Below are 72,089 nucleotides of genomic sequence, written 5' to 3' on the forward strand. Positions count from 1 at the left end.
CCCAAGCCTTGCGTGCTTACTGGGACTCTAATGAAGATAGTCTGGGATGCTTTCAAGGCATTCACAAGGGGCCATTACATCTCGGCCATCAAGGGGGTCAGGGTGCAGCAAACTGCTGCCACGGTGGCGTTGGAGAATGGGGTGGAGTTGGCTTCGGCCCAGTATGGATTGGATCCCTCCGCCTCAAACTTTGATGCGTTGCAGGCATCCAAACGCAGTCTTCACCTTCATGTCACAGAGGTTACTAGATTGGAACTGTATCATAAGAAACAAACATTTTTTGAACAGGGGGACAGGAATGGCAGACTGTTGGCAATGATGTCCCAGCATGACATCCCGAGTACAATGATTCCTGAGCTCGCCTCTCCCACGGGTGAGGCCATCTCATCTCCAGAGGCCATTTTGCTAGCGTTCCGTGACTTTTACCAATCCTTATACGCCACCACATTGCCCACGGGTTTAGACCCAAAGGAACTGGAACTCCTGCTAGATCCAATCGCCCTGGGTTGGCTCTCCGATTCAGAGAGATCACATTTGGTTGCCCCAATAACTGCCGAGGAGGTTCTCGCTGTGATTAACTCCCTGTCCACTGGCAAGGCTCCTGGCCCTGATGGTCTTCCGGTAGACTTTTACATAGCACATGCCGGCATGTTGGCTCCCCGGCTGGCTGCCCTGTTTTCTCACTGCCTGAAGCGGGGCTCTCTCCCACCCTCCATGGCGCACGCGCATGTTATTCTCATTCCCAAATCTGGTAAGGATCCCAAGTTATGTGCCTCCTATAGACCCATAGCGCTTCTCAATAACGACCTCAAAATTCTGACTAAGCTCCTCACGGCTAGGCTTAGCACTTTACTCCCCTCCCTCATAGACTCGGATCAGACCGGTTTCAATAGACTCGGATCAGACCGGTTTCATGACCCACAAGTCTACAGATATTAACCTTCGTAGATTGTTCACTAATCTTCATGCACAACATGACAATCAGGGTACCAGAGTAGTTGCCTCCCTTGATATTGAGAAGGCATTCGACTCATTAGAATGGCCTTTCCTATGGGAGATTCTGCGAAGGATGGGATTCCCCCTGGTGTTTATACAATGGCTGCAGACTATATATCATTCACCGACGGCTGCCATTCGCTTAGGGGGTCGGCTATCTCCTGTTTTTAAGCTTGCTAGGGGTACGCGGCAGGGCTGTCCTCTCTCTCCGGCCCTATTTGCTATTGCCATGGAACCAGTGGCTGAGGCACTACGTGTCTCGCCACATGTTAGAGGTCTCCGGTTGGCCTGGCTGGAGGAGAGGGTGGCCCTGTACGCTGATGACCTCCTCCTTTTTCTAAATGATGCCGGCCCTTCTCTACAGGGGGCACTGCAGGTCCTAGAACAATTTGCTGAGGTGACAGGGCTTAAAGTCAACTGGTCGAAGTCACAATTGCTTGCTATTGATGAGAATGCTAGGGGAGGGGCGTCGGCTTCTCTTCAGCTACAATGGGTTGATGATTTTACATACTTAGGGGTAAGTGTCTCGAGGAATGTGGCTGATTTTCTTCCGATGAACTTGACCCCGGTAGTCAACTTAGTCAGGGCCAAGCTGAAAGCATGGGAGAACCTTCCTCTATCCCTGTTAGGGCGTGTCAATCTTATTAAAATGAAAATCCTTCCTAAGTTCACGTATTTGTTTCGTAACTCCCCTCAGTGGATCCCCAAATCGTTTTTTTTCCACCTAAACCAACTCTTCTCCTCCTTTCTATGGGGCCCACGCCCTCCCCGCTTCAAGTTAACCACTCTCATGCGCCCTTGTTCGCAGGGGGGACTAGCGTTCCCGGACTGCCACAAATATTTCATTGCGACTCAATTAGTCACTGCATTCTGGTGGCTTGTTCCGGATACATCCAATTCGGCCTGGGCCACTGAAGCCGCAGTGTTGGGGTCTGCGGAGGCCTTGTCGAACCTCCTATTGCGGGGTCCGAGGGCTCCGTACAACCTGACCCCCTCTATGTGCACCACCCTTAGGGCCTGGAGGGAGGGCCTGGCCTGTGAAAAATATCCCTCAACGGCAGTATCCCCGAACGCCCCCCTCTGGAACAATCCCACACTTAGTCACTTTGTCAACATCCCAGACCCGGTGGTGTGGACCAAGTATCACATTAAAATTCTCTCTGATATCACCGCAGACCTCTCAATTTTCTCCTTTGATTGTTTAAAGTCTAAATGCAATGTCCCGCCCTCACATGGATTCAGATAACTTCAGTTGTCCCATGCTTTCAGGGCCCAGTTTCCACCAGGCGAAAGGCAACTGGTGCAGTCTGACTTGGAGCGGATTTTGCGCTTCGACTGTGCAAACAAACCCACCTCTGTGTTATATGCACATCTCCTCCGAGTCTCCTCTCCTGAATTGTCCAGGCTCCGCCAGCAATGGGGCCGGGATGATCCGGAACTGGACTCTGAGGACTGGGTGGATATATGGGACTTCCCATTTAAGATACTGGTCTCCCTGAGAGATCGCCTTATTCAATACAAGATTGTCCACAGAGCGTATCTCACTCCCGCCCGAGTGCACCGGATGAGGTCCTCCCTCTCCCCGGAGTGCTGGCGTTGTGACCATGCTCAAGGGGACTACATTCATATTTTCTGGTCCTGCCCGGTCATAACAGCCTTTTGGTCACAAGTCTTTTTGGAGGTGAACGAACTGTTCAGTATCTCTATTGTCCCGTCCCCAAGAATATGCCTGCTGGGACTGGTGGAGGACCTGGTGCCCAGGGTGGCTGAGAGAACCCTGTTGGGACTCTTGCTGTTCTATGCCAGGAAGTCCATCGTCCTGTGCTGGAAGCGTAGGGCCCCTCCCTCGTTGGGACTCTGGAAAACACTTGTCAATAATGTGATACCCCTATACAAAGATACTTATGTACACAGAGGCTGTCCGAAAAAATATGACAGAGTCTGGTCTAAATGGTTGGCAGAGCCCTCCACCGCGGCTGCGGATTAGGAGGCTTCTTTGATTTCTGATAGCGTTGCTTGAAGTCTTACTGAACCGTCCCCTGTTAGCACAACAACTTGGGTGACCATGTTTCACCATCCTCCTACCCCTGGAGCTTGAGCCAGACCACCTCATTGATGACAGTTTAATATGGTAGTCGCCAATTTCTATTGTGTCTTGGTTCTGTACTGCTACCTTGCGACCCCTGCGTGGGTCCTGACCGTGTTGTAAGCCAGATGTTGGCTGTGCTATTGTACGTTGTATTGTCTATGTGTTTTTACAAATAAAATAAAAAAGATTTTCAAAAAAAAAAAAAACATATGACCAGAAAAAATTCCCAGAGCACTATGGGTTACCTAAAGAGGCAGGCAGCACAGCAGACAAAGCCTGAATTTGGGAAGGTTTGTGTGACTGAATCCTCAGAGGGGAGCGGTAGAAAAAACACAATACATGGCTGTAAATGTAGGCCTGCTAAAAAGGGATGTTTCAATGCACTGCATAGCAGGCCTCTGTTGTAGAAGCCCTTTCCTCAGAGGATGGACACCAAGCAAAAAGAAGAAGGTCATTACCCTTTAGTCTGTGGGCCATTCCACTCCTGAGAGCTCAGGAGGATTTGGTAGTACCAAGAGGAGTATGAAGGTAAAAGGAGGATACTAAGGTTGAATAATAAAGAACGAAAGCCAACGGAAACTGCCATGAAAATCAGAATAGATGGGGATGATCTGTGACCCTCAATGAAGTGCTCGTGAAGTGCTAACTGTGCAAGAAAAAAAGATGGCAGGCTGAAACAAAGAGGAATAGGCCAAGAAATAGACTGACTAACCAAGGAAATAAATAAATGAATATCTCAATTTTCTCTGAAATATGCAAATAAGAAGAAGTATCATTCCTGCACATCCAACAAAACCCATAGGTAGTGATGGTAACAACAGCCTCAGCTCAGACTCCATCCAGGCCTTGCCCGCTCTGACATGTTTCGCCCTGTCCACTGGACTCAGCCTTGAAAGACCTCTATGACAAAGCCCTGTGGGCAGGCGAAACGAGTTGGGGGCATGGCTTGGATGGAGTCTAGGCTGAGGCTGCTCTGACCATCACTACCCATACATTTTGTTGGATGTGCGGCACCTAAAATTATCCTTCTTCTTGTTTGCATTCACTGAGCTGAGACAAGCCCCTTGATAGCCTGCACTCCCCATTGACTGTTCTCCAGACTTGGACCAACTGATTTGTCCCTCTTTCCTCCTCATTTGTCCCTCATTTTAGTCCGATCTCTATAGAATAAAATACTCGATTTAATTTTCAAAACTTTTTTCCCAGTGCTAAAGCTTTCATCCAATTTCTAAGCGGCTGTATCTGTAAATTTCAAAAGCCAATATAAAGGAATAGTAGTGATAAAAAAAAATCATTTGTAGGTTTAATCCATCATCTTCTTTGTAGAATTGTCCTTTAATAAGGTATGGGGGGGGGGGGGTTCCTATGCTAAAAAGCGTCCCTCATTCCCATCTCAAATAGTTGGGAGGTATGGAAAAGGGTAAAAATAAAAAAAATCCTAAAATCCTGAATACACACACCAAATAAAGAACATCAAGTAAAGCACGTGATATACAGTATATAGTCCATAGACGTGCATAAGCAGCAAAGATCTCTGCAAACTTTTTTGGAACCTGTGCCCAAAAAAAAAATATATAGGCAGGCAAAACAGAAAATTATGGACTTTTGTCTTTTTTCAATCTCACCTACTATGTAACTATGTAACTAAAATAACTAGTCATTACTATTTCCTGTGGTCTCCCTGGAGCTTATTGTTTCTCCTATTACTGACTTGCAATGCCTTGTTCTGCACTGTTTCTTTGTGGAGGCGGCCATCTTGGTAGAGGCAGGGGTCTGCTTCCTCATGCTAGAACCTCCAGCAAGGAGAACAGTAAGAAGAACACTAGTGACATCACTAAATCTCACTCCAAACCTCCAGAGACTAGCAGTGGGATGCAGCAATGCCTTAGATCTCACGCTGCAGATATACAGCTATGAGGAATTAGGCACAGGAGTGCCTAGGCACACTTACATACCAGGAAGGTCTATCTTTCAGGAGGAATTGGAGACAAAGGATACATTTTAGGGCAGAGTTTAGGCACAATTGGCATTTATATTAGTTTCCTATAACAGCAAATACTCAGTTTTTCAGTTTGGGACCCCTATAAAATCTCTTTGCATTCCTTCACCTTCACCCTTGTGATACACGCCACTCACTAGGGAGACATATTATATCATCTGTACGGTGCTGTTTGGTTCACATCAATTGGACTCCAATTGTCTCAATTATACAAAGAGGGAAAAACGAATAACCACCATCCTCTTGTTCCCACATAATAAAAGTATAATAAAAGGGTAATACTGCCAAATTGGTATTAACTTCATAATAAAAATAAAATAATAACAAATAAAACACCCACATATAACCCTACCTAGTTCAATAACACCATCACAATCAGAGAAGTCCAGGATTCAAATGGATTGAAGGGACTGACTCTGGAGCATCCAAATATAAACTCCTCTCTTTGCCTTCATGTAATACCCGTCAGCAGCACTTGCATAGCTCCCAACTGTCCCTGATTTCGGAACAAAGTCCCTCTGTCCCTCTTTCTTCCTCATCTGTCCCTCATTTTGCTCTGATCTATGTATCTATGTACATAGGTGTGCGCAGCCTATTGCACCCCGCAGCTCAAACACCCACGCCTTTCTCTGCAGCCTCAACTGCACTGGACAGTAAATTAATGGGAAGTGCTCTGTGCTGAGCGGCTTCCTGTTCATTCAAAAACTGAAGCATCGTTAAACAGTTTACTATGCTTCAGTTATGAATGAACACAGTGAGTGAGTGTGTGTTCGCTGTGTTCATTTAGAAAAGGAAGGGACCGGTAAATTACATATTTACTAGCCTCTTCCCCCACGCTCCATTCTGAAACATCCCCCCCAGCAGCCAGGGGCAGAGAAAAGGGGGGAAGCCAGCAACACTGCGGGGGTGTACAACATGGGGGGAAGCCCAGACAATAGGGGAAATCAGCACCACACACAGTGATCTGGGCACACCCAGACACACCTGGCACACCCCCTGCACACACCTATGAAACATGTACCTTTTTATCTTTCAAAACGTGTTTCCCAGTGCTAAACCTTTCATGCAATTTTTAAAATTATAGAAAAAATAGAGGAATAGTAGAGGGGGAAAAAAAAGCGCTTTCAAGCCATCCGCTTTAGCCAATCAGCGGCCAGGCTGAGCACCGAAGCGGATGTCGGGGCCGAGCGCGGGACTTTCGAGGGGTCAGGTAAGTATAACGGGGGGCCGGGGGGGGGGGGGGTGCCGGTATACTCTGAAGTTTTTTCACTTTAATGCATTAAGGTGAAAAAACATTTTCCTTTACAACTCCTTTAAATAATGTAAATTAAGTGTCATACTATCTGGCTTCCCCCCCCATGTGCGCTGCCCCCCCCCCCCCCACACACACACACACAAATTTAAATGTGGCGCGCCAGACGCATGGATTTTTTCATTCATTTTTTTTTTTTAAGCACATAATTAGAGCCTGAGGCTTAAAAAAAGGATGGGCTTGGGGAGCAGAGCATGGCAGTCACATGACCATAAGCCCTGCCTCGCCTCCCGGCAGTTCAAACCCTTTAAAGGACCGGTGGGAGTTGGCACCAAGGGGTTAAACAACAAAAACTGATCAGTGTTAAAGGGCCCTAAGTGTATGGAAACCCGAAATCATCTATTGAGTATATCTGGCATCATTTCTCATTGTATACAGTTTAGAAAAAAATGAATTGAATTTTACAAAGTTTCTTACCTGGAGGCCCAGCCAGTAGCAGCACTTCCTGTTACAGGATGACAACCCTAGGCCACAATTTATATCACCGTTGTCACCCTGCCATGCAAGCTACTTCACTTGGCTGTTGGGTTGTATACATGATAGACAGCCCAATGGCCAAATGACAGAGTGCACACAGCAGGCCGACAACACTGCTGCTAATTGCAAAGCAGTGGCTTAGCATTGTAAGTCCCCATCAGGAAGTGCTGTTACTGGCAGGATCTCCAGGTAAGAAACTCGGCAAAAGATTCACACAATAGGATTTGCTTCAGGTGGCCTAAACCCATCAATTTAACCACTTAAGGACCGCCTCCTGCACATATACATTGGCAGAATGGCACGGCTGGGCACAAGCACGTACAGGTATGACCTCTTTAAGTGCCCAGCCGTGGGTTGCTGGCCGGTCCGAAGCTCTGTGACCGTGACCGCGGGACCCGCACACCCGATCCTTGCTGGAATCCCGCGATCAGTCCCCGGAGCTGAAGAACGGGGAAGCTGTGTTTACACACAGCTCTCCCCGTTCTTCAGCTTCGGGCACTGTGGCGCCGTCATTGATCGTGTGTTCCCTTTTATAGGGAAACATAATCGATGACGTCACACCTACAGCCACACCCCTCTACAGTTAGAAACACAAATGAGGTCACACTTAACCCCTTCAGCGCTCCCTTGTGATTAACTCCCAAACTGCAATTGTCATTTTCACAGTAAACAATGCATTTTTAATGCATTTTTTGCTGTGAAAATGACAATGGTCCCAAAAATGTGTCAAAATTGTCCGAAGTGTCCGCCATAATGTCGCCGTCACGAAAAAAATCGCTGATCACCGCTATTAGTAGTAAAAAAATAAATAAAAAAATGCAATAAAACTATCCCCTATTTTGTAAACGCTATAAATTTTGCGCAAACCAATCGATAAACGCTTATTGCAATTTTTCTTACCAAAAAGAGGTAGAAGAATACGTATCGGCCTAAACTGAGGAAAACATTTTTTTTATATATTTTTGGGGGATATTTATTATAGCAAAAAATAAAAAATATTGAATTTTTTCAAACTTTTCGCTCTATTTTTGTTTATAGCGCACAAAATAAAAACCGCAGAGGTGATCAAATACCACCAAAATAAAGCTCTATTTGTGGGAAAAAAAGGATGCCAATTTTGTTTGCCACGTCGCACGACCGCGCAATTGTCAGATAAAGCGACGCAGTGCCGAATCGCAAAAACTGGCCAGGTCATTTAGCTGCCTAAAGGTCCGGGTCTTAAGTGGTTAATCAATTCCGAACAGTTAGATTCAAAGCATGTCAATAATGCTAACTGACACAGTTGCTTGTGCTCTCAACGGAACTGTCAAGCCATCAAATGACTGGTGCCATAACTGATCACATGTGCAGCATCATGGCAGCTGCAGATTAAACAGAGGCTAATATGGCAGCTCCCCTGGCTGTAAAGGAGAGAAGGGTTTAGTTCCACTTTAATAAAACTGTATACAGAGAGACTTGATGCCAGACATAATAAATCTAGATTTGGGGATTACATTCACATTCAAGGAACTAGGATCACCATCAGGCCGCCACTGCTAACCTCTCCTCCTGGAAAAGGGAGCTGCCTGGCTGTCATGCTGATCCTCTGGCTCTGAGCCTTTCTCTTGCACTGACCCAGAACAAGTACACAGATTAGGAGATCTGCTTTCATTGGCTCCATGCTTGTTCTGGATCACAGCCAGGTAATCAGCATTTTCAGAAGCTGGCGAGCAATGCCAAGCTATGTATTTCTCTCATATTAAGTTTTAACCTGTGAGGATGGAAATATTGGCTCCGCCATTGCTGACTTTTTAAAGGTACAGACGCTGTCATTGTGATGTGAGAGAAGATGTCCCTCCGCCACACTGTCTCTGCTGTCCAGACTTACTGTACACAAAGGGGAGCCATTCTTCTGTATCTCCGGGATCCCATCTTCATAGAGACCTGCTATGGCGGCCTATAGGTCTAATTCAGGGAGAGTGGGCAAGGTTTCCATGGAGACCATCTATGGCATTCTATGTGTCCAATCCAAGGAGAGTAGTCAGGGTTTCCATAGAGACATGCTATGGTGGCTTGAGAATTCAACCCAGGGATAGTGAGAAGTGTTTCCATGGATACCAGCTCTGGCGGCCTGTGAGGATAATCCAAGGATAGGTTTCCATAGAGACCAGCCATGCCAGATTGTGAGTCCAAGCCAGGGAGCGTGGGCAGTATTTCCATGGAGGCCAGCTATGGCAACCTGTGAGTCCAACCCAAGGATAGTGGTGGGGGTTTCCATTGAGACCAGCTATGGCGGCCTGTGAGGATAATTCAGGGAGAGGGGGCAGTGCTATCAAGGAGACTAGCTATGGTGACCAGTGAGGCCAATCCAGGGTAAGTGAGCAAGGTTTCCATGGAGACCAGATACAGTGGCCTGTGAGTCCAGTCCAAGGAGAATAGTCAAATAGAATAGTTTCCATGGAGACTAGCTATGGTGCCTGCGAGTCCAGTCCAAAGAGAATAGTCAGGGTTTCCATGGAGGTGACTGGTGGCAGGTGACTGGTGGATTCAATTGCACGGTAGGAATTCATTTAATTAATTCCTCCCGTGCAATTTAATCCACCAGTCACCTGCCACACACCTGCAATTGCCCCCTGTAATATACTCCAGTAGTCGGGCCCTATTATACTACACTTTAATGTATTTATTTAATTTCTTCATTCGTTCCCCTCTCCTTCCTTTCTTTTAATTCAAATTAATTGTGTCTTGTTTCCCATCCAATCCTTTCACTGTGTCCTTTTTTTTCTCCTCCCCCGTCACTCTCGCTAGCACCTTCCTTCTCGTGCAGCACTATTCCTCTCACTCCCCGCTCGCCCCGTCTCCTCCCCACCTGGCCACGTAAAACTAGCTCCTCGTCCCTCTTTTCAATAGCTTGAGAAAGGAGTGCGGCAGCCACGTCATACGCTGCCTGACCACTCAGAAAGGCGTCGCATACCCGGTGACGTCATCATCCTCAGCCTGCTGTCCACCAGCGTTCCAAGCCTCAGTTTGAGGATCTCCTATCGCAGCCGGACGGTCTCCATCAGCGATGGAAATCTAACCTCACCACACAGCGCTCCAGCAGGACTAGGAAGTGAGCGACGGCCGGATGACACCCTTCCCTCCTTGGGAACATCTCTTACATGCCTACCTGTCACTTCTAAAATGAGTGACCATTACTTGTGCTTTCATTAAAATTGTTTTAAACTACTACACCCAGAGGCGCCTCTTCCCTTGTTGTTTTCTCATAGAATTGGAACATGGTTTCTGTTCCCCTCTGATGGCAGCCCTGAGAGTGTGTACCCCCATCAAACTTTACATACTTTTTTACCCTTCTTGTCAGACTTTGTAAACTATTGCTTGCAGGGCCGGATTTGCCACAAGGCCACCGAGGCCAGGCCTCGAGGCGGCAGTGGTGCAGGGACGGCCCGGCACACGCCCATTTAAATTGGCCCGCCTTGCGCCGGAGGCCGCCGGCGTAGGTTTTCATCGCAAGTGCTTGGTGAATCAGGCACTTGCGATGAAAAATTGCGGCGGTGTAACGTATCTACGATACGTTACGCCGCTGCTGCCCTACGTGAATCTGGCCCTATGTATGTAAAAGTAGGTTGACACCTATATGAGGCTTTCCACAAGGGTTTGTAGCGTGTCTGTGGGAATTTGTGCCCATTAAGACAAAAGAGCATTTGCAAGATATTGTTCTGATGTTGGACAAGACCACTTTTGCAATCGACATTCCAATTCATCCAAAAGTTCCTCCACATCAAACTTCTGTCTGTATGGACCTGGGTTTATTACAATTAAGAAGTCAATCCTTTTCAGTCATCATGAACAAATTTATTTTAAAAATATATTTAAGTACAACAAATAAGTACAATAACCATCTTAAATACAAAAATATAAAATTAAAAAGGAATATGCCAATATTATGTCGTATAATTTAGGTGTGCTTTACATGTTAATATAACAGATTAAAAACACATTCAAACAGTATTGGCCTTACAATGTGAGATAAGTTCAGCACATTACCAGTGCAAGTTAACAAGTGGTCATATTTGAGTTTGTTGCTATCCATTTCTTCAACACATCATCTGGAACCATGAAGTTCTCCATGTGCAAAAAGCAATTTGTTTCAAAAATTGTACATATCAAGTACGGCAAGGTACGCTTAGGATTCAAGTAGTTTTATATTAAAATGCAACATTCAGAAATGCATGTGTATGCATGAGGAATGTCACTTCTTTTATTATCAAAAATATATTATATACTGCTTTAGGGGATTGGGATCTGCTTTATTAGACCCACCAAATCTATTAAACGTTCAATTTTAAAAGTAATTCTACCATTTAACCACTTAAAGACCCCTTCACGCCGATATACGTCGGCAGAAGGACACGGCTGGGCACAGGCACGCACCTGTACGTCGCCTTTAACTACTTCCCGACCGCCGCATGTAGATATACGTCGGCAGAATGGCACGTACAGGCACATTGGCGTACCTGTACGTCCCTGCCTAGACGTGGGTCGGGGGGTCCGATCGGAACACCTCCCCCCCCGCTACATGCGGCGGTCGGATACCCGCGGTGAGCGATCCGGGACGACGGCGCGGCTATTCGTTTATAGCCGCCCCATCGCGATCGCTCCCCAGAGCTGAAGAACGGGGAGAGCAGTATGTAAACACGGCTTCCCCGTGCTTCACTGTGGCGGCTGCATCGATCGAGTCATCCCTTTTATAGGGAGACTCGATCGATGACGTCAGACCTACAGCCACACCCCCCTACAGTTGTAAACACACACTAGGTGAACCCTAACTCCTACAGCGCCCCCTGTGGTTAACTCCCAAACTGCAACTGTCATTTTCACAATAAAGAATGCAATTTAAATGCATTTTTTGCTGTGAAAATGACAATGGTCCCAAAAATGTGTCAAAAGTGTCCGATGTGTCCGCCATAATGTCGCAGTCACGAAAAAAAAAAATCGCTGATCACCGCCATTACTAGTAAAAAAAAAATATTAATAAAAATACCATAAAACTATCCCCTATTTTGTAAACGCTATAACTTTTGCGCAAACCAAACAATAAACGCTTATTGTGATTTTTTTTACCAAAAATTTGTAGAACATGTATCGGCCTAGACTGAGGAAAAAAAAAATGTTTTTTTTTTGGGGATATTTATTATAGCAAAAAGTAAAAAATATTGATTTTTTTTCTTCAAAATCTACGCTCTATTTTTGTTTATAGCGCAAAAAATAAAAAAAGGAGAGGTGATCAAATACCACCAAAAGAAAGCTCTATTTGTTGGGAAAAAAAGGACGCCAGTTTTGTTTGGGAGCCACGTCGCACGACCGCGCAATTGTCAGTTAAAGTGGCGCAGTGCCGAATCACAAAAATGGGCCAGGTCCTTTACCTGCATAATGGTTCGGGTCTTAAGTGGTTAATAAAAAACATTTTTTTGAGGCTGTACTGTAAAGTTATTCTATTCAGCTACATTGTAAATTATATCACAGACCAACATTTAGAATGTGGTTTGGGAACTAGGGAGTGTCCACTATCTATAAAGAACCAACATGGCTTTTCAGACAGGCACCCTTCCTAGAAAAATGTCCCTTTTAAGCTAGCCTCACCTATGCTAGATAATAAGGCAAAGCTTATCATTTAGGCTTCCCTCCCCTCTTCATACATACATAGAAAATAGAACAAATTAGATCTTACCAATAATCTATGGGCCCAGTGTAATGCCGCGTACACTCGATCATTTTTTGGGTTGTAAAAAAAACAAAGTTTTTTAAAAATGTCATTTAAAACGATCGTGTGTGGGCTTCAGAGCCTTTTTCGGGTTCTGAAAAACGGGCAATTTTTTTTCGAACATGCTCTATTTTTTCACGACGTTTTAAACGTTTTCGTTTTTCGGGTTGTAAAAAATGATCGTGTGTGGGTTTTAACAACGTGAAAAACCCGCGCATGCTCAGAAGCAAGTTATGAGACGGGAGCGCTCGTTCTGGTAAAGCTACTGTTCGTAATGGAGTAAGCACATTCATCACGCTGTAACAGACAGAAAATCGTCTTTTACTAACACGAAATCAGCTAAAGCAGCCCAAAGGGTGGCGTCATCCGAATGGAACTTCCCCTTTATAGTGCCGTCGTATGTGTTGTACGTCACCGCGCTTTGCTAGAGCATTTTTTTTTTAACGATCGTGTGTAGGCAAGGCCGTTTTAATGATAAAGTTGAAAAAAAAAGTTTTTTTTTTAGAGACTGAAAAACATCGTTTTTTACAACCCGAAAAATGATCGTGTGTACGCGGCATTAGGTTTAACTAATTACTAGCATAACAGGGAATAATAGCTGGTATTCTGAATCATATATTTTAAACAACATAAGTTAAATATTTTTTTTTCAGGCTGGAACCAATACTATTTTCCATAGTATTTAAAAACACTCTCACACTTCTTTGTACAAATAATATCAATAATATACTGAAATTCCATAATAATAATACATACAATAAAATACAGACTTTTTCCATAAAATCTTTAGGTTTCACCAGTATGAAAATATTCCATGTAACTAAAATAAAGATATACTATCATTTTTTTTTCAAACTGCAAAATGTATATAAAAATAATAGCTTATATGGGCCAGATTCTCGTAGATCGTCACATCTCTGCGGCGGCGTAACGTATCTCATTTACGTTACGCCGCCGCAAGTTTTACGGGCAAGTGCTTGATTCACAAAGCACTTGCCTGTAAAGTTGCGGCGGCGTAGCGTAAATCCCCCGGCGCAAGCCCGCCTAATTCAAATGATCCGGGTAGGGGGCGTGGATCATTTAAATTAGGCGCGTTCCCGCGCTGAACGTACTGCGCATGCGCCGTCCCTAAAATTTCCCGACATGCATTGCGCTAAATGACGTCGCAAGGACGTCATTGGTTTTGACGTTAACGTAAATGGCGTCCAGCCCTATTCACGGACGACTTACGCAAACGACGTAAATTTTCAAATTTCGACGTGGGAACGACGGCCATACTTAACATTGACTGCGCCTCATATACCCAGGGGCAACTTTACGCGTCGCAAATGTAACGTAAACGTCGTAACTTCACTGCGTCGACCGCACGATCGTTTGGGAATTCGCGTATTTTGCTAATTTGCATACTTGACGGGGAAAACTACGTCGGCGACATCTAGCGGCAAAAAAAAAATTGCATTTAAGATCCGACAGCGTAAGAGCCTTACGCCTGTCGGATCTAATGCTTATCTATGCGTAACTGATTCTATGAATCAGGCACATAGATACGACAGGATCGGCGTATCTCTTTTGAGAATCTGGCCCTCAGTCTTTATATCTATAAAATATGCATTATATTGCATTACTGAATCAAAGTAAGAGGACAACAGCACCATTAGGCCTCGTACACACGATAGGTTAAACAGAGGACAACGGTCTCATGGACCGTTTTCATCGGTCAAAACCGATCGTGTGTGGGCCCCATAGGTTATTTAACCATAGGTTTAAAAAAAGCCAACTTGCTTTAAATTCAACCGATGGATTCCTAACCGATAGGTCAAAACCGATTGTTAGTAGGCACAACCATCGGTTAAATATCCACGCATGCTCAGAATCAAGTCGACGCATGCTTGGAAGCATTTAACTTCGTTTTTTTAAGCACGTCGTTGTGTTTTACGTCACTGCGTTCTGACACAATCGTTTTCTTAACCGATAGTGTGTAGGCGCGACGGACCATCAGTCAGCTTCATCGGTTAACCGATGAAAAGGGTCCGTCAGACCGTTCTCATCGGATGGACTGATCGTGTGTCCGCGGCTTCAGTGTCTTCATCTAAGATGGAATGATCTGCATTTGTCTGGCTGTTGTCCTGGCCAAGACATTCTGGTTGTGTGTTATTCCACACTAAAATGTCTTCTTAGCGAGAGGTATGGCTAAGATGTGATACAGTTTATTACAGAATAACATGTTTTATAATATTAAGGAGGTTTCTTCAGAGATTTCTGTACTGAGCTGGCAACAGCTAAAGCTCCTCCTTGAACAAAGCGTACAAAATAGTCCCCAGCCAGGGGTCCAACTGCATACAGGCCTTTCTCCTGTGCGCACTCATAGGTGAATGGATCAATCTCCAGAGGGTTCCTTTTGGAGCTGACTGACTTCTCTGTGTCCAGAGCCAGATGCTTGCCATTTTGTGGAAGGAAAGCCAAGTTAGGGTTGGAACCAATAAGAATTAGGGTCATGGAGACATTGAATGCCTTGCACTGTCCATATTTATCCCTGAAAATACATTTTTTATTGTCACTAAAGTGAACTGCATGGTGCTCAGGAAGGCTCATGTAACCTTCATAGGGTCCACCTTTAAAGACAGATTGTTCTTTCATCATTTGGTGCACCTTGTGGTACTCTGGGTACATGACCTGTGGTAATTGGTTGAAAATGAGTGCTGGGTCATTAACCCGTCTTCTAAAGGCATGAATTACGGGGATGTTGTAGTGATGCGCCAACAGAATGGCATCTGCAGCTGTCAAACCCGCACCTATGATCAGGACTGGGTCTGAGTCTTGATGGACTTTTTTGGTCTTCACAGCCTCTTCAAGAGCAGAGATCTGATGGGACACAAATGGAAGATCTTCTCCTTGGATACCCAATCTCAAAGGGCTATCGTATGTCCCTGTGGCCAGAACCACATTCTTTGCATAGACACAGAAATTCTGATTGATTCCTGAATTGTTTTCGATGAAGCCGCTCACTTGGAAGATGCTCTTGTCTTCTGGTCTATCTGTGGTAAGCTCGGGTCTGTCCCAGAGGTTGTCCTTCTCAGGTAAATTTTCCTCACTTCTGTTCAGTTTTACAATCGAGGTGACAACAGCTCCTGAGACAAAGTTGTCCTGAAGTCTTTTGTTCCTTACATAGTATTGGTAATAATTCAAGATGTCGCCTGCAGTGGACCTATCATTTCTGAGGTTCCTAAAAAATAAAACAAGTAGGTGGTTAGTTATGTTTTTACACCTTTTGAAAAATCAATATTTTTGGATATTAGTGAGTGGGTTCCTCCAGTCAAACTGACTGCTCTCTTAGGGCCAGATTCAGAGAGAATTGCGTTACGCTGCGGCGGCGTAACGTATCCCATTTACGTTACACCGCCGCAGGTTTACAGCGTAAGTGCCTGATTCACAAAGCTCTTACCTGTAAACTTACGGCGGTGTAACGTAAAGCCCCCCGGCGCAAGCCCGCCTAATTCAAATGGGACGTGTACCATTTAAGTTAGGCGCGTTCCCGCGCCGAACGTTCTGCACATGCTCAGTTAGGAAATTTCCTGACGTGCTTTGCGCGAAATTACGGCGCCCCAACGTTTTTTTTGAACGGCGATGTGCGTTACGTCGTTCCGTATTCCCGGACGTCTTACGCAAAAAAAAAAATTGAAATCCGACGCGGGAACGACAGCCATACTTTAACATGGCTGTTCTAAATATAAGCCATGAAAAAGCAGGCCTAAGTTTGCGACGGGAAAAACCGACTAGCGACGACGTGAGAGATTGCGACGATCGCGCGTATCTTCGTGGATCGCCGTAATCAGCTAATTTGCATACCCGACGCTGGAAAACGACGCGAACTCCACCCAGAGGCCGCCGGAAAATTACACCTAGGATCCGAAGGCGTACGAAGCCGTACGCCTGTCAGATCTTAGCCAAAAGCCATCGTATCTTTTTTGTGAATTACAAATAAAGATACGACGCGGCAAATTTGAAAATACGCCGGAGTATCAGTAGATACTCCGGCGTATTTCCTCTATGAATCTGGCCCAAAATTTTTAACATGACATTCAGCCGAGTTGTCCTAATGACAATCGGCTGTTTTTTTTTTTTTTCTCGTACATACCGTCTTTTCACCGCCGCTTCCGGGTATGTTGTCTGCGGGACTGGGCGTTCCTATCTGATTGACAGGCTTCCGACCGTCGCATACTGCGCGTCACGAGTTGCCGAAAGAAGCCGAACGTCGGTGCGCAGGCGCCGTATAGAGTCGCACCGCCGTTCGGCTTCTTTCGGCAACTCGTGACGCGCAGTATGCGACGGTCGGAAGCCTGTCAATCAGATAGGAACGCCCAGTCCCGCAGACGACATACCTGGAAGCGGCGGTGAAAATACGGTATGTACGGGGAAAAAAAAAAAAACTGACGATTGTCATTAGGACAACTCGGCTGAATGTAATGTTAAAAATGTATTTTTGGGTGAACCCCCGCTTTAAAGTGAACCTATTCAGCAGTATGGACAAAGTGCAGGATCACTTAAATGTAACCGCTTACGGACCAGCCGCCGCAGTTATACTGGGGGGTGACCTTACGTGATTGACGTAATGTACATATCCCAGTGTGCATTGCGGCAAAGTACACCGCACGGTCCTATTGGTTTCGACGTGGACGTAAATCCATATTCACAGACGACTTACGCAAACGATGTAAAATTTTCGAATTTCGACACGGGAACGGCGGCCATACTTAACATTACTATTCCAGCTATTTCATGGAATAACTTTAGGCCTGATAATGCGTTACGTAAACGGCGTATCTGTACTGCGTCGGCCGTGCGTACGTTCGTGAAAAGGCGTATCTAGTGATTTACATATTCTACGCCGACCGCAATGGAAGCGCCACCTAGCGGTCAGCCTAAAAATTACACTTTAGGATACGATGGTGTAAGACACTTACGACACTCGTATCTGAGCCTAATTTAAGCGTATCTGGTTACCAGAATACGCTTAAATTAGCGCCGGTGCAAATTCAGACTTAGGCTGGCGTATCTACTGATACGCCAGCCTAAGTCTTTCTGAATCTAGCTATCAGTTTATGAGCCCCAGGGAGTTGGTAATATCCAGAATTCTGCAATGTCCTACACAGGGATTCTGACATGCTTAGGTTACTCAGTACCGACTGTAATGTATCAATGAGTGTGCTTTGGCGAACTGTGACCTTGAATATTATGTATATTAATTTTGCTGGCGCAAAGATAACCATGATAAGTAAATGTAGCTATTTGCAAGGGCACTGTATGTACATTGGAAATTGTTTAATGTGTTTAATAAACATCTTTTTGAAAAAAAAAAAAACACTCAGTTTATAAAAATTCTCATTGTGTGCATAACCAGAAACACAAAGCCTTGTAGCATAGTATGGCAAATACCTCCCCTGCTCCATCCTCCTACAGGGGGACGCTCTGCTTGTTTGCCCCCTCCCACCCTCCACTGCCACATTTGGCACTTTTTGGATGAGAGCGGGTACCTGGTTTTGAGCTGGCAAACTGAGATAGAAGTTCAAGCCTCTCCTTCCTTTGCAGTCTTCTGGGACAGATCACAGATCCCAGGAGGCTACGAGACCATTTACAAGGTGTAGCATGACTCATGCATGCACAATAGGAAATAGGCTGTGAAGTCGCAAGGCTTCATTTCCTGTTTCCCTTACTAGGGAGGCTAACTGCCAGTGCTGAGGTAAAAATGTTATCAAAATAATTAAATGTGGAATGTTTACTTCATTGAGCTCCAAAAAAATTAAGTTTCATAGTAAAAAGACCCTTAACCACTTCAGCCCCGTAAAGGTTTTACACAGGGGTCAAGTCCTGGGGAAAAAAGTGTGGGAACTCCCACCCAAGATCCACTCTCCCGCCCAAAAAAAAAAAATGATACGCTCATATGCATAATTACTAAACCGCATGTAATGACCTCCACAATGTCTCCTGGGAACAATGACAAAAGCTCCCAGGAGACATTGCGGCATCGAGGAAGTGATGGAATACCCGCACACTACCTGATGAATCCATATACAGGAAGCGGCCAGTAACATAAAGAATTACTAAGGTTCGCTTGCCCCTCACAGTGACTCGAGCTGGGCATCGCCGCTTAGTGAAGGATTGGCTCGGGCGGCTCGGCTGCTCTCGGCTGCTCTAGTCCTGCAAAGGGAACTGAGTTCCTGCTATGAAAAAAGTGCAGGAACTCTGTTCCCACGCGTTCCCACAGGACTTGAGCCCTGGTTTTACCCCCTTAATGACCAGACCATTTTTTGCGATATGGCACTACGTTACTTTAACTGACAATTACATGGTCATACAACATTGTACCCACATAAAATTGATGTCCTTTTTTCCTCACAAATAGAGCTTTCTTTTGGTGGTATTGCGCTAGGAACGCTAAGAAAAAAGAAAGACTGACAATTTAAAAATATATATCTATTTTTGACTTTCTGCTATAAAACATATCCAATAAAAAAAAAAATGTAATCAAATTTTTTCATCAATTTAGGCCAATATGTATTCTTCTACATATTTTTGGAAAAAAAGATCCCAATAAACGTATATTGATTGGTTTGCACAAAAGTTATTGCCTCTACAAACTATGGGATATTTTTATGGCATTTTTTATATTTTTTTTATTTACTATAAATGGTGGCGATCTGCGATTTTTTGCAGAACTGCGACATTGTGGTGGACAAATCGGATACTTTTTTGGCAACCATTGACATTATTACAGTGATCAGTGCCAATGACAATGGCAGGGAAGGGGTTAACACCAGGGACGATCAAAGGGTTAAGTGTGTCCCTAGGGAGTATTTACTAACTGTGTGAGGGATGGACTGACTGGGAAAACACGGACTGACTGCAGGAACACAAGATCTCCATGTTTTCCCCTATCAGAACGGCAATTTGCCTTGTTTACATTGCCGTTCTGCCTTTCTGGGGAACGATCAGTGGGTCCCGGCAGACATTGCGTCCGTCCGACCCACTGATTGGCTTCCCCTCTGGTCCCCCCGTGTGCCCACGCTGTCTATTCCACGAAAGAACATACAGGTACGTTGTTTCGTGCAATGGAACTGACCTGCTGCAGTATATGTGCTGTGGCTGGTCAACAAGTGGTTAAAGTAGAAGTCCGGTCAAAACATGACTAATGTTAAATCTACTCCCACCCTCATTCTAAGCCCTATTTTAACTGCCTTGTAAAGGAAAGATGTGTATACATACCAGGGCCATCTTTACCACAGGGCAAATGGGGCAGCTGCCCAGGACCCTGTCACTGTTGGGGGCCCAAAGCAACCCCCTTTAAAAAAAAAAAAAAAACTTTTAATATATTTTTATTTTTTATTAAAGGTCCCCAGGGCCCCGGATGGCAACCCCCCTTTTTTTTATATATATTTTTTTCATATTATTTTATTTCTTTTTATTTCTTTTTTTATATATATATATATTTTTTATTAAAGGGCTCAGAGGTCCCCAGGGCCCCATGTGGCAAACACTCTTTTATAAATGTTTATTTTTTTGTTTATATATTTTTTTATTTTTTATTAAAGGGCCCAGAGGTCCCCAGGGCCCTGGATGGCAACCCCCCCCTTTTTTTTTTATAAATGTTTCTTTTTTATATATATTTTTTTTATTTTTTATTAAAGGGCCCAGAGGTCCTGGATGGCAACCCCCTTTTTTTTGTAATTTATTTTTATAAAAAAAATTATTAAAGGGCCCAGAGGTCCTCAGGGCCCCAGATGGCAACCCCCTTTTTAAAAAAAATATATACTTTTTTTATATATATTTTTTACTTTTTATTAAAGGGCCCAGAGGTCCCCAGGGCCCCGGATGGCTACACCCCTTTTTTTATATATATTTTTCTTTCTTTCTTTTTTGTAAAGGGCTTCTCAATTTCAGGTGGCAGCACCCCCCCCCCCTCCGTTCTCTGCTCCAGGGGGCCCATGCCTGAAGCTGTGTAAGTGGCCCCATAATTCCTGATGGCGGCCCTGCCGCCGGTTAAGCCCCTGTGCTGCCCACAAATCAGGCTGAAAATCATCAGCGGCACGCAGCCAGTGACAGTACTGCTTCCCTTCCCAGTGTTTTAAAATGTACAGCACCCCTGGCTTCCCTTTAGACGTGCACTTCTCCCTTCCTGCCACTGGGTGCTGCTTGTATATAAAAGTGAATTAGAATGTGATTTTATAACATCCCCAGTTTGCTCTTCCCGAGGCCGACTTCTTCATGTCCTGCTCCTCAAGGTATGTCACTGTTTGCTAATCTATATTGTAAATAGAAGTTTTCTGTAGAGTGTGCCCAAAGTCTTTATAATATTTGATGATTCACTGCAGGTCTGGTCAGTGTTTTAAAAAGTTCCTCTATTTTACACATGGCATGGCATGGCATGGGGTCACAGCACCGTCTGTCCATTCTGCTTTAGCACCATGGGACCCCATGCCATGCCATGTGTAAAATAGAGGAACTCTTTAAATCACAGACCATACCTGCAGTCCAGGCTGAGTAAGGCCTCAGAGCACATGGCATTACTGTCTGTATTTAACCGCTTGATGGGCCTATTTTGGGCCTGGCTGGTTCACATGTATGTGTTTTGGCAGCCCACATTTGCGCAGGCACAGCAGCCCATTCATTTAAATGGGCCGCCATGCCTGCGTTTCCTGCAAAGAAAAGCGCATGCCTCATGTAATTGGCTGCGCACACGGCACACCTATGCCCATCAAGCACTGAAATACAGCATTGTCTGTCCATTCTGCTGTCTGCTGTGACTTATCTGCAGTTCCCGCACTGTCAAACTTGCTGCATTTTTAGACGTTTAGGTCCCGCTTTTAAAAACACAGTGTGTTTGTGTGTGCAGGAACTGCAGGTAAGTAGCATGGTGCAAAAGCAGAATGGATTTCAAGGCAACTGTATTTTTAAAATGCTGAATGCACCTTTTTTCTGCAGGAAACAAAGGCATGGCAGCCCATTCAAATCAATGGGCTGCTGTACCTGCACAAATGAGGACCGCCAAAACATACATGTGAACCAGCCAGGCCCAAAATAAACTGGAGGGGGGCCCAAAAAAAAATGTTTGCCCAGGGCCCAAACCATATTAAAGACGGCTCTGATACATACCTAATCTGAGGGTGCTCCGGTCCAGTCATGTGATCGGCTCCCAGCGTGGCTTCGGCGTAGATGAGGTATTGCGGACAACGGATGCCCCATAGTAGGTCTATGGGTGACATCACTGCCCACTCTGCAACCGTTGTCGCTGTTCTCTCCTCTTCCCTGAAGCCGACCGCTGGGGAGATCATGTGACCAGACCACAGTGCCCTTAGATTAGGTAAGTATACACATCTTTCCTTTACAGGGTAGTTATCATAGGGCTTAGAATGGGGGCTGGAGGAGATTTAAACTTAGTTAGCGTTTGACTGGACTTCCACTTTAACATTTGATAAGAGAACTATTTCCAGGAAGCCATTGGTAGCTGTGTGACATGAGTTCATCCATGTTCAGAATGCAAGCTATGTGCAGTATGAATAACTGAGATAAATAGAGATTAGCCATTCTGTAGACGGCGCGTTATTAGCATTAGTTATCTGCATTAGATTGTGTTCTTGTATTGTAAGTTTCTGCAAATGTTCTTATCAGGTAACAACCGAGCCCGGCCTTTCTCCAAGTGTTCAAAAATTCCTAGTCCGGAGATACAGTACACAAGATGGTAGACACAAAGGGGTAGATCCACGTACAACGGCGCATTAGTGCGCCGGGCGTAGCGTATCTAAGATACACTACGCCGCTGTAACTTACTTTTTTTGGTTTTGAATCCTCAACGAATTCAAATGGATGTAATGGGGGCGTGTTTTATGTAAATACGTCGTGACCCGACGTAAACAGCGTTTTTTTTTAACTGCGCATGCGCCGTCCCTGGGGGTATCCCAGTGCGCATGCTCGAAATTTAACCGGAACAAGACAATGCTTACGACGGTGACGTCATTCTACGCAAATTCCTATTCGCGAACAACTTACGCAAACAACGTAAAAAATTCCAAATTGTACGCGGGAACGACGGCCATACTTAACATTGAGTACGCCACCATATAGCAGCTTTAACTATACGCCGGAAAAAGCCGAATGAAAACAACGTAAAAAAATGCGCCCGGCCGACGTATGTTCGTGGATCGCCGTAACTAGCTAATTTGCATACTCAACGCAAATTTCAACAGGAACGCCACCTAGCGGCCGCCAAATAATTGCAGCTTAGATCCGACGGCGTACTAAGACGTATGCCTGTCGGATCGATCCCAGATGCCGTCGTATCTTGTTTTGTGGATACAAAACAAAGATACGACGCAGGAAATTTAAAATTACGCCGGCGTATTACGCCGGCTTCCTGTATATGGATTCATCGGGTAGTGTGCGGGTATTCCGTCACTTCCTCGATGCCGCAATGTCTCCTGGGAGCTTTTGTCATTGTTCCCAGGAGACATTGCGGAGGTCTGCCGCAAGTTATCGCGGGATTTAGAAAGAAGCAAGTTCTTTCTAAATCCCGCAACCCGATGAATCCATATACAGGAAGCGGCCAGTAACATAAAGGATTACTGAGGTATAGTGGATCGAAAAAAAAAAAAACATGCAGTTTAGTAATTATGCATATGAGCGTATTATTTTATTTTTTTTGGTGGGGGAGGGGATCTTGGGTGGGAGTTCCCACACTTTTTTCCCCAGGACTTGACCCCTGGTCTGTACGCTCCATCGGACAATTGTTGTCGGATTTTCCGTGGACACATGTTGGATGGCAGGCTTTAAAATTTTCAGTGGACAACGGTCTGGTGTTGGATTTTCCGATCATTTACACAAGTCAGTCGGACAAAAGTCCAAAGTACAAACACGCATGCTCAGAAGCAATGCTCACCAAACACAACATTAGCAGAAGGTGCCCAAAGGGTGGCGCTAAAGAGTTGAAAAAACACGTACTACGTCACTACATTCGTGTTTGTTGGCTGACAATTGTGTGCCTGACGCTTTGCGGAAAATCCGATCCTGTGTACGAGACTTTAGTCCCCCTGCAAAGTCTTACAAATTCCTGTTCAGCCTGTCAATGAAATCCTCTACATGCTTCCTGTAACACTGTGACAACACTCATGTGCTTTTCTTAAATTCAGAGCAGAGTTGTCACCTTTTTGTACAATGTGCCTGCTTGTACTACAGTCAGATGAGAAGATGTTGCAGGGGGCGTGGCTATGAGCATTGCCTCTGGTGATTCCCAGGCCTATAGCTTGTCAATCAGCAGCTGGCCACGCCTTGTCCTGCCCACTGCTTTCTGGATTGGCAGCACTGCCTCTGCTGCTGAAACCCTCCCACTGTGAGCTGCAGTGTCTAGGAGGGGGAGTGTGTGAGACGAAAATTAAGGAGAATTTGGCTCAGTCAGGGGAGGAAATATAAGTTATATACAGCATTTGCTTGTGCATTATATAGTAACTGGATTTACACCAAGCTGTTCTGCTTACACAGTTATCTAAAACCACCAAAAAAAATATATATTCCATCCATAACAGTCACCATACTATAAAGCTTGATTGTGAGTTTGGTTTCTTACCTCCTTTTCATCCTCATCCAGTCTTTAAATGATAAATCAGGCAGGCCCATCCAGTCCCCACGGCTAAGAGTAATCATGGATCCCTCAATGGCCTAAAATAGAAAATACTTGTGGTCACATAGCTTACATAGCACAGAAAAATACTTAATTTCCCTGAGGACATTAAGACAGAAAATAGAGTTTGCTTTTAGGCTTTGCCCATACTAACCCATGGCGTTTTTGCGGGCTGGCTGGTGTTTGTTGTGCGCAAGCAGTTAGGGACGTTGCAATTTGCTGCTCTATCACACCATTTCCTTTTTTTTTTAACCTTATTGAAGTGACACACACTGTTGTACTGTAATGAACTGAGGAAACATGCAGCAAGTCTGCATTTTTTCTGTGCAGCACCATCGCAGTGTGGTGTGAACAACGTACACAGAAAACAATTGATTTCTATGTGCTCTGGTGGTGACAGGGGAGGGCTGGCAGCCTTAGGCCTGAGGGGCAAGTTCAGTCAAGTGGCCCATTGAACCACTGAACCAGCTCACCATCCATGGCCCATCTGGTTTTAAATGCAGCCTCACCAGTGCCCATCAGTGCAGCCAACTCCAGTGCCCATCAATGCAGCCTGATAACTGGGGCAGGTTACATGGGGGTGGATGGGGGGGGGGTGAGGGTCAGCTAGGTGTGTCAGAGTCTCTCACTACAACTCCTGGAATACAACAGCTAGTGTTCGGCCCGACTTCCAAGACCAGAATGAAAAATAAAATGGTAGCGGGCATTTTGAACATAAATTAGGGCGGCCTGGGAGAAAATTGCCACCCTGCCCCCCGGCCCAGCCCTCCCCTGGGTGGTGACCTGCATTGTTCTTTTGCAGCAAAACAAAGGTCACTGCATATAGTGTAGTGTTCCAAATGTTATCACGCTGGTAGACTTAAAAAGAGCTGCTGGCACAAAACAATCAGGTAGGATTGCATATATCATCAAAATCAAGAAGTTTGCCATGCTGTCAAGGAAGAAGAGTGAAAAAAAAATTGTACCCACCAAATTAAATCATAAAAAAAAAAACTGAAAACACACGAGTAATCTCAGTCCAGTAAAGCCCCGTACACACGATCGGAATTTCTGATGGAAAAAGTCAGATGGACATTTCCATCGGAAATTCAGACCGTGTGTATGCCCCATCAAAGTAATTCCATCGGAAATTCCTATGAATTCCATTGCAGTTTAGATAGAAAACATGTTCTCTTTTACTCTGATGGAATTCCGTCGTGATTTTGGTCGGACAAAGGTCCGATCGTGTGTACGGGGCTTAACAAATCCACTGGTGAAAGTTAAAAGGTGTGAAGAATAACATACATATCTGTGCCCAAATTGCAATCCAACTTGTGTTGTGAAGGTGGATATGGTTATCAAATTAACAGGTGGATCACTGCAGTGCTCTTCCACCATGTATTCAAAATGGCTGCTTCCCAGAGGACTTTAAATTATAAGAGTCACAAACAAGATATCCTGCAGGGTGAGAGTCCTTGGTTCCTGGCTTCCCTTTGGATGGAAAAACCCTCTCATGTGGAATGTGGACAATTAATCCAGCATAACATGGGTAAAAATAGAAACATTTCCATAGTGCGATACTGTATAAAAATATTTTACTGTAGATAAAAAACACCAACTACTCATATAAAAATAGTTAAAATAGGCATATATGCAGTAAAAGTCAATCCCGGGAATCAATCCGACAGCCTCGTGGGGTTGGCGGGCATGGTGACATCACGAGCATGGACTCCACCCTTCGCGTTTTGTCAGAGTTGATGCCCCGATGCCTCCTCATGTCGTCAACACCAAAAGGGAAGCCAGGAACCAATGACTCTCACCCTGCAGGATAGCTTGTTATACTACTCTTGTGACAATTTAGTGTCCACTCTCTCTGGTAAGCAGCCATTTTGAGTATATGGCGGAGGTGCACTGCGGTGATTCACGTGTTATTTTTATAACCATATCCACCTTCACAATACAAGTTGAATTCATATTTGGGCACAGAAATGTATGTTATTCTTTACCCCTTTAAACTTTCACCAATGGATCTGCTACTAGACTGAGATTACGCGTGTTTTCAATTTTTTATATGATTTAATTTGGTGTGTACAATTTTTTCACGGCATATAGTGTGAATGAGCCCTGAAGGAGGGTACAATCTGAGTTATTATTGTACAGATTAAATAAAAGTTAGTTTAAGGTGCTTATTTGCTATTCTGTATTATAATTATTATATTTCACATACACAATCCAAGGGGATTTCAGACATTCTTAGCTCTCCTCCTCATTAGCAGTGATAACTTTGCCCCAAAAGGGGAAGCATCTCATCTTCCATGGCTGATCGACATAAAATGTCAAACATGTCCCTTTCACAGAAGTTGATCAAACCATCAACTTTTATTGAGCCGGGACTGCCACCCACTGATCGAAATTCGGCCAATCCCTGCTGAACCAGCCCAATTGGAGCAGTGTATGGCCAGCTTTAAATGTACACAGCAATCAAGTGCATAAATTAATACTTTGAACCTATGTCACAAATAGCAGCTATAGCGCTTGGTTTCTCCTTATGTGTTCTGCGGCTGTCTCTTCTGTCTCTAATATGATCCAATGATAAATTACATGGGAAGCACTCACATTCCAAGCGCCCCCTGGTGGTCCTCTCCCCAGCACCAAGTGAGGAATGGCTCTCTCTGGTTCCAGAGTCCAGCCCAGTACAGATTCCACGTCCCCGAGAAAATCAGTGTCAGGTTTGAGCAGAGTGTCAAACAGCAAAGCAGCTGGGCTGTTGGAGCGTCCTTCCAAGCCCTCCGACAAATACTCCAGATCCTGAAAAAAACAGAAAAATGTAAAACTTTTAATTTGTTAATTAAGATATATTGATAATCAACAGAGGTCCAGGTATGAAATAAAACTAGATACCCAGAGGCGTCGGGAGGGGGGGGGGGCTGGAACCCCGAATGGGTCCCCGTAAAGCCCCGGGGACCCATTCGAGCGCCACCCAGTGACATAGCATGTCCTGCCTTCTGGAGCGTGAAACACCTATGATGGACGTCCCACTGGTCCAATGCCGGGACGTGTGACGTCCATCATAGGCGCTGAAGGCTCCAGAAGGCGGGAATTACAATTTGGCCGCCGTGCAACATCCCGTCTCCCTGCTCGGGCAGGCGGCTCTCCTCTGGCGACTGGCTGCCTTCTGTGATGATGGGCATTGGGCAAGCCACACACCGTACACCACAGCTGAGCTGAGCTGCTGCAGGAAGTCTGGTCAGGTAGGTCAGTGCATGTATGTCAGTGTATGCATGTCACTACCATCGGTGTATGTATGTCACTACCGTCAGTGTATGTATGTGAGGTAGTGAGTGAGTGAGTGAGAAACTTATATAGCGCAGCAACATGCGAACTGAATCGCCTCTGGGCGCTCGTTGTCCATTTCTTCTTTGTCCTCAAAAGAGATGGGTTTTGATCTTTCTCCTAAAGACCAAGTGATTCTCCTCCAACCGAATGCTGGTTGGTAAAGCGTTCCATAGTCTAGGTCCTTGGACCGCAAATCTTCTTACTCCTTAGGTCAGTGTATGTATATCAGGTAGGTCAGTGTGTCAGGTAGTGGTCTGCATTGATGAGCACTGGTAAGCCAGGCAGCAACCAGCAAGTGAGCTTACCCCCACCACACAACCCCCCCGTCCAGCCCAAAAAAAAGCCTTCTCCACTTACACACCAACCCTGCATAGCATACTAGCTCATTATGTAATACTCACCTGGCATCAAAGCCCCACTGCAGTGCCCAACACAGCACCAGCCGGCGACATGTCATCCTGGAGTTACTTCCGGGTATCGTATCTCTGGCGCAGTGATTGGCTGGTGCCGCAATGACGTCACTCCTGCGCACACGCGCGCAGGAGCCTCCAGTCACAGCATGACTTCCTTTAGAAATGGCACGATCGCCGTTTCTAAAGTGACATTGGCGCAAGTATCTATTGTAAATTTCTCTTAAAACGTGTAGGTTTAGGAGATATTTCTAGCACCTACAGGTACGCCTTAATCTAGGTTGTACAACAACTTTAAAGCTTTGTGTAGGTCATGATAACATGTGGTAGCGAGCAGCTTCACGGCTCATCATAAGAAGTCTATACATAAGATATATCTACACTGTTACAAAATGCTATTGAGATGAATTATGAAAGGTATTCTATGACCCCCAAACAGTTGTTATATAAATTCCATGGAGTTCAAAAAAATCCATTAAAAGTATTGTTTTACAGATATACATAGAACTCAGAAGCCTCTATTAGACAACTTCAACTGCCTTCATGGCCTCACTGTGATAATCTACTCATGGCTAGTGTTGCTCACGAATATTCGCATTGCGAATATTCGACTCGAATATAGCATATTCGAGAAATCGCGCTATATTTCGAATTTCGCGGTGAATATTCGCAATTCCGAATATTCGCATTTTTTCAATTTGATTTTTAAAACAGATCACATCCTATCGACGTCTAAAAGCATTGCTGGTATGATTAGAGACCCTGGGCCGAGTAGCTAAGCTGAGGCGATCCTATTATGTTGCCAAATTGAAAAAAAAAAATTGCGATTTTTCGCTATTGCGAATGCGAAAATGATTGCGAATTTTCGATAACTGTGGTAGGAGAACTCTGATTGTCTCTGATGCAAAAGGGGGGGGCTTTGTGTATGTGTATGTTATGAATATTTGTATGTTTGATATTATTATTTTTTGTAAGAAGGAAAAAATTGCGCATACCTTAAAAAAGGGGAGAATACAGCAGCAACTCAAAAATGTTATACAACATAAATTAATACAAGACAGAAAATGGAGTCGCTCTACAAGAATAAAAAATATGTCTAGTGACAAGACATGTGGGCAAATTATAAAATAAGCAAGCGCAAATAACTTGTGAAATACACAGTGAAACAAATATATAAAGAAATATAGTCCCAATAATAGAAAAATAATCTTTCATAAAAATGTCTTTGATATGTGAAGTGAAAAAAAGTCCAAAGCATGCAGCATGAACGTGTTCAATCTTCAAGGTGTTTGATTGACAAACGGCTGTGACAGATGGATAGAGTAAAGAATCACCACCAATGCAAAACACTTTTTATTTTCTATTGTAAAATATCAAGAATATTCTGAGCCAATCAGAGTGCTCCTTCCGCATTTGCCGAATATTCGCAATTATTTTGTATTGTAAAATATCAAGAATATTCTGAGCCAATCAGAGTGCTCCTTCTGCATTTGCCGAATATTCGCAATTATTTTGTATTGTAAAATATCAAGAATATTCTGAGCCAATCAGAGTGCTCCTTCCGCATTTGCCGAATATTCGCAATTATTTTGTATTGTAAAATATCACGAATATTCTGAGCCAATCAGAGTGCTCCTACAGCATTTCTCGAAATTGCGCAATAAATATCGCATTCGCATGTTGCGATATTTCGATAAAATATCACGAATATTCTGAGCCAATCAGAGCGCTCCTCCAGCATTTCTCGAAATTGCGCAATAAATATCGCATTCGCATGTTGCGATATTTCGATAAAATATCACGAATATTCTGAGCCAATCAGAGTGCTCCTACCGCAGTTATCAAAAAATCGCAATTATTTTCGCATTCGCAATAGCGAAAAATCGCAATCATTTACTTTCGATAAAATATCACGAATATTCGAATTTAGCGAATATATCTCGAATATTCGAATATATATTCGAGATATATCGCGAAATCGAATATGGCATATTCTGCTCAACACTACTCATGGCTGGAGGAGACACATGTAGGCACCTCTCTACAGTTAATTGTATTGGTTAGAAAAAAAATTGGGTTTTCTACTCTAATGTGTTCTAATGTTACATAGAGCCATGGGGGACATTTCTATAATGATTATTCACATTGAAGCATATCAGATGTGCTGCATTTCACGTGGCCTCAGGTCATAGTGACCTTTCCACATTGTCGATCACCTGTCCTGTAGTATCAATAGCTAGCTGGTTGTCAAAAGTCCCCTTTTTATTTACTTTCACAAAACAATGGGATCATATGAATGCCAGCCAGAGGCGGCTCTAGACTTTGTGAGGCCTTAGGCAACACTTAGACATGAGGCCCCACTCACGCCCATAATGGAAAAAATAATATGCAATAAAAATTAATGGTATAAATGCATATATTAACAGCCTTAAAGGGGTGTTCCAGGCATTTTTAAATGTTTATTAAAAGTCAGCAGCTACAAAAAGTGTAGGTGCTGGCTTTTAACCACTTGAGATACGCGCTATAGGCAAAAGACGTCTACGGCGCGGCTCTCAAGTGCCGAGTGGACGTCTTTGGACGTCCTTTTCTGTGCATTACCAGCGCGTGCCACTGGGGGGCGCGCAGCATGTAAACACTGTGCCAGCGCATCGCCGCGATGTCCGCCGGGTACACGCGCTCGTCGGTGACAGCAGGGACGTGGAGCTCTGTGTGTAAACACAGAGCTCCACGTCCTGTCAGGGAGAGAGGAGACCGATCTGTGTCTCTTGTATATAGGGACACAGCATCGGTCACCTCCCCCAGTCAGTCCCCCCCCCCCCACACAGTTAGAACACACCCAGGTAATACATTTAACCCCTTCCTCACCCCCTAGTGGTTAACCCCTTCCCTGCCAGTCACATTTATACAGTAATTAGTGCATTTTTATAGCACTGATCGCTGTTTAAATTTGAATGGTCCCAAATTTGTGTCAAAAGTGTCCGATATGTCCGTCGCAATATCGCAGGCCTGACAAAAAAAAATTTAAAAATAAAAATCGCAGATCGCCGCCATTACTAGTAAAAAATTAAAAAATAAATCATAAATCTATCCCCTATTTTGTAGGTGCTATAACTTTTGCGCAAACCGATCAAATACGCTTATTGCGATTTTTTTTAAACAAAAATATGTAGAAGAATACGTATCGGCCTAAACCGAGGAAAAAAATATTATTTAAAAAAAAAAATTGGGATATTATTATAACAAAAAGTAATAAATATAGTGTTTTTTTCCAAATTTTTGCAAAAAATAAAAATCGCAGAGATGATCAAATACCACCAAAAGAAAGCTCTATTTGTGGGGAAAAAAATGATAAAAATATAATTTGGGTACAGTGATGTATGACTGCGCAATTGTCATTCAAAATGCGTCAGCGCTGAAAGCTGAAAATTGTTCTGGACACGAAGGGGGTTTAAGTGCCCAGTAATGAAGTGGTTAATAAACATGCACCTGCTCCACATTCCAGCGACACGCCAGCCGGAGCTCCGCTCCTCTCCCCCCCTCTCCGGCCGGCGTCATCATTGTTACTGTGGGCACCCGGCAGTGACAGCTTTCGGCTTCATGGCCAGGCACTCACTGCGCATGCGCGAGCGGCGCTATCTGTTTGGACAGGCGATCACCTGGGACCTGTCACGTGTCCCAGGCGATCGCCTACAGGGAGGGCCGCTAAAAGGGGATATGACGTATCGCCTTAGCGGCCCCTCGGCGGAAGGAGGAAGTGGGACTCCTCCTGAAGTCCCCACTCCCCCCCCCCAAAAAAATTACATGCCAAATGTGGCATGTAAGGGGGCGAGGCGTGGACTAAGCGGAAGTTCCATTTTGGGTGGAACTCCGCTTTAAATCCTATGAACTATGAATTCACAGTTTCTATAAATTTCTCTAGCCAATTATTCTTTAATCAAATATCATTAAACATAGGGCGGCTGGTGCTCACAATTTGTGAGAGGGCGCAAACAAACTGAAAAATTCTGAAAAAAATAAAACTATCAATTGCAGCCTCACTGTGCCCATCAAACACAGCCACTGTGTCCATCAAGTGCAGCCACTGTGCCCAATCAAATGCTGCCACTGTGCCCAATCAAATGCAGTCTCTCACTGTGCCCCATCAAACACAGCCACTGTGTCCATCAAGTGCAGCCACTGTGCCCAATCAAATGCAGCCACTGTGCCCAATCAAATGCAGCCACTGTGCCCAATCAAATGCAGCCACTGTGCCCCATCAAATGCAGTCTCTCACTGTGCCCCATCAAATGCAGTCTCTCAATGTGCCCCATCAAATGCAGTCTCACTGTGCCCATCAAACACAGCCACTGTGCCTATTAAATGCAGCCACTGTGTCCATCAAATGGAGACTCACTGTGCCCATCAAATACTGCCACTGTGCCCCATCTAATGCTGCCACTGTGCCCCAAATGCTGGGGCGGTGGCTCTACTCAGTCTGCGGTTGTGTGCTGCGCGCCCGCCACCCAATCACCCCCCCGCTTGCGAGTCCCACAACACCTGAAAGGCAAATTAGGCAATCGCGAGGCCCTTTCTGTGGGCGAGGCCTAAGGCGATCGCCTAATTTGCCTAATTAAAGAGCCGCCTCTGAGGCCAGCATACTGTAGCTCAAGTAATACCGTAGATTGCCATGAAAGCAGTTTGCTTGCTGTTCCCTTGCCTGGAGTTTTAGCCATTTTTCAGGTATTGCTTCTGTGTCTCTATTATAGACAATTCTAACCACCGTAATAAAATATATATGTTGCAGATATAGCAATGATCACGTGACTATGTAATTCCATATATAAATGTACACAAACCTGTTCTGTGATAGGAACACCGGGGAATTCTTCTAGTTTCCTTTGTAACAATGGATTGGGATGTACAGATCCTTGTTTCACATATGGAGTATATCCAGACAATAAGTAGGACAGACAAATCCCTGATGGGCCATTACCTAAAAAAGCAAGCAAAAATTAATCATTAAATAAATATATCTATATGTTCTAGAAAGCAACCCATGAAAAATCACACATTTGTAAACACACTCTCTACATATGAACAGAATTTTTTTGGCCATGAATTTTCATCTTCTCCAGTTGCCTGGACTCAATGATGAAAGTAATGGCGCGTACACGCGATCATTTTTCGGGTTCCAAAAAAATGACGTTTTTTTTTAACGTCATTAAAAACGATTGTGTGGCTTTCAGAGCATTTTTCAGGTTCTGAAAAACTGACATTTTTTTTTCCGAACATGCTCTATTTTTTCACGACGTTTTAAACGTTGTCGTTTTTCGAGTTGTAAAAAATGGTTGTGTGTGGGCTTTAACGACGTGAAAAATCCCTGCATGCTCAGAAGCAAGTTATGAGACGGGAGCGCTTGTTCTGGTAAAACTAGCGTTCGTAATGGAGTAAGCACATTCATCACGCTGTAACAGACAGAAAAGCGCAAGTCTTTTACGAACACAAAACCAGCTAAAGCAGCCCAAAGGGTGGCGCCATCCGAATGGAACTTCCCCTTTATAGTGCCGTTGTACGTGTTGTACGTCACCGCGCTTTGCTAGAGCATTTTTTTTTCACGATCGTGTGTAGGCAAGGCCGTTTTAATGATCAAGTTGAAAAAAACGTTGTTTTTTCTAGAGCCTGAAAAACATTGTTTTTTACAACCCGAAAAATGAACGTGTGTACGTGGCATAAGACAATGCAACATGAGAACTAACATGCACAGCTCCCAACAGTGCCCATGTTGCCAGTCAGTGCCCATTTGTGGGCACTGATTGGCATCTATTGTGCCTATTTTTACATGTGGATGGCCATGGGGGATGTACCTGGCCATCCACATGTTCCCCCCTTCCCTGGTGGTCCTGGCGGCTTCCCTGTGGTCTAGTGTGGGCATCCGAGGGGTGGCTGCGCTGATAAACAATCAGCGCAAACCCCCCCCTGTCAGGAGAGCCGCCCATCGGCTCTCCTCTACTCCCTTCTATCAGTGAGGGAGAGCTGATCAACAGCTCTTCCTGTTTACATCGTGATCAGCCGTGATCAGCCGGAGGCTCTTTACCAAGATTGGAGATGTAGGGTGTCAGACTGACACCCAGCATCACCGATCGCTGCACTGCGCGGCCCTACGGGCACGCGCCGGCATGTTATCCTGCTGGACGTCAATAGACGTCCAGTCAGGATTTCACAACCACTTCCCGGACGTCAATTGTCTATTGACCAGTCGGGAAGTGGTTAAAAGTAAAGTATAAAGAACTACTCACAAACAGATGGTAAAAACTAGCGACACAAGTAATTTCCAGATGTCAGTAATTGGTCTGAAGACCACAGACTCTAGATCAGGGGTGGGCAATCTCGGCCCTCCAGCTGTGGTGAAACTGCAAATCGCATCATGCCTCTGCCTCTAGGAGTCATGCCTGTGATTGTCAGGGTCTTGCAATGTCTCATGGGACTTGTAGTTTCAAAACAGCTGGAGGGCAGAGTTTGCCCTCGCCTGCAATTTGTCGCAGCAAATAACGCCGCAAATCGCCTAAATGCCTGAATTTGCAGTATCAGATTAGGAGGAGGAAGAGCTTTAAGCTGGTTATACATGGATTAAAATTCAGTCGGTTCAGCAGAGACTTTTGTACAATCAGGATTTTCCCCACACAATCAGGGCCGCAGGGTATAGCCAGCAGTGCCGATCAGTGTATTCTCATGGTGGGGAAGTCTCCCTACTGTCAAAATACAAAGGCTCAGCAGGGAGGATTCTCCCATTCACCTAGAGTGTGTGGATAGGGGAATAGAGTGATTTTTTTTTTCCGTTCAACCTTTTGGTTGAAAAAAAAAAAAAAGAAAGACCCATCTACAGTATGGGCTGCTTTACTGTTTTGCACAGCTCTGTCAATCCAACACTGGGTGCTGGTTCATAAGAGCAGAGGGATAACTTGATCAGTGATCTCCATTCCTGTTCTATCTGCAGGCTGGGGGAAGGTTAGTGATCCAGGTGTATTGATTAACTATATTAAGAGCCTGCAAGGATGGGCAACTTCTCACCCAATACAAGTCAATGGGAATGAAACAGCAATGGGAAGCACATTGATGCAGTTTAGACAAAAAACAGATCAGAAGGAGGTCAACTGCCGATCAAATGTACCCGACAAAGAACTCTGAATTGGAAGCTGAATGCTGCAAATGCCCAAAGCCCATCAGGCCCTGGACTGGCTGAACTGAATTACTAATCTTTAAGCAGGTAAGGCAGTTTATATATTTGTATTTAACTGTGGAATAAGCGGTTTGCCTGGTGTTCCGTTTTAAGGCAAAGTAGTCCAGTTAGTTTTGTTGGTACATTATTGTATTTCTCATTCAATTCATGTTTTCTCTGCGCTGAGTGAATAAGTAAGAACATAATACATGTCGGTGCCCTTTGTGATATGATTACATTCGGAACAATAATGTATTGCTCCCCTACGGAGAACCTGCTGAGCCACTTCCAGCGTTGGCGGGCAGGGACATCAGTGGGTATGGGCACGGTGTACTTATGATGTAATACAAGTTACAGCTGGCATTTGTGTGCCTGCAAACTAAAGACAATGCAAATCAGGACACAATGCAGGTCTCTGCCAACATGGATCAAGGTTAAATTCAGGACACATCACTAAATGTGAATGCATATGAAAATCTCATGCAAAGCATGTCTGATTAAGGCTAGGTTCACACTGCTGCGAATTCAAAATTGCGGTAAAACGCGATTTTACCGCGATTTCGCGGCTGCGATTTCAGAGACATCTGTGCAGGGTTCAATGTAAATCGTGGTCCGAAATCGCAAACAGTAGTACAGGAACTACTTTTTGAAATCGGTGCAGCGCTGCAGATGCGGCGTTGCACCGATTAGGACAGTGCCATTGCCGGCAAATGCCGCCAATTTGAGATGCGATTTGACATCTCAAATCGTACCCAGTGTGAACCAGGGCTAAATGGTTTCTTGTTATATCTTGTATCTCCGCCTTGTTCTCACTCTAAATAAAATATAATTACACTATTGGAACTAGGTAGCTAGTTTTGGCCTGTAGAAGACCATTTTCTTCTTGGCAGATTGCAGATTGCTAACATGGTAATGTACGGTAAATGTAACAGGTATAAGGAAAGAGAGGCCCGGAGCAAAAAACCCACAGCATAGGCGCAGGGCCGGCCATGACGGGGTTAAAGGAAAGCCCTGCCATGGTCAGTGGGAGGGGTTGCAGTGAAGGAGAGCGGTGGGAGGGGAGGTTATAAATCACCCTCCCACGCTTCCCGGGCTAACAGCACGAGGGGCGAAGTTTGCTGCTGGGGACTCTGTGCTCTGCCAGAACCGTCCGGGGAGAGGTAGGCCGCGACCGGGGGCTTTATTTTCGGGCGATCGGCGGTACATAGCAGCTCTGGGGATCTTTGCTCTGCCAGAACTTCCAGGGAGGGGCAGGCCGCGACCGGGGACTAAATTTGCTGGCGATTGTATTTTCTCAGGGGCGCCGGCGGGGCCCGTTTTCTGCCTACTGCTGATACTGCTGGTGAGAGGCAGGCCGCGATCGGGGGGCTATATTTCCGGGCTACCGGCTACAGGTACAAGTGCTGCCTAAAAAAAAAAAAAAAAAAAAAACGAGCGCCGCTAGGCCGCAGCCGGGGACTCGATTTTTTTCCCACCCAGCCGCCTGCTACCATGTCTGGGGTTGAGGCGATGCTCGCCCAGCTCAGGGAGGAGGCGGATCGCCGCGGAGAGGGGTGGCTCCAGTCCATGCTGGGGCCGCTCCTGCCACAGGGGGATGCCAGGTCTGTTTCACCCGTCCGGGGGGGGGGAGGGGGGCACCACAGCAACACATGGGCCTCGGCCTGCAGAGCGGGGCAATGTGACTAGTTCACCGGGCCGGGGGGGGGGGGACACCCCGCGTTCACGGGTGTCCCGGCCCCCTGTGCGTTATTCACCTGGTCCGTCCACCCGGTCCCATAGGAGGGAGGGCAGCCCCATCCGGGCCCCCTCGGGCCCCCCAGCGAAACGTACAGCGGCGGGGGGGCGCCAGGAGAAGACCATTGAGCGGCAGCGTGGGGCAGGGAGGGGGCGGCCAGGGGGCTCTTCTGCGGCGGCCAGGTCCGCTCGGCGAGACGATCGGAGGGATGCGGGCTCCAACCCCGGTTTTGCACCGGAGGGCCGAGAGCCTCAGCAACGCACATCGGTCCCTGCGGTGGCTAGCTCCCCAGCATCCGCGGCTAGCCACCTCCAATCCAGCCCCGTGGTGAGGGAGCGTGGGGGAGGGGAAGACGGCAGAATGTACGAGGCACCAAGGAAAGCAACGAGGAAGTCGGTTCACGGGTCCAGGGTGCGCAGCGAGAGCGAGTCCAGCTCTGGGCCCACGGCTCCCAGGCCCGAGTCGCCTGGTGGGCTTTCATCGGGTGAGGAGGGTCACCCTGGAGATCGATCGGAAGGGGAGCTGTCGGAGGAGGAAGTCGGGCCCAGGACGGAGGTCGCAGCGCGGGAGCCAAGCCGGACGGCTGATGGGATTGCTTCCAGACAGCCCGGTGAGTCGTTTTTGGCTTTGTCTTCTAATGTACAAAATGTGGGGGGACGGGGGGGTCCCCGTAGGCGTTTAGGGGTGCCCGCAGGGGCGAGTAGTGGGGGTTCGGGTGCCTTGGGGGAACAGTCGGGAGAGGATGGGGGTTTGCACCGGTTTTTGGTGGGTCTAGAAGCATTGGTGAGCCAGCTGAAGGGGGGGAGCAGCCCCGCCGTTAGCCCCGCGGCAGCATGGGGTCCGGCGGGGGGGTCCGGGGTCACGTCACCTGCAGTGGCGGTCGCCGTGTCGGGGCCAGTGGTGCCTGTGGACAAGGGGCAAGAGGTAGGGGCGGTGGCAGCGGGTAATGGGGTGCCGCCTGTGGATAAAGGAGATGCGGGGGTCGATTCCGCAAAGAAGAGGGATTTGGTCCGGTTGGCGGACGCAGCTAAAGGGGAGGTGTATACCTGTTATGAGGCACCGCTGGGTTCACATTTGAAGCCGGAGGTGCGGGAAAAGATTTGGAAGAGCGAATATGTAGAGATATTTGCGTTGTTACCGCTGGAAAAGTTTAACCTTGATAGGGTTAAGCCGGAGGAGTCCAAAAAAGAGGACGAGGAGAAGAGGAGGTATAGGCTTATACCTAGAACTTTTGCGAACTGGTCGCAGGCATACTCGATCATGGCGAGCGTGATCGGCGAGAAAAACCCCGAACACTGTTCGGCGCTTTTTAGTTACCAGGAGGCGATTAGCGAGGCCTACCGGTGCTACGGGGGCACTGGGTGGCTCCGGTATGATGAGCAGTTCCGGCAACGCCGGGCTATCAGGCCGGATATTAGGTGGGACACTAAAGACATTGGCCTTTGGATGCGGCTTATGTCGGCCCCACGGACGTCCACGCCGTTTTTTCAGGGGGGGGCCGGTGGAACCTCTTCCCCAGGACAGTCGGCCGGAAAGAAAAAGGGGGTCTGCTGGCAGTTCAACGAAGGAAACTGCAAGTTCGGAGGGTCTTGCCGGTTCAAGCACGAGTGCTCCGGCTGTGGTGGCAATCACCCCTCTTCCCGGTGTTTTAAACAAGGCAAGGGCCGTTCCGGAGATGCTTCAAGTAAGAGGGAGGACTCCGGTGATGGTGGAAAGGATGCGACCGTTTCTCGGTAGATATCCTGACAGGGCGGCCGCCCTGTTGTTGGAAAGGGGATTCTCCGTGGGTTTCAGCATTCCGTGCAAGTTGGCGGTGGTCCCCCCGGTGGCAAAGAATTTGCGTTCCGCGTTACAACATCCGGAGGTGGTTTCGGAGAAACTGCTGAAGGAAGTGGCGTTGGGCAGGATGGGGGGCCCATTTGTTTCGCCTCCCTTGGACGATTTGGTGGTTTCACCTTTGGGGGTGGTGCCTAAGAAGGAGCCGAACAAATTCCGGCTCATTCATCATTTGTCGTTTCCAAGGGGGGGGTCGGTTAACGACGCCATCAGCATGGAGGAGTGTACGGTGAGCTACACCTCCTTTGACGCTGCGGTGGGCTGGGTTAGGCGGTATGGCCGGGGGGCCTTGATGGCCAAGTCGGACATTGAGGCGGCGTTTCGGCTCCTGCCGGTCCACCCGGATAGTTTTCGGCTTTTGGGTTGCCATTGGGGTGGGGAGTTCTACGTAGACAAGTGCCTACCGATGGGCTGCTCCATTTCCTGCGCGCTGTTTGAACGGTTTAGTTCCTTCCTGGAGTGGGTGGTTCGGGATGTGTCTGGAGTGAGCTCCGTGATCCACTATCTGGACGACTTTCTCTGCGTTGGACCGGCGGGGTCACGGATTTGCGCAGTGTTGTTGGCCACGCTGGAACACATTGCGGAGCGTTTTGGTGTGCCGCTGGCGCCCGAGAAAACGGAGGGTCCGAGATCGGTCATCCAATTCTTGGGCATTGTAATTGATTCGGAGGTGATGGAATGTAGGTTGCCACTGGACAAGCTGGAAGGCCTCAAGGCTGAGATACAGGAGATGGTTGGTTTGCGGAAAGTGCAACTCCGAGCGCTGCAGTCGCTCCTGGGGAAGCTAAACTTTGCGTGCCGCATTCTCCCCATGGGGAGGGTTTTTTGCAGGCGCCTTTCGGCGGCCACAGCGGGGGTCAGGTCACCCAGGCACTATGTGCGCCTGGGGAGAGAACATAGGGAGGATTTGTTGGTGTGGCACTCCTTTTTGGAATCCTTCAACGGCAGGGCATTGTGGATGTCCGGTCCGGTTAGTAACTTTGACATGGAGTTGTTCACGGATGCAGCCGGAGGCGCAGGTTTTGGGGCATACTTTCAGGGGCAATGGAGTGCGGGCCCTTGGCCTCAGGCCTGGTTGGAGGCGGGGTTCACAAAGAACTTGGTGCTGTTGGAATTGTTTCCGGTGGTGCTGGCAGTAGAGTTGTGGGGGGCGGCCTTCCGGGACCGGAAGGTGCGGTTCCATGGGGACAATCTGGGGGTGGTCCAGGTGATCAACAAAGTTACGGCGTCCTCTCCTCCAGTTATTCGGCTATTGCGGCACCTGGTGCTGCGCTGTTTGCAGATGAACATATTTGTGTATGCGGTGCATCTACCGGGGGTGGAGAATGTAGTGGCTGACGCTCTGTCTCGCTTTCAGTGGGACCGGTTTCGGGAGCTGGTGCCGGGGGCAGAGGAGCAAGGGGTACCCTGTCCGGAGTGGCTTTGGAGGATTCCGTTGGAATCGTCTCCAGTTGGATCAAAAAGTCGGTAAGTGTGACCACTTGGAGGGCTTATGAGAAGGTTTGGGCAGAATGGCAGGCTCTGGTTAGGGAGGCCGAGGTGGACCCGGCCGGTCCCGAGGTCAAGGGATTGGTGATTTATTTCTTGGCCAGGAACATGGAGGCCGGGGTGTCTCAGTCCATGTTGGACAAAAAATTGGCCGGCTTGGCTTTTCTGTTTAAGTGGCAAGGGTGTCCGGACTTTACGAAGGACTTTTGTGTCCGGCAGGCCCTTAAAGGTTACAGGAAACAGGGGCGTCGGGCGGATTCCCGGCGCCCGGTGTCGTTTGAAATATTGAAGGGTATTATGGGAAAGTTGGGGACAGTTTGTTCGTCCCAGTTTGAGGTGTTATTGTTTAGGGTGGCGTTCGCGTTGGCGTTTTTTGGAGCTTTTCGAATAGGGGAATTGGTTAGCCCCTCGAAGACGGTACAGGGTGGCATGTTGGCCGGTGATGTGGCATGGACGCGAGAAGGGGTGAAAATGTTACTACGTCGGTCCAAGACGGACCAGAAAGGGAAGGGAAAAGTGGTGCGAGTTTTCCCTATTGAGGGGTCGGAATTATGCCCTGTTAGGGTGGTGCAGGAATTTTTGGACGTACGGCCGGAGTTGGGCGGGTCTTTTTTGCTGCATGAGGATGGTACGGCGTTGTCGCGGTATCAATTCGTGACGGTGTTTAGACGGTGCCTGGGGGCTTTGGGCCTTGTGGCTCAGGAGTTCTCGGCGCATTCTTTTCGGATTGGGGCTGCGACGGAAGCGGCCCGTTGTGGCTTGGATGAGGAATTGGTGAAGAGGATTGGCAGATGGGAGTCTAGGAGGTTTCGACTATATGTCAGGCCCCAGCTCATGGTAGAATTAGGGGTGAGTGGGGGTGCAGGTTAACATAAGTCCCAAGAAAGTTAAGGGGCCACTTCCAATGTTGGTGGGAGTGGAACGGGGGTTTTTTGGTTAAGGGAACATGTCGGGGATGGGGTTCGTCTCCCGATGGGACTTATTTGTGATGGTTTTCTTACTTGCTGTCTTTCAGGTGCGGGACAAGGTCTGGATAATGGGCCACTCCTTCGTTCATAGGGGGGCGGCAAGAGCAGATAGGCGACCGGACGGTCGACAGCTGGGGATCCCAAGACAGGAAGCGATGGTGCGGTGGTTGGGGTTCCCGGGGATGTTGTGGAGCAGGGTGGTGCCGGAAGTGCACAAGTTTGCACGGTTGGATCGCCCGCCGGATGTTTTATTGATACATGCGGGGGGCAACGACCTTGGGATTCGTACTATGTTGGATGTCGCACGCGACATCAAATTCGATTTTCTGCGAATTCGCATGTCCTACCCGGATACGGTAGTGATATGGTCCGACATTGTGGGCAGGTCATCATGGCGGATGGCCAGATCGTGGGAAGGCGTGAACAGGGCCAGGAGAAAGATCAATCGGGACGTGGCTAAGTTTGTGATCAGGAATGGTGGCTTGGTGGTTAGACACCCTGAGCTGGAGGTGGATATGTGGAGGTATCAGCTGAAAGATGGAGTACATTTGACCGACGTGGGGATTGACATGTGGGTGTTGGGCCTGCAAGACGGGATCCAGCGAGCGTTGAGGGTGTGGAGGGGCGCCCAAAGGTAAGGAGTTACCTTTGGGTGCTGGTGGCGGGTGTTTTGGACTTTGCAGGAGAAGAAAGTACCCTAAAGTGGATGCCATTACCCAGAGGTGGTATGGGTTCTGAAGGGGCTGGTAGTCCAGTCTACCAAGGTGTAGCTGGGAAGGGGTTAATGGGGGCACTGCGGTCAGGTAAGGTCGTCTCTGAGTCAGGTTTTCGGCTTGAGGCCTAAGACCAGATTTAGGTATCGCAGTGCTCATAAAAGTTTTAGCATGGTTAAAATGGTTTAATGTGCCTGCAAAGTCCAGCACCAGTAGTGTTAATATTGTGTTTCAGGTTTACTTATGTTTATGTGTGGAAATGTTATTTAATGTGCTTTAATATTTAAAAAAAGGTTATTTAAAAATAAATGGAGGCTGCTACGGCCAGTTTTTACTCCAAAGATTACAGTAGTGGTCTCAGTTATTTATTTAAGGTAAAAGTTTGAGTAAAATGTGGGTCTTAGCAGATAAGGGTGTATGTATTTATACCATAGTCATGCAAACAGGGCCTTTTGTACTGAGACAGATGCAGGGTCGAAGAAGAAGGACTTGGCTGAGATGCATGGAATTTGGTCTATTTTTAATAGAAGTTGTTGGTTATATTGGATGTCCCCATACGGTAGATTCACTGTCTCAAAGGCCCTGGCTGGGTTTAGAAGCACAAGTGTTTGAGACCTCCTGTGATAGGAGGTCTCAGGAGCTGGTAATGAGCCAATTCATTAGGTGGAGGTGTTTTCTTCTCTATTGGCACTATTCTTTTGGTGAAGTCTCCAATACCAAGGAATTTTGTGGATATCACATCACTATATTGACTTATTTTGCATATTATAGATATGGACTTTTTATCACATTCTTTAAAGCGCAGTTTTATTTGATTTACCTTTTGTACTTGTAGATTAAAGAAATGTATTATTGCCCAACAAAAGAGCCAATGTTGCCAAGCCAATCCTATCGGCTCTGGCCTCTGATTAGCAGAATACTATGGTCAATTGCCAGCCAACTTGGGTTGTATGCATAGCCAAACATTTCTTCTAGTTTTGGATACAGTAGGGAAGAGCCTACCCTGCCAGGATATTTTTTTGCTGACTATGTAGCATTGGGTAAATGCCAACCAATCAGAATTCTGTAATCAAGGATGCACGGTTGCAGTTGGTTGTAAGACATTATTTAGTGACCACTGGTCTGCATTAACTGGCTAATTTAATAGAGATTTAAGCAACTAAGTGAACTATCCAGAGCGATCAATTAGAATGCATCTTGTACCGGTCTTCCCTCATTAAAAAGAAGTTGCAATGGTTTACTGCTCTTGAGCCCTGGTTCACACTGGGTACGATTTGAGATGCGATTTGACATGTCAAATAGCATCTCAAATCGGCGGCATTTGCCGGCAATTGTCGGCAATGGCACTATCCTAATCAGTGCGACGCCGCATCTGCGATTTCAAAAAGTAGTTCCTGTACTACTTTTTGCGATTTCGGGCCACGATTTACATTAAATTGCGTCCGAAATCGCGGCCGCGAAATCGATTTTGAATTCGCAGCAGTGTGAACCTAGGCTCAGATTGTCAATTTAACAAGTCTTCAAGTCTTAAGCCTCGTACACACGATAGGTTAACCAGAGGACAACGGTCTGAAGGACCGTTGTCATAGGTTAACCGATGAAGCTGACTGATGGTCCGTCACGCCTACACACCATAGGTTAAATAACCGATCGTGTCAGAACGCGGTGACGTAAAACGCAACAACGTGCTGAAAAAAACGAAGTTCAATGCTTCCAAGCATGCGTGGACTTGATTCTGAGCATGCGTGGATTTTTAACCGATGGTCGTGCCTACTAACGATCGTTTTTTTGCCATCGGTTAGGAATCCATAGGTTAATTTTTTAAAGCAAGTTGGCTTTTTTTTAACCTATGGTTAAATAACCTATGGGGCCCACACACGATTGGTTTTGACCGATGAAAACGGTCCTTCAGACCGTTGTCCTCTGGTTAACCGATCGTGTGTACGAGGCCTAATAGTCTGTCACACTTAACAAGGAACTAAACCCTCCTATCCCTTACAGCCAAAGAATCTGCCACCTTAGCCGCCGCATGATGATGTTCATATAATTAGCTATGACACCAGCCATTTGATGGCTTGATAGTTAAGTTGAAAGCACAAGCAACTGTGACAGTTATCAATTACAGCACGCCTTAACCACTTTCCGACCGCCGCATGTATATGTACGTCCACAGAATGGCACGTACAGGCAAATGGGCGTACATGTACGTCCTTGCCTTCTAGCGGGTGGGGGTTCCGATCTGGACCCCCCCCCCCCCCCGCTACATGCGGCGGTCGGGTTCCCTCGGGGAGCGATCCGGGACGACGGCGCGGCTATTTGTTTACAGCCGCTCCGTCGCGATCGCTCCCCGGAGCTGAAGAACGGGGCGAGCCGTATGTAAACACGGCTTCCCCGTGCTTCACTGTGGCGGCGTATCGATCGAGTGATCCCTTATATAAGGGAGACTTGATCGATGACGTCAGTCCTACAGCCACACCCCCCTACAGTTGTAAACACACACTAGGTGTACCCTAACTCCTACAGCGCCCCCCTGTGGTTAACTCCCAAACTGCAACTGTTATTTTCACAATAAACAATGCAATTTAAATGCATTTTTTTGCAGTGCCGAATCGCAAAACCTGGCCTGGGCATTTAGCTGCCTAAAGGTCCAGGGCTTAAGTGGTTAAAGGGGTTGTAAAGGTACAATTTTTTATTTATTTTTCCTAAATAGCTTCCTTTACCGTAGTGCTTTTAAATGTCCTTATTTCTTCTGAGAAATCCTCACTTCCTGTTATTCTGTCTGTAACTCCACACAGTAATGCAAAGCTTTCTCCCTGGTGTGGAGTGTCGTGCTCGCCCCCTCCCTTGGACTACAGGAGAGTCAGGATGCCCACTAACACACAGCTCCTTTCTCTATCTGCAACAGAGAGCGTTCTGACTCTCCTGTAGTCCAAGGGAGGAGGCTAACACGACACTCCACACCAGGGAGAAAGCCTCGCATTACTGTGTGGAGTTACAGACAGAAGAACAGGAAGTGAGGATTTCTCAGAAGAAATAAGGACATTTAAAAGCAAAATCTAAGGATGAGGTAAGTGGAGGAGGACTGCACTAAGGTAAAGGAAGCTATTTAGGAAAAAAAAATTGTACCTTTACAACCCCTTTAAATATAACAATGGGTTTAGTTCCACTTTAAAATCAACATGGTTAAAAAAAATATGGCAGAAATAATTTAAACTCAAATAAGAACCGAGCAAGCACATCTCTTCTAGAGCCCAGGTTCACACTGGGTACGATTTGCTTCGATTTGAGATGCAATTTCACATGTGAAATTGCATCTCAAATCGGTGGCATTTGTCGGCAATGACACTGTCCCAATCGGTGCGACGCCGCATCTGCGGCGCTGCACCGATTTCAAAAAGTAGTTCCTGTACTACTTTTTGCGATTTCGGGGCGCGATTTACATTGACATCTGTGCAGAAACCTGCACAGATGTCCCTTAAATCGCGGCCGAAATCGGGACTGCCAGCAGGAGTGAAATCGTGCGAACCAGGGCAGAAGGACGGATGTGGAAGCGCTCCTACTCACGTAGCTCTCTTCAGACTAAGAGTGGTTATTGCTAAAAGTGGTCTAAATGGAAATCCGCAGAGAAACTTCTGTTTCAGTTTTAAAAGTAATATTAGAGATGCCATGCCTACTAAGCAGTTTGAAAAGCCAATAGGCAAACACTTACCGATAATAACCACAGGAAGGGGCGACCGTTCACTTGTCTGATAGTCTGCTAAGTCCATAGACATTTTGGCCTACCGGGTGAAACAGATCAGAGTACCTGTAATTAGAAAATAGGCCTTTAAATGATCTACATCTGGTACACGCTGTCCTCTTAAAGGGGTTGTAAAGGTTTGTTTTTTATTTTCTAAATAGGTTCCTTTAAGCTAGTGCATTGTTGGTTCACCTACCTTTTTCCTTCTAAGGCCCCTTTCACACTGGGTCGGGAGGCGCGGTGGCGGTATCGCGGCGCAAAAAAAAAAGCGGCACTATACCGTCGGAATTGCCCGGGATTCGGCCACTAGCGGTGCGGTATTAACCCCCGCTAGCGGCCGATAAAGGGTTAATACCGCCCGCAATGAGGCCCATTGCGGGCGGTATTACCGTGGTTTCCCATTGTTTTAAATGGGAAGGAGCGGTATACATACCGCTCCTCTCACTGCTCCAAAGTTGCTGCTAGCAGGAGATTTTTTTTTCTCTCCTGCCAGCGCATCGCCTCAGTATGAAAGCCCTCATGCTTTCACATTGAGGTTGCTGGGCAGGAGTTTTTCAGGCGGTATTTAGGCGCTATTTTTAGCGATGTACCGCCTAGAAAAACTCCTCAGTGTGAAAGGGGTCTAAATGTTTTTTTTTTTTCTTTTGTCTGTCTGAATGTCTCACTTCTTCAGACAAAGAAAAAAAAACATTTTATAGCTGGATTCAGGTAGGGCGGCTCACTTTTGAGGCGGCGTAGCGTATCGCATATACGCTACGCCGCCGTAAGTCAGAGAGGCAAGTGCTGTATTCACAAAGCACTTGCCTCTTAAGTTACGACGGCGTAGCGTAAATGGTCCGGCGTAAGCGCGCCTAATTCAAATGAGGATGAGGGGGGCGTGTTTTATGTAAATTACTCGTGACCCGACGTGATTGACGTATTTTACGAACGCCGTCCGTGGACATATCCTAGTGTGCATTGCTCCAAAGTACGTCGTTCCGACGCGAACGTAAATTACGTCCAGCCCGATTTGCGTACGACTTACGCAAACGACGCAAAAAGATAGGCCTGTTCCGACGTAAATACCTTGCATGGGCTGCGCCACCTAGGGACCAGCTTTATCTTTACGCCGGCGTATCTCTAACGTAAACGGCGTAACTAATTGCGAGGGGCGCACCTGAATCGGCGTATCTAGTCATTTGCATATTCTACGCCGAACTCAACAGAAGCGCCACCTAGCGGCCAGCGTAAATATGCACCCTAAGATACGACGGCGTAGGAGACTTGCGCCGCTCGTATCTTAGCCTAATTTAAGCGTATCTGGTTTCCAGAATAGGCTTAAATTTGCGACGGCGTAGATTCAGAGTTACGACGGCGTATCTACTGATACACCGGCGTAACTCTCTGTGAATCTAGCTATTAGAAGGGAAATGGAAGGAAAAGGTAAGTGAACCGACAATGCACTCGCTTAAAGAAACCTGTTTAGAAAATAAAAAACAAACCTTTAAGGAATGACCAGTTATTACGGTATAATATATTCTGCCACTGAAGGTCTGGTGGTTATTTTGGTGCTGAAAAGAAGTGAAAGTATCAGTGCTGTCCAAGTTACTCCAAAGTTCCCAATTATGCCCTAACCCAGGGGTCTCCAGACTTTCGAAACAAAGGGCCAGTTTATGGTCCTTCAGACATAAGGTGGGCCAGACTTTGGTCATTGGGTGTAGAAAAGGGTCTCGATTTCAGTGGAAAAAAACAATGACCCATCTGTGGTGTAAGTGGAAAAATTGTGCCCCATCGTTGGCGTCATTGGGAGAGTCTGTGCCCCTTCATTGGTGTCAGTGAGGGGGGTTTATGCCCCACTGTTAATTTTCAGTGGATGAAATAATTCCCCTGAGGGCCAGATAAAAGCAAGCAAAGGGCCACATCTGGCCCTCGGGCCGCAGTTTAAAGACCACTGCCCTAACCTAAAGTACTCCCCAGCACTTAAAGTGTCAGTAAAGTCGTGTCTGCCATGTTTACCTACAGGTAATCGTATAATAAAGGTAAAATGAATATATCCTAAACGTGCACAGTTCCTCTGGGAAGCCCAGGACTGTGGTACATGGCAATAACTAAGGCAGTTCTCATCTATACACTCAGGGGCAGATTCACAAACAATTGCATGGGCGCAGCGTATGTGAGATACGCTATGCCACTGTAACTTACTTTTCCCAGCTTTGAATCCACAAAGAATTTGCGCCGTAAGTTACGGCGGCGTAGTGCATCTCTTCCGGCGTAATGGCGCGCAAGTAGAGTAGGGGGCGTGTTTCATTTAAATGAAGCGCGCCCCTGCGCCGAACGAACTGCGCATGCGCCGTCCCTAAATTTCCCGCTGTGCATTGCGCTAAATGACGTCGCAAGGACGTCATTGTTTTGACGTGGACGTAAATTACGTCCAGACCGATTCACGGACGACTTACGCAAACAAAATAAAAATTTTAAAATTATACGCGGGAACGACGGCCATACTTAACATTGCGTATGCCACTAGATAGCAGCTTTAACTATACGCCGAAAAAAGCCGGCTAGAGACAACGTAAAATAATGTGACGGCCACTCGTACGTTCGTGGATCGTCGGAAATAGCTAATTTGTATACTCGACGCAGAAAACGACGGGAACGCCACCCAGCGGACGCCGAAGAATTGCATCTAAGATCCGAAGGCGTACTGCCTTAAATTAGCCATATTCGTATGTTTGAGTTTAAGGCTCCATTCACACTAATGCTTTTTTTGGTGCATTTTGCAGAAATGCAAGGAAATTTTTTAACATGGTTCCCTTTGAAACATGTTCACATCAATGCTTTTTTGTGCCTCTGTGTTTTTGGAAAGGGTCAGGGACTTTTTTTCCAGCAAAAAGCAGCGTTTTGCATGCAATAGAATTCAATGGACCTGCATCCAAAACGCATTTTGCCGCGATTTGCGTTTTTTTTTTTTTTTTTCAACCTGTTCATTGCTGGTTCTTAAAGGAAATGTAAAAAAATAAAAATTACTGGCTTAAAAAAAAAAAGAAAGAAAATCGCGGTAAAAACGCACGTCAAAAAACACAGCAAGCACCGCAAAATGCATTGCAAAAACGCTCAAAAGCAACATGCATAGGTGTGAATCGAGCCTAAGACCCCTTTCACATTGAGTAGTTTTTCAGGCGGTACAGTGCTAAAAATAGCGCTGCTATCCCGCCTGAAAAACTCCTTCACTGCAGACTCAGGGCTTTCACACTGAGGCGATGTGCTGGCGGGAGACAAAAAAATCTCCTGTCAGCAGCATCTTTGGAGTGGTGAGAGGAGCGGCATGTATACCGCTCCTTCACATTGAAAACAATGGGAAACCGCGGCAATACCGCCCACAATGCGCCTCTATAGAGGCGCATTGCGGGCGGTATTAACCCTTTATCGGCCGCTAGCGGGGGTTAATACCGCACCGCTAACGGCTGATTCCCGCGGATATAGCGCCGCTATTTTTAACGGCGTTATACCGCCACCGCGGCTCCCGCCCCAGTCTGAAAGGGGCCTAAAGGGATGAGGTGGCAACCCTACCTGCAGTTAATGTTTACCACTGCGGGTTCAGAGATCATCCAATTTACTGCATACAGCAAGTCTATAAGCAGATTCTTGCAGCTGGGATCAGCAGTGTTTGCGCACAGCTCAGAAGAAATGACAGCCTAAGAGGAGTCGTTGCTGTTCGTATGTATCCGTACACCCAGCGGTTATATGTGGTTAGGGATGGATGAGCGGCCTGGACACAGACCGATGTGATCAGGGTTGTACATTTGTAAATCGACCCCAATGGATGTGTAACTTTTCTATTCCTGACCAATTCTGCTCCCAGATCATAACATTTACAGTTTTGTTTTTTTCCAATTATATAAAGTATAATAAAAGCGCGACAATAATCTAACAGTTATTTTTTTTTATATACTAACAAAACCTCTGCATATCAACCTCCTTCTATTAATCATTAGGTTGTACACAAAGATGTGCCGTCACACCCAATCACATGACCCACACGTGTTCCCGAGAGCACGCTACTGCACAGAGTTTGTAAATACAGCGTACGTGCCGCTGCCTCCGCCGCCTCCTGATAGTGCCAAGCCACACATGCACCACGCCTCTGAATACAAATCAAACTCTTATAAAGTAAACACCCACCTTAAGCAACAAAACTGAAAAAAAAAAACGAGAGGAATTGCTGTACATATATATGTTATGCTAGGTGAGACTTTACTACCGCTTTAAAGTTAATGGGGCTGTACTGCAACCCTGTGCAATGCATGCAGCTGGTTACCCTTTTTAGGGCAATAACAGGCAGTGGGAAGGTGATGTATAACCTAATATTAACCTGTTGGTGCTGGCCCCCACCGGCCCATTGAGAGGTTCTGAAAGATGGCAGGTGGAGTTCCTGATCATGTAACGACTGTGATTGGCTGTGCAGCAGTCACATGACTCATGATCATAAACGCTCTCAGCACAGAAGCATGGTTCAGGCTGATGCATATAAGCAAACAACTACCGTTAAGGCCCAGCAGGGCAGCCATCACAAATTTTGGGGCCCCTTCAAAGCTTTAGGCAGGAGGGGGGGCTCCTCTCTCCTGCCGCGAGATAAGCGGGGGGTTGTGTTAACGATAGTGTCATCTCTTCTCTTTCCTGCCGCGAGATAAGCTGATAAGCGGGACTTGACGGGACGGAGGGGGGCTGTTCCTGCCAAACAAAATTTGGGTCAGACGGGGAAAAAAAACAGGGGGGGTGAACTGGGACCATCGGGCCCCTTACAGGTGTAATGCCTGAACCCATCAGAGTAACAGAAAAATATGGGATGATTTCACATGAGCATGCAGAGCTGCAATACTGATGTGAATTTTTGTGAAAGGGGGGTAAGGGTCCACTTTAATGTTGATTCTGTACACTATGGGGCAGATCCTCGTACCTTTTGCGCCGGGCGCAGCGTATCTAAGATATGCTACGCCGCAGTAACTTATCTTTTTTTTCGAATCCTGAAAGAATTTGCGCTGTAAGTTGCGGCGTAGTGTATCTCTGGCGGCGTAAGGGCGCGGAATTCAAATAGATGTAATGGGGGCGTGTTTTATGTAAATATGTTGTGACCCAACGTACACAACGTTTTTTTTTTTTAACTGCGCATGCGCCGTCCGTGGGGGGTATCCCAGTGCGCATGCTCGAAATTAAACCGGAACCAGCCAATGCTTACGACGGTGACGTCATTCTACGCAAATTCCTATTCGCGAACGACTTACGCAAACGACGTAAAAAATTCAAAATTGTACGTGGGAACGACGGCCATTGAGTACGCCTCATAATAGCAGCTTTAACTATACGCCGGAAAAAGCCGAACGCAAACGACGTAAAAAAATGCGCCGGACGTACGTTCGTGGATCGCCGTAACTAGCTAATTTGCATACTCAACGCGGATTTCGACGGGAACGCCACCTAGCGGGCGCTGAAAAATTGCAGCTTAGATCGGACCGCGTACTAAGACGTACGCCTGTCGGATCTAGCCGAGATGCCGTCGTATCTTGTTTTGTGGATACCAAAACAAAGATACGACGCGCAAAATTCGAAATTACGTGGCGTATCAAGAGATACGCCGGCGTAATTTCTTTGAGGATCTGCCCCTTGATTACCAAAAGTATTGGGACACCTGCCATTACACGCATATGAACTTTATTGACATCCCAGTCATAGTCTGTAGGGTTGAATATTGAGTTGGCCCACCATTTGCAGCTATAACAGCTTCAACTCTTCCAAGAAGGCTGTCCACAAGGTTTAGGAGTGTGTCTATGGGAATGTTTGACCATTCTTCCAAAAACACATTTATGAGGTCAGGCACTGATGTTGGATGAGAAGGCCTGGATTGAGGTCTCCGCTCTAATTCATCCCTAAGGTGTTCTGTCAGGTTGAGGTCAGGACTGTGTGCAGGCCAGTCAAATTCCTCCACCCCAAACTCGCTCATCCATGTCTTTATATACCTTGCTTTGTTCACTGGTCCAGATCATTTGGTGGAGGGGGGATTATGGTGTGGGGTTGTTTAGGGTTTGGGCTTGACCCCTTAGTTCCAGTGAAGGGAACTCTTAAGGCGTCAGCGTACCAAGACAATTTCATGCTCCCAACTTTGTGGGAACAGTTTGGGGATGGCTCCTTCCTGTTCCAACATGACTGCGCACCAGTGCACAAACCAAGGTCCATGAAGACATGGATGAAAGTTTGGGGTGGAGGAACTTGACTAGCCTGTACAGAGCCCTGATCTCAACCCAACAAAACACGTTTGGGATGAATTGGAGCGCAGACTGCGAGCCAGACAATCTTGTCCAACATCAGTGCCTGACCTCACAAATGCGCTTCTGGAAGAATGGTCAAACATTCCCATAGACACACTCCTAAACCTTGTGGACAGCCTTCCCAGAAGAGTTGAAGCTGTTATAGCTGCAAAGGGTGGGCCAACTTAATATTGAACCTTACAGACCAATAGCTGGATTCAGGTATGCCGGCTTAATTTTGAGGCGGCGTAGCGTATCGCATATAGGCTACGCCGCCGTAAGTCAGAGAGGCAAGTGCTGTATTCACAAAGCACTTGCCTCCTAAGTTACGGCGGCGTAGCGTAAATGGGCCGGCCTAAGTGCTCCTAATTCAAATGTGGAACAGGGGGGCGTGTTTTATGTAAATGACTAGTGACTAGACGTGATTGATGTTCGTGGACATATGCCAGTGTGCATTGCTCCAAAGTACGCTGCAAGGACTTATTGGTTTCGACGTGAACGTAAATTACGTCCAGCCCCATTCACGGACGACTTGCGCAAACTACGTAAAAATTTCAAATTTTGACGCGGGAACGACGGCCATACTTAACATTGGCTAGGCCAGCTATTTGTTCGACTAAATTTACGCCGGAAAAAGCCTTACGTAAACAACGTAAAAAAATGCGCCGGGAGCACGTACGTTTCTGAATCGGCGTATCTAGCTCATTTGCATATTCTACGCCGAACTCAACGGAAGCGCCACCTAGCGGCCAGTGTAAATATGCACCCTAAGATGCGACGGCGTAGGAGACTTACGCTGCTCGTATCTTAGCCTAATTTAAGCGTATCTGGTTTCCAGAATACGCTTAAATTTAGGACGGCGTAGATTCAGAGTTACGACGGCGTAACTACTGATACGCCGGCGTAACTGTATTTGAATCTAGCTATAAGACTGGGATGTCATTAAACTAAAGTTAACGTGCATGTAAAGGCAGGCGTCCCAATACTTTTGGTAATATAGGGTATGTACTAAGCACCAAAATCAATGGAGCTTGCAGTAACTAACGGCAAAAAGTTTTCTTCTTCCCTTTTTTTTTTTTTTTTTTTTTTAGACGCCGTGGGAATCTCCATCTATTTTGTAATGTATACTCCACTTCCTCCTTTGGAGTCAGCATCCTTGTATCTACTGGGTAAAAGGTCACATGGTAATAAAGTACTGCGCACGGTTCTATGATCATTACAACACTATACCACTAACAGGCAGAAGGCAGCTTACAGCAACGATGTTCAGAGCCAATCATAGGGCAGCTTTCATCAGCCATATGTACGGTCAAAAAAAAAAAAAGCTTGGACATGATGGCTCTTTTGTGCCCGTGATCCCCCGCCATTTTCACATATATAGACAGCACCCCAAAAAAACTGGAACTTTCTGATTTTTTTTTGGAAATTCACTGACTTTAATTCTGTTGCTTGGGGATCCCATGTGTTACCCAATTAGGGACAGCAGTGCAATGCCAAGTTACTAATAACTGAAGGCCGATAAGCTTCCAGTCTGTCTTGGCCAAGAATAAATCCAATAAAAGAAACCTTCTACATGGAGAATTTCCTCCTTTTATTTTTACGTTATCGATCTTTACTGGCGGCACTCCCCAAGTTTTAGTGGGGGCTCAGGCTGCATTCACACCTTTGCGTTTCGGGAACAAGGGCAGAAAAGCGTGTTCCTGAAAACACGCAAAAAAAGTGCAAAAACTTGCATCGCATTATTTATTAATGGCACCCCAAATGTGGGCAGCAGTTTCCCATTTTGTCTTGCAAAAACTTGCTTGGCACACTGCCAAAAAGGGTGCAGGGGCTACTTTGGCGCGCGTACGGCAGCCCATTTAAGTAAATCCGCTGCCCTATGCCGTTGTCGCACTAACCAGCAAGAGAAGTTGAAAAACAAATGTGAAGTGTTGTTCAGGTGTGAATGACGCCTTATTGATTATGGGTGCCCAACTAATCGGGTGTTATCCTTCATTTCAATACCTGCGCTAGAGGACTCGTGGGATCTGATTGGTGGATATCGATCTCATCATCACTGCATTGTGCTGGAACCATTATCTCCTATGAGGGGTGCGGCGTTCTCTCCTATGAGGGGTGCGGCGTTCTCTCCTATGAGGGGTGCAGCCTTCTCTCCTATGAGGGGTGCGGCGTTCTCTCCTATGAGGGGTGCGGCGTTCTCTCCTATGAGGGGTGCGGCGTTCTCTCCTATGAGGGGTGCGGCGTTCTCTCCTATGAGGGGTGCGGCGTTCTCTCCTATGAGGGGTGCTGCGTTATCTCCTATGAGGGGTGCAGCCTTCTCTCCTATGAGGGGTGCGGCGTTCTCTCCTATGAGGGGTGCGGCGTTCTCTCCTATGAGGGGTGCGGCGTTCTCTCCTATGAGGGGTGCGGCGTTCTCTCCTATGAGGGGTGCTGCGTTATCTCCTATGAGGGGTGCAGCCTTCTCTCCTATGAGGGGTGCGGCGTTCTCTCCTATGAGGGGTGCGGCGTTCTCTCCTATGAGGGGTGCGGCGTTCTCTCCTATGAGGGGTGCGGCCTTCTCTCCTATGAGGGGTGCAGCCTTCTCTCCTATGAGGGGTGCGGCGTTCTCTCCTATGAGGGGTGCAGCCTTCTCTCCTATGAGGGGTGCAGTGTTATCTCCCAGTGGTGGTGCGTCGATAGTGGGCGCAGGAGCTCCACCACCTCTCCCCTGCACCGCCACTGAAACAATACATAGATTCATGCATTGGATGAATCTATGTATTGTCGCCGCTGCCACCCACTATTCAGATGGCCGGCCCCCTGGTGAGCGCCGGCCATCTGAATAAAAGCAGTTTATTGGCTTTGGAAGTGTCTATCAGAGCCAGCGGCTCAGGCTTCCCGATTACAGCCTGAGGGCTCTAATCGGCTTCCAAATAGTTAATCAGGGGACGCAGGGAGTGTGCGTTCCCTGGTTAACAATGACACGCGTCTCAGCCAATCAGGTTTACCGGGTCTGGTTACCGGTAACCTGATTGGCTGAAGCGGCAGAAGACATCAAGGGACAGTGGAGGGAGGATGGCTGACCCGAGAAAGGTAAGTGCCGGGCGTGGGGCGCAATCTGGTAGCATTTTACAGGGCAAACTGGCGGCAATTGATGGGCACAGTGGCTGCGTTTGATGGGCACAGTGGCTGCGTTTGATGGGCACAGTGGCGACAATTGATGGGCACAGTGGCTGCGTTTGATGGGCACAGTGGCTGCGTTTGGCATTGCACAGTGGTGACAATTGATGGGCACAGTGGCTGCGTTTGATGGGCACAGTGGCTGCGTTTGGGCACAGTGGCTGCGTTTGATGGGCACAGTGGCGACAATTGATGGGCACAGTGGCGACAATTGATGGGCACAGTGGCTGCGTTTGATGGGCACAGTGGCTGCGTTTGATGGGCACAGTGGCTGCGTTTGATGGGCACAGTGGCTGCGTTTGATGGGCACAGTGGCTGCGTTTGATGGGCACAGTGGCTGCGTTTGATGGGCACAGTGGCGACAATTGATGGGCACAGTGGCGACAATTGATGGGCACAGTGGCTGCGTTTGATGGGCACAGTGGCTGCGTTTGGCATTGCACAGTGGTGACAATTGATGGGCACAGTGGCTGCGTTTGGGCACAGTGGCTGCGTTTGATGGGCACAGTGGCTGCGTTTGATGGGCACAGTGGCTGCGTTTGATGGGCACAGTGGCTGCGTTTGATGGGCACAGTGGCTGCGTTTGATGGGCACAGTGGCTGCGTTTGGGCACAGTGGCTGCGTTTGATGGGCACAGTGGCGACAATTGATGGCATGATATACTTTGTGATCCTGTACTATGATCTCCTATGTGTAGTGTAATACTATATGATCTCCTATGTGTAGTGTAATACTATGATCTCCTATGTGTAGTGTAATACTATGATCTCCTATGAGTAGTGTACTATTATTGTATAAGATGATGAGAGCGGAGTGTTGGGTAAGGGGGGGGGGGTTGCTGGTTACATCACACAGGATGAGATGACAGCTCGGATACACAGAGGAGCACATGGAGGACACTGACAAAGGAGACATTACTATTCTATATTCTTACCAGTCTATGGGATGATCGGGAATGAGCGGTGATGATCGGGAATGATAGATGATCGGAATGATCGGAGATGATGACAGCTCGGCTCTCCTCCGTACATGTGCGCACAGCTCCTCTGTGTTATATAGAGCGGCAGGTATCTTGTAGAGGGGGCGGGGCGGGACGAGGGCTGAGGGGGCGGGGTCTCTCCCTTCATCCGATAAGCATGAGTCAGCAGGCTCCGGAGTCCCCAGATTATGAATGGGATCCTGTGACGTCACCGGCAGAGGATGGAGGAGAGACGAACACACAGGAGATCTGCACTGATCTCTTCTCCATGTCTGATGCTGAGCTGTGTGCCGGAGATCAGTGAGAGACAGAAGACATCTGCAGACAAGGAGGGCTAAACATAACCAGTGTCCCCAGCGATGCGGCCCCACCAGTGTCGCCAGCGATGCATGGACTCGCAGATTTAACTACACTAACACGTTGAAGCCAAATCCCAGCTCACACTTTATAATGTTAGAGCTAAAAATAATTGAAAATCATATTACCACAGAGTGGTGCTGTGAATATAAAAAACGAGATAAAAATGCCACATCCCGATAAATAGAATTTTTAGAAGATAAGTTGGCAGATGATGGACTTCATTGGCATAACAAAGGTATGTATTAAAAATATAAATTTTTTACTGCAAGCTTACAAATCAGTTAATGCTGCGTACACACGATCGGTTCGTCTGATGGACCGTTTTCATCAGACGAACCGATCGTGTGTGGGCCCAACCTGTTTTTTTTCCCATCGGTGAAAAAACTTAGAACCTGTTTTTAAAATGATCTGATGGTTAAAAAACTGATAGAAAAAAACGATCGTCTGTGGGGAAATCATCGATCAAAAATCCACGCATGCTCAGAATCAAGTCGACGCATGCTCGGAAGCATTGAACTTCATTTTTCTCAGCACGTTGTCGTGTTTTACGTCACCGCGTTCTGACACAAACATTTTTTTAACTGATGGTGTGTAGGCGCGACTGATGAAAGTCAGCTTCATCGGATATCTGATGGAAAAATTCATCGGTCCGTTTTCATCGGATGAAGCGATCGTGTGTACAGGCATCAGAGTTAAAAAGGTTTTACATAAATAAAATCTGAGCATTTTACGCGCCCCTTTCAGTGGTAAATAGTTTGTCTGAACACTATGAGACATTTTATAAGATGGCTTGTTCTGTTAAAAAACAGATTTAGGGCTAGATTCAGATACGAGATACCACAGCGTATCTCTGAGTTGCGGCGTCGTATCTATGCGCCTGATTCATAGAATCAGTTACGCATAGATTTGACTAAGATCCGACCGGCGTAAGTCTCTTACGCCGTCGTATCTTAGGTGCAATTTTACGCTGGCCGCTAGGTGGCGCTTCCGTATATTTACGCGTCGAGTATGCAAATTAGGTAGATACGTCGATTGAGAAACGTACGTTTGCCCGGCACATTTTTTTACGTCGTTTACGTTAGGCTTTTTCCGGCGTATAGTTACCCCTGCTATATGAGGCGTATCCTATGTTAAGTATGGACGTCGGACCCGCGTCGAAATTTGGAAATTTGACGTAAGTCATTCGCGAATAGGGCTGGACGGAATTTACGTTCACGTCGAAAGCAATGATGATTTGCGGCGGAATTTCGAGCATGTGCACTGGGAGTTTTTCACGAACGGCGCATGCGCCGTTCACAAAAAAAACACGGGGTCACCATTCATTTACATAAAACACGCCCACATCATCCCCATTTGAATTAGGCGGGCTTACGCCGGCCCACATGCGTTACGCCGCCGTAACTTAGGGCGCAAGTTCTTTCTGAATACGGAACTTGCGCCCTAATTTACGGCGGCGTAACGTATCTGAGATACGTTGCGCCCGCAGAAAGATACGCTTATCTTTCTGAATCTAGCCCTTACTGTCTGGATCACCAAAAGGGAAAGAAAGCCCAAAAAAGAAAATGAATGCAGCTGTCACATCTAAGAATTGGTAAACTGATATAATAAATGTTTTCTTTTTTTCTTTAGTTTTCAACTAGTGATAAAGCCAGTAAGTCTGTTGCTTTTCAACAGAAAAAGCTCTACTATCTAATAAATAATTCACATAAAAAAAAACAATAAAAAAAAACAATATATACATACACAGTATATAAATGAGTGATATTGTGCAAATAAATAAATGAATGAAAATCAATTAATTTGCTGCAAACTGTGAAAAATGGAACTGTGATGTCTTGAAATATATAAACAAAAATATCGAATAAATCAGCTTAAAATAACAATCAGTCTGTTCTAGTCTGAGTAACCACAGACAGGTCACTATACTGTATATTGATGTTTGGAATGTTGTGGTTACATTGTAGCGGTAATCAGACTCAGAAATAACCTGATACATTGTTGTGTCTAATGGAGGGAATTGCTGCAGATCCAAGGTCTTGTTATTGTTTTGTGGAAGACAAACACATTCTCTTTGCCTTTATGAGAACTGAAGACTTCTCTACTTCATGGCGCAGATGAAAAACAATTTATTTTATGAAGTGATTCTGTATAAAGAGATTTCTAGAAGTCTTTACAGAACTCGCCTAACGATGATCAGTTTAATATTTAAAGGGCTACTAAAGAAATTATTATTTTTTTTTTTTTTTTTTTTTTTTAAATAACAAACATGTTATACTTACCTACACTGTGCAGTTTGTTTTGCACAGAGTGGCCCCGATCCACGTCTTCTGGGGTCCCTCGGCGGCTGTCTATGGTCCTCCCCACAATTAGTCACCACAGTCATGCGAGAGCTCGCATGGTTGTCAGTAATTGCGGGCGCGCTCCCGTGATACAGCGAGCGGACATAGCCGCTCACTGTATCACTCGGCCCCGCCCCTCGGCGCGCCGTGTCACTGGATGTGATTGACAGCAGCGCCAGCCAATGGCTGCGCTGCTCTCAATCCATCCGCTCTAGCCAATCAGCGGCCAGGCTGAGCGGTGAGGAGGATATCGGGACTGCACGTGGGAATTTTGAGGGGTCAGGTAAGTATAATGGGGGGCTCGGGGGGGGGGGGGTTCAGCAACGTCAGATGTTTTTTCACCTTAATGCATAGATTGCATTAAGGTGAAAAAACATTTCCTTTACAACTCCCTTAACCACTTGGTAACCGCCCCATAGACAATATACGTCTACAGGGCGGGTGGTTAACTCTAGGAGGGCGTCAATGTACGTCCTCCCAGAGTCCGTCTCCCGCGCGTCCCCTGGGGCGCGCACACGGGAACATTCGTGACCGCCGGGTCCAGAGGACCCGGCCGATCACGAATCGCGGTAAACGGCCGCTACCAGGTAGCGGCCGTTTACCATGTGATCGCTCCGTCCAATGACGGAGCGATCACATGTAAACAAACCAGCGTCTTTTGATGACGCCGGTTCCTCCCTCCTCTCTCTGTACCGAGCGGTACAGTGTGAGAGGGGGAGCGCGGGTGTCAGCAGCGCTGTGGATGGATCTGTGACTATTGCAGTCACAGATCCATCCATCCCTGCTCAGCCATCCCTGAAACCCCCTGCAATCCCCCCCCCCTACAATACTCTGCAATACTCTGCATACCCCCTACAATACTCTGCATACCCCCTACAATACTCTGCATACCCCCTACAATACTCTGCAATACCCCCCCTGCGCAATACTCTGCATACCCCCGGCAATACTCTGCATACCCCCCTGCGCAATACTCTGCATACCCCCCTGCGCAATACTCTGCATATCCCCCTGCGCAATACTCTGCATATCCCCCTGCGCAATACTCTGCATATCCCCCTGCAAAATACTCTGCATACCCCCCTGCGCAATACTCTGCATACCCCCCTGCGCAATACTCTGCATACCCCCCTGCGCAATACTCTGCATTCCCCCCTGCGCAATACTCTGCATATCCCCCTGCGCAATACTCTGCATACCCCCTCCGAAATACTCTGCATACCCCCCCCTGCGAAATACTCTGCATACTCCCCCCTGCGAAATACTCTGCATACCCCCCCTGCGCAATACTCTGCATACCCCCCTGCGCAATACTCTGCATACCCCCCTGCGCAATACTCTGCATACCCCCCTGCGCAATACTCTGCATACCCCCCTGCGCAATACTCTGCATACCACCCCCTGCGCAATACTCTGCATACCACCCCCTGCGCAATACTCTGCATACCCCCCTGCGCAATACTCTGCATACCCCCTGCGCAATACTCTGCATACCACCCCCTGCGCAATACTCTGCATACCACCCCCTGCGCAATACTCTGCATACCACCCCCTGCTCAATACTCTGCATACCACCCCCTGCTCAATACTCTGCATACCACCCCCTGCTCAATACTCTGCATACCCCCCTGCGCAATACTCTGCATTACTCCCCGGCAATACTCTGCATTACTCCCCGGCAATACTCTGCATTACTCCCCGGCAATACTCTGCATTACGATCATGGCCGCTGTTCCGCCTCTTGATTGTTCTTACGGGAGGCGAAAGGGGACGTCTCCCCTCCCTTCTCCCTCCGGTGCCTCTTCTGACTCACCGCTACGATCGAAACCAGGATCGTTTTATTTTTTTTAATTTTTTTTCAGGCTTCCCAGCCTAGAGGTGAGATGTGGGGTCTTATTGACCCCACATCTCACTGTAAAGAGGACCTGTCATGCTATATTCCTATTACAAGGGATGTTTACATTCCTTGTAATAGGAATAAAAGTGATCAAAACATTTATTTTTGGGGAAAAACGTATCAAACTAAAATAAATAAAGTGAAATGAACAATAAATTTTTTTTTTTTTTTTTTTTTAAAGCGCCCCTGTTCCTGCGTGCTCGTATACAGAAGCGACCGCACACGCAAGTCCCGCCCACATATGAAAACGGTGTTCAAACCACACATGTGAGGTATCGCTGCGAACGTTGGAGCAAGAGCAATACTTTTGGCCCTAGAGCTCTTCTCCAACTAAAAAGATGTAACCAGTAAAAATATTTAAAGCGTCGCCTATGGGGATTTTTAAGTAGCGAAGTTTGCCGCCATTCCACAAGCGTGTGCAATTTTGAAGGGTGACATGTTGGGTATCTATTAACTCGGCATAACTTCATCTTTCATATTATGCAAAAACATTGGGCTAACTTTAATGTTTTTTTTTTTTTTTTAAAAGCACAAAACCGTTTTATTTCCAAAAAAACACATTCGAACAATTGCTGCGAAAATAACGTGCGCAATAAAAAGTTGCAGCGACCGCCATTGTATTCTCTAGGGTTTTTGCTAAAAAAGCATATATAATGTTTTGGGGTTCTATGTAATTTTCTAGCAAATAAATGATGATTTTTCCATGTAGGAGAGGAATGTCAGAATTGGTCTGGGTGTTCCAGAACGCCTGATGGTGCTCCCTGCATGTCGGGCCTCTGTATGTGGCCACGCTGTGTAAAAGTCTCACACATTTGGTATCGGCATATTTGGGAGGAATAGCAGAATGTGTTTTGGGGTGTAATTAGTGTTATGCATATGCTGTGTGTGAGAAATAACCGGCGAATATGAACATTTTGTTAAAAAAAAAAAAAAAATCTTGATTTTGCAAAGAATTGTGGGAAAAAATTACAACTTCTAAAAACTCACCATGCCTCTTTCTAAATACCTTGGAATGTCTTCTTTCCAAAAAGGGGTCATTTGGGGGGTATTTGTACTTTTCTGGCTTGTTAGGGTCTCAAGAAATGAGAGAGGCTGTCAGTACATCAGATGTGATCAAATTGATCAATTTTCAGTAATTGGTACCATAGCTTGTAGACCCTATAACTTTCACCCAGACTAAATAATAACCCAATTTTTTTTTTTTTTTTTTTTTTTTTACCAAAGATATGTAGCAGTATACATTTTAGGCCAAATTTATGAAAAAAAATACTTTTTTGCAAAATGTTATAATAGAAATGAAGAAAAATTCATTTGTTTTACAAAATTTTCTTTCTTTTTTCATTTATAGCGGAAAAAATAAAAACCGCAGAGGTGATCAAATACCACCAAAAGAAAGCTCTATTTGTGGGAAAAAAAGGACAAAAATTTCATTTGGTTACAGTGTTGTATGACTGAGTTATTGTCATTCAAAATGTGAGAGCACCAAAAGCTGAAAATTGGTCTGGTTATTAAGGGTGTTTAAGTGCCCAGTTGTCAAGTGGTTAAAGGGGTTGAGTGCTATTCGTTTTTCAAGCAAAGCTCAGAGAGATGTCCTACTACCTCCACCCCTCCACCGCCCCCCCCCCCCCTTCCAAACACTAACTGTAACCCTAGCACTAGTCCTAAAACCAGAGCTTTTTTTCTCAGAAAATAGGTGCAGGAACTCCACCACGACCCCGTTCATATTTCACAAACAGTAGAAGGGTCTTAAAGGGGCATTAAATACCAGGATTGCATTCCATACAGTGCAGAATTCAGGGGTTACATACAGAGTGCAGAGCTGTCACTTGTAAACACAGAAACCAGACTTCTGTGTTTACAAGTGATTGTGGTGAGCAGGCACCAAAGGGTTTGAGCCAGAGGTGGTGGAACTGAGTTCCCCCTGAAAAAAAGCCCTGTCTAAAACTAAAACATCCTGTAACCTTAATTCTAAGTCTAACTTAATTTAGCCCTCATACTTCCCTCCCTGTAACCCTTAGGCCGGGTACTAACGAGCAAACATGTACGATGAAACCGGTCCGTCGGACCGTTTTCACCGTACATGTCTGCCCGAGGGCTTCTGTACAATGGCTGTACTAACCATCGTACAGAAGTCCGTGCGTAAACAATACACATGGGCGGGCCTGCCATTTAAATGCTTCCACGCATGCGTCGAACGGCGGGCGCTCGGACATGTACGGTAGGTCTGTACTGACGACCGTACATGTCCGAGCGGGCAGGATTCCAGCGGACGGTTTTAAAACACGTCCAGGAATATTTGTCTGCTGGGAAAAGGCCCGGCGGGCAAATGTTTGCTGGAATTCGGCCCGCTCGCGCCTACACACGACCGAACATGTATGCTGAAACTGGCCCGCGGACCAGTTTCAGCATACATGTTTGGTCGTGTGTACGGGGCCTTAGATTTACCTCCCTGCACCCCTAACACTAATCCCCCCTGTAACCCTAACACTAATCCCCCCCGTAACCCTAAGGCCCCGTACACACGACCAAACAAATATTCCTGGACGTGTTTTAAAACCGTCCGCTGGAATCCTGCCCGCTCGGACATGTACGGTCGTCAGTACAGACCTACCGTACATGTCCGAGCGCCCGCCGTCCCTCGCATGCGTCGAATGACTTTGACGCATGCGTGGAAGCCTTTAAATGGCAGGCCCGCCCACGTCGCCGCGGACACGCCCCGCGTATTGTTTACGCGCGGACTTCTGTACGATGGTTAGTACAACCATCGTACAGAAGCCCTCTGGCAGGCATGTACGGTGAAAACGGTCCGACGGACCGGTTTCATCGTACATGTTTGCTCGTGTGTACCGGGCCTAACACTAAGGTCGTGTACACACGATCGGTCCATCCGATGAAGTTAACCGATGAAGCTGTCTGATGTGCCTACACACCATCACTTAGAAAAACGATCGTGTCAGAACGCGGTGACGTAAAACACAACGAAGTTCAATGCTTCCAAGCATGCGTCGACTTGATTCTGAGAATGCGCAGGTTTTTAACCGATGCTTTTGCATACTAACCGTCGGTTTTGACCTATCGGCTATCAGTCCATTGGTTAAATTTTAAAGCAAGTTCTAAATTGTTTGCCTGAAGGATAACTGACCGATGGGGCCCACACACGATCGGTTTGGACCGATGAAAAGGTCCTTCAGTCCGTTTTTCATCGGTTTTGACCGACCGTGTGTACGCGGCCTTATCCTCCCTGTAACCCTAAGGCCCCGTACACACGACCGGATCTGTCCGCTGATATTTGTCCGACAGATAGTTTCAGCGGACAGATCCGGTCGTGTGTAGGCCCGACCGGACAATTGTCCGGCGGATCAGACAGTTTCCAGCGGACAAAAATTTCTTAGCATGCTAAGAAATCTGTCCACTGGAAACCTGTCCATCGGACGTATTCTGTCGTCTGTACAGACTCACCGGACACGACCGACCCGCCATCCCTCGCATGCGTGGAAGCTTTGAACTTCAAGGCCGCCCACGTCGCCGCGTCATCGTCACGGTATTGTTTACGCGCGGATTTCTGTCTGATGGTGTGTACAACCATCAGACAGAAATCTCCGGGCGGACCGGTTTCAACGGATTGTCCGTCAGTGTATACGGGGCCTTATACATCTTCCCTGGTATTCTACCACTAATCCTTCCTGTACCCCTAACACTAATCCCCCCCCCTCTGTAACCCTAATGCCGCGTAAATACGCTCAGAATTTGCGACAACAAATATTCGATGGAAGCTTTTGGTCGGAAATTCTGACGGTGTGTAGGCCCCATCAGACATTTTCTGTCGGAACGTTCCATCGACAAAATCCATTCTTGTAAATTCCGAGCGTGTGTAGACAATTCCGCCGCACAAAATTCCATGCATGCTCTGAATTAAGCACGAGACAGGAGCGCTCGTTCTGGTAAAACTAGCATTCGTAATGGAGATGGCACATTCATCACGCTGTAACTGGCTGAAAAACGTGAATCGTCTCTCACCAAACTTTTACCAACACATTGACGTTCGCAATTTCCAACAACATTTGTGCGACCGTGTGTATGCAAGACAAGTTTGAGACAAAATCCGTCAAATAGTTTCTTTTATAGGCTTTCTTTCTTCTATTTTCATCTGGCGATCCACACATTAAGTCAGTTGTTTTTCAGCCCTGGACCATTTTGCTGGTCTAAGACCGTGCCGCTTTTTGCATTTCGGCACTGCGTCGCAATTGCGCGGTCCTGCAACATGGCTCCCAAACAAAATTGACGTCCTTTTTTTCCCCACAAATAGAGCTTTCTTTTGGTGGTATTTGATCACCTCTGTTTTTTTTATTTTTGCGCAATAAACAAAAATAGAGCGCAATTTTTTTTTTAACTTTTTGCTAAAATAAATATCCCCCAAAAATATATAAAAAATATTTTTTTTCCTCAGTTTAGGTCGATATGTATTCTTCTACATATTTTTGGTTAAAAAAAAATCGCAATAAGCGTTTATAGATTGGTTTGCGCAAAAGTTATAGCAGCTACAAAATAGGGGATAGTTTTATGGCATTTTTATTAATAATTTTTTTTTTTTTTTACTAGTAATGGCGTCAAACAGCGATTTTTTTTTTTTTTTTTTTTTTTTTTTTTTTTTTTTTTTTTTTTTTGGACCATTGTCATTTTTACAGCGACCAGTGCTATAAAAATGCAGTGAATACTGTAAAAATTACACTGGCAGTGAAGGTGCCACTGCAGAGACTAAGTCAGTACTAGGGAGTGATTCTTACTGTTAGGGGGCGTGGCCATGGGCGTCCGCTCCATAGGGCAAGAGGGGGGTCATTTGCCCCCCCTGGAATCGCCAGGAGCAGTGCCGAACTGGCCCTGGTGCCGCTTTAAGCGGCGACTGCAGCGCTCCCCTCATTCTGTCCTCTGGCACTCGTATCGTATGTCATGGAGCTGGGTCTGTGTGCAAGGTCCCGCCCCCCCTAGTTCGGCTCGCCTGATAGTCTTCTAGTGTTCCGCCTATCACACGAGCCGAACTAGGGGGGCGGGACCTTGCACACAGACCCAGCTCCGTGACATATGATACGAGCGCCAGAGGACAGAGGGAGGGGAGCGCCGTTTTATATCGTTTACCAGGCCTGTGCTTTGTTTGTTCCAACATCTGTTGCCACAGGTAACACTAGACTATTTTCTGATGTGTTTTTAGCAAGTCTGGAAACGCAGAGCAAACACAACAGAGTTGTAGCCTACGGCATAGTTTCTAGTTGTCCCTTATTTAGAGTGCCTGTCCCTCTTCTGGAATCAAATCCATGTGTCCCTCATTCCAAAAGGTTCCTCTTTTAGACCTGAAATAAATATACTGTCAATATAGTGTAGTGTTTCAGTCAAGGGAAAGGGGTGCTGTGTGATGTAAAGGGGACCAGTGATGCAGGGTGCTGTGTAATGTAAAGGGGACCAGTGATGCAGGGTGCTGTGTAATGTAAAGGGGACCAGTGATGCAGGGTGCTGTATAATGTAAAGGGGTCCAGTGATGCAGGGTGCTGTGTAATGTAAAGGGGTCCAGATCTGTGGGGTGCTGTGTAATGTAAAGGGGTCCAGTGATGCAGGGTGCTGTGTAATGTAAAGGGGGCCAGTGATGCAGGGTGCTGTGTAATGTAAAGGGGTCCAGTGATGCAGGGTGCTGTGTAATGTAAAGGGGTCCAGATCTGTGGGGTGCTGTGTAATGTAAAGGGGTCCAGTGATGCAGGGTGCTGTGTAATGTAAAGGGGGCCAGTGATGCAGGGTGCTGTGTAATGTAAAGGGGTCCAGTGGTGCAGGGTGCTGTGTAATGGAAAGGGGTCCAGAAGTGCTGTGTAATGTAAAGGGGTCCAGAGCTGTGAGGTGCTGTGTAATGTAAAGGGGACCAGTGATGCAGGGTGCTGTGTAATGTAAAGGGGACCAGTGATGCAGGGTGCTGTGTAATGGAAAGGGGACCAGTGATGCAGGGTGCTGTGTGATGTAAAGGGGACCAGTGATGCAGGGTGCTGTGTAATGGAAAGGGGACCAGTGATGCAGGGTGCTGTGTAATGGAAAGGGGTCCAGATCTGTGGGGTGCTATGTAATGTAAAGGGGTCCAGTGGTGCAGGGTGCTGTGTAATGTAAAGGGGTCCAGTGGTGCAGTTGTGGAGAGGGGGTACACAGTAGTGACAAAGAGATATTAAAGATGCAGGGGGCACAGTGGGGTGTTTTTACATTTTACCATGGGGGGCGCTTTTAACCCCCGCTAGCGGTCGAAGGAACGGTAAAATGCGACTGTGTATCGCAGCTGCTGAAGCGCGCACCCCCCTGAATTTTTTTTAGCAGACGCCCATGGGCGTGGCTACACGTGACACGTCACTGATGACCGTTTCCGATCACGGAACAGCCATCAGTGACAGTGTCACTAGGCAGAATAGGGGACTACCTTGTTCAGTGCTTTTGGGGAATAGGCCAGAAGACCCTCCTTAGACTACAGCAAAGACCAAAAAAGAAATGAAAGTGAAAGAAGAAATATTAATCCTAAATTAATTTAAGTGCCACACCCCTGTATTGTAAATTTCTACTAACGTATTGCGAAAGACAGGTGAAATCCCATCTTTCACAATACATTACTGGTTTGTGTGTAGCGGGTGCAAGCCTAGACATGGAGATGTGCTTGCTATATTCAGACTACAGCCCGGGAAATGCAGCTCCTCTTCTCCTCCCCAATCTGTCTCCTTGTGGGTATTGTAGTTAAATGGTCAATAGGATTCCAGGACTTAAATCCTCAAAGTTTAATTTGGCAGTATACATGTCTATGGAGGTCCTTCGTCTCGTCCCCCCTGCTGGCGGAGGCAGGTAGTGTTACTAGGTCCCACACAGAGACGGCTTTTTAATTAGGCAAATTAGGTGGTCGCCTAAGGCCTTGCACTCACGGGGGCCTCGCGGCCGCCAAACTTGCCCAATGCATTACTCCAATTTTGAGGGACAGGGGACCTTAACGGTGCTGTGCTCAGGCAGCGTTAAGAGCCCAGCGTCCCTAACAACCAGTGAATATCGGTGACACCACCCCTTGTGACGTCAATGACCCAGCATGCCCTCAGTCAATGATGTCACAAGGGGGCGGGTTCACCAGTTGACATTACCGGTTGGCCCCCGCCCCTTGGTTATTAAAAAGAATCATCTGGGGGCCGCTTTGTTAAAGGGGGCTTCCAGATTCCGATAAGCTCCTTGCCTGCAGACCCCCAAAACCACCGGCCAGGGTTGTGGGGAAGAGGCTCTTGTCCTTGAATTATTTTTCCCATTATGGCCGTGAATGGGGCCCTGTGTCAAGTTTTGCCTAAGGCCTCACAAAGCCTAGAGCCCACATGTCAGCTCTGTTTGGAGAGAGTATAAAGAGCAGCTGCACATTGTCCTAACTTTCTTTGTTTCTGGGGCGGGCTGTGGCTGTGCCCCCCCCCAGATATTAAATGTGTCCCCCAAGGTCTCAGAGTGCGTCCCCTTATTAGTCCGGGACAATTGATGTAAGGGGGGGCACTCTGATGCAGGCAGTTGATGTAAGCGGGAACTCTTATCAGGACAACTGATAAAAGGAGGTTTTCTGATGTGGACTATGTAAGGTGGCACAGGGATGGGGACACCTGGTGCAGGGGGGTACTCTGATGGGGACATCTGATGTAAGAGGGCACTTTTTAAGGGACAATTTATGTAAAGAGGGGGGGCTCCTAATGTAAGGGGGCACTCTGATGGGAATATGATTTAAAGGGGGACTTTGATGAGTACTTCTGATGGAAAGAGGGGCTCTGATAGGGACACAGGTTCTGTTTAATCCTAATAATCCAACGATGGCCCAATATGTAGTGTTTTCCTGGGTTGTGACTTGTGGTACTGAAGAATGCAGAGTGAACTGGGAATACTGGTTCCATTGCATCTCTGTTATAGTGACAAACTGTACTGTACCCCCAGATCATATAGGCTAGATCTGGTGTTGATCTATGACCAGCTTTAGTTACAGAAGGACATCATGTCATCAGTTTTGTCCTAACGTATGAAGAAAATCTGTACAAATCCGTCCCCTCATTTGTTTAAACGCGCCCTGCAAAGATCGGCAGAACACCGGGTCGGAAAATGGGGACTTGCTGCCGGCCGGGACGCTAGGATTTTTTCACCCCGCTGTTGCTGCGGCGCCTCCCCTGCACCCACTGGCACCCCAAGGCCTGGCCTCTGAGGCGTTGTCAGGAATCCAGCCCTGTATATAGGTAGGTTCAAATGGGAGGTCAATCAGCCAACACTCAAGGAACCTGCAGGGGAGACCTAGGGTTCCATAGAATCCTGGTTGACAAGGGTTGTTCTGGAATATGGAAATGACAAGGGCTTGTTCATAGTACAGTACAGGAAGCACTTGCAAAGTCTTTGAATACAATGTACTGAGGACAAAAGCAGGGCCTAGGCAAATTTTGATCCATCCATGGTCCTTTCTGCTTAACACAAGTCAACCTAAAAATTAGATTTCTGTTGAACGGTAATGTTGGTAGCCAAATGAGGCAGTTCAGACTAGTGCGTTTGCATCACTTTGTGGTGTAGTGTGCTAATTTTGACTCAACATGTCAACCTTGGCTGTCAAACACTCTTATTAAAATCAATGGGACCATGATGCAACTGTGTGCCAAACATAGCTTTGACAGTTCTGGCGCAGTATTTCATTGTAAAATCCTCACTGGGTTGAAAAACGGATGTTCAGAAGGTGGTCAGGGGCGGACTGACCATTCGGGCACTCAGGCACTGCCCGAGGGCCCCATGCCACTAGGGGGCCCCATCAGGGTTGGCAGCCTCAGTAAAACCAGGGTCAGTATGTAAAAATCTGTGTTTGTTTTTTGTTTTTTTTTACATCTGTCCCTGAAATGTCCCTTACCGACATCCTTTTGGTCTAAAAATCCCAAGATTATATCTGCCCCGCCTCTCCCCGTGTGTATTCTGTGTGTATGTATACTGTATGCGTGTGTGTATACTGTGTGGCCCCATAATCTCCTATTGCGGGGGGGCCCCATAATCTCCTATTGCCCGGGGGCCCCATAATCTCCTATTGCCTGGGGACCCCATGAGTTGTCAGTCTACCCCTGGAGGTGGTGTTATCACTTTCTGTCCCTCTGTAAACTGGTTCTACCATAAAACACTTTTCAGAGCCTGCCGCCTATGTTAAAGGGGTTGTAAAGGTACAATTTATTTTTTTCCTAAATAGCTTCCTTTACCTTAGTGCAGTCCTCCTTCACTTACCTCATCCTTCCATTTTGCTTTTAAATGTCCTTATTTCTTCTGAGAAATCCTCACTTCCTGTTCTTCTGTCTGTAACTCCACACCGTAATGCAAGGCTTTCTCCCTGGTGTGGAGTGTCGTGCTCGCCCCCTCCCTTGGACTACAGGAGAGTCAGGATGCTCTCTACTAGTGTTGCTCACGAATATTCGCATTGCGAATATTCGACTCGAATATAGCATATTCGAGAAATCGCGCTATATTTCGAATTTCGCGGTGAATATTCGCAATTCCGAATATTCGCATTTTTTCAATTTGATTTTTAAAACAGATCACATCCTATCGACGTCTAAAAGCATTGCTGGTATGATTAGAGACCCTGGGCCGAGTAGCTAAGCTGAGGCGATCCTTTTATGTTGCCAAATTGAAAAAAAAAAAATTGCGATTTTTCGCTATTGCGAATGCGAAAATGATTGCGAATTTTCGATAACTGTGGTAGGAGAACTCTGATTGTCTCTGATGCAAAAGGGGGGGGCTTTGTGTATGTGTATGTTATGAATATTTGTATGTTTGATATTATTATTTTTTGTAAGAAGGAAAAAATTGCGCATACCTTAAAGGGGAGAATACAGCAGCAACTCAAAAATGTTATACAACATAAATTAATACAAGACAGAAAATGGAGTCGCTCTACAAGAATAAAAAATATGTCTAGTGACAAGACATGTGGGCAAATTATAAAATAAGCAAGCGCAAATAACTTGTGAAATACACAGTGAAACAAATATATAAAGAAATATAGTCCCAATAATAGAAAAATAATCTTTCATAAAAATGTCTTTGATATGTGAAGTGAAAAAAAGTCCAAAGCATGCAGCATGAACGTGTTCAATCTTCAAGGTGTTTGATTGACAAACGGCTGTGACAGATGGATAGAGTAAAGAATCACCACCAATGCAAAACACTTTTTATTTTCTATTGTAAAATATCAAGAATATTCTGAGCCAATCAGAGTGCTCCTTCCGCATTTGCCGAATATTCGGAATTATTTTGTATTGTAAAATATCACGAATATTCTGAGCCAATCAGAGTGCTCCTTCTGCATTTGCCGAATATTCGCAATTATTTTGTATTGTAAAATATCAAGAATATTCTGAGCCAATCAGAGTGCTCCTACAGCATTTGTCGAAATTGCGCAATAAATATCGCATTCGCATGTTGCGATATTTCGATAAAATATCACGAATATTCTGAGCCAATCAGAGCGCTCCTCCAGCATTTCTCGAAATTGCGCAATAAATATCGCATTCGCATGTTGCGATAAAATATCACGAATATTCTGAGCCAATCAGAGTGCTCCTACCGCAGTTATCAAAAAATCGCAATTATTTTCGCATTCGCAATAGCGAAAAATCGCAATCATTTAATTTCGATAAAATATCACGAATATTCGAATTTAGCGAATATATCTCGAATATTCGAATATATATTCGAGATATATCGCGAAATCGAATATGGCATATTCTGCTCAACACTACTCTCTACGTTGCAGATAAAGAATGGAGCTGTGTGTTAGTGGGAGTCCTGACTCTCTCAATGGTGTGGAGTGTCATGCTCGCCCCCTCCCTTGGACTACAGGAGAGTCAGGATGCTCTCTATGTTGCAGATAGAGAAAGGAGCTGTGTGTTAGTGGGGGTCTTGATTCTCCTGTAGTCCAAGGGAGGGGGCAAGCACGACACTCCACACCAGGGAGAAAGCCTTGCATTACTGTGTGGAGTTACAGACAGAAGAACAGGAAGTGAGGATTTCTCAGAAGAAATAAGGACATTTGAAAGCAAAATGGAAGGATGAGGTAAGTGAAGGAGGACTGCACTAAGGTAAAGGAAGCTATTTAGGAAAAAGAAATTGTACCTTTACAACCCCTTTTTAAAGAAGCTTTACAAAAACGTTGAGTCTTGGCTCAAGTTTTGGATTAGTATTGTAACCCCCCCCATAGGTGTGCGCAGCCTATTGCATTAGGATGTGCACCCCAAAGCTCCAACACATATGCGTTTGACATATTTACTGGCCTCTTCCCCGCTCTCCATCCTGAAACAATGGGAGAAAGGGGGAGCAAGGGAGCACATGAGGGACCCGGGCAACAGAAGG

General features: G+C 46.5%; 1 protein-coding gene across 1 annotated transcript; it reads right to left on the reverse strand.

The window, feature by feature from the left end:
• Nucleotides 1–14,849: 14,849 nt before the first annotated feature.
• Nucleotides 14,850–56,150, reverse strand: LOC120917651 (oxidative stress-induced growth inhibitor 1-like). The gene is made up of 6 exons (XM_040329104.1): nt 56,055–56,150; nt 45,651–45,746; nt 32,842–32,978; nt 26,877–27,068; nt 24,228–24,319; nt 14,850–15,839 (listed from the first exon to the last, which is right to left on the reverse strand). Exons 2-6 carry the CDS (start codon nt 45,712–45,714, stop codon nt 14,852–14,854), a joined length of 1,473 nt encoding a protein of 490 aa, XP_040185038.1. The 5' UTR covers nt 45,715–45,746; nt 56,055–56,150; the 3' UTR covers nt 14,850–14,851.
• Nucleotides 56,151–72,089: the final 15,939 nt, after the last annotated feature.

This window comes from Rana temporaria, chromosome 11 (assembly GCF_905171775.1).
Source record: "Rana temporaria chromosome 11, aRanTem1.1, whole genome shotgun sequence".
In the NCBI taxonomy this organism is placed as follows: Eukaryota; Metazoa; Chordata; class Amphibia; order Anura; family Ranidae; genus Rana; species Rana temporaria.

Excerpts from the sequence above, each read along its gene's own strand:
- LOC120917651 (XM_040329104.1), bottom strand. The coding sequence starts at position 45,714 with ATGTCTATGGACTTAGCAGACTATCAGACAAGTGAACGGTCGCCCCTT. Across the intron at positions 32,979-45,650 it reads CCTTCCTGTGGTTATTATCG|GTAATGGCCCATCAGGGATT; the intron begins GTAAGTGTTTGC and ends TTGCTTTTTTAG. Across the intron at positions 15,840-24,227 it reads TGGATGAGGATGAAAAGGAG|GAACCTCAGAAATGATAGGT; the intron begins GTAAGAAACCAA and ends TTTATTTTTTAG.